The following is a 70846-nucleotide window of genomic DNA, read 5'->3' as shown; positions in this document are numbered from 1 at the left end:
ATAATAACATCTCATTTCAGACTATATTTCAAAGTTTGACGTTCATTTGGATTATTAATATAACATCGTATTTTGTCATTTTTGGCGAAGACAGGATATTGAACATATTTAACATTCTCTAGCCATCGTGATTTCGAATTGGTGCAGTTTTCAGCACAAAAACTCATTTTATTCTTTTGCTCTTTTGCATTGCTCTATGCTGTTCTGTGGTGCTTTCTGCCTCTTGGTTGCGCACGCATGTTTTCGTGACGTTCCATAGAAATCCATGTATAGGTGGCACTGTTTCTTTACAGAAATTGACCAAAGTTTGTGCTTTACAAACAGACAGAATAGGCTATGACGAAATGGCTATTATTAGACATTCTCTGGTGATTCCTTGTGAAGGCCTGATGCGGGACTTAACAAGAGAAGACGTGCGATTGGATAAAAATGTATCGCACCCCCTCACTATTTGTTCACACAATCTGCCAATCAAATCACATATCGGACAGCGGTAGGATATCAGTAGTCAAGAACGATCGGGGAAGGAGAAGCAGAAGCAAATAATAAATGCTAAAGTACAATGTTATTAACAGTGTTGGGCAAGTTACTTCAAAAGTGTAATGCATTATTTATTACTTGTTACTGTCATCTCAAAGTACTTTGTTACATTACAATATTACTGTCTTTGAATAAATAACTTAATAAAAATAAAACAATGTGTGATAACATTTCCAAGTGAGTAGCTGTTTCTCATTTCATCTCTGTTTATCTTTTTCACTCACTCACTATCACTCATTGGTGCAAGTTTGACAGCTTATTTTGACGACAGTGTAAGCACAATGTGGCCAGAGTGCCAGAAGTCAGACACACAAAGTGGGCAGTCTGAAATATAGAGATTAGAATAAGATAGATCAGAATTCACTGGTTGTATGTGATTGGTTTATTCAAATTCACCTCACCAGAGAGGTCTTGCCCATTTCAGAGTTTCCGCCTTGACGTAGCTACCTACATCGCAGGGCTAGGTATAGGGCCCAATTACTTTTCCTTACGTTTGTTTACGCTTGTTTTTTTCAGTCTCTTTATACGTTTTCATAAATGTTTAATGTTTACAATTGTATTTCTCAGAACAGTTAGTAGAAACAAATTACACAGATTATAAAGCAAATTGGCAAATAGATATGCCAATTTGCCACCAGAATAACAAGCAAAATGCTTATGCGTGCCATGTTGCAGCAGAATATTGTAAAGATTTTTTATTTCCTTATATATCTTATTTATTTCCAAACCTCCCACTTCATTATTTGTTTCATTCACATTTTCTCAAACTAGATGACAAATGAGTTTAATATTATTTTGTTGAGTTTAATTGCTATTGTTAATGACAACAATGGCAACTAAGCGAGGTATTCTAAAGAAGTCTGACAAGACAAAGAAAACTATTTAAAATTGGACAGTACACTGCAAAAACTGCTTATTTAATAAAATCTAATAAAGTGTATATCAAGATCAAACAATCTACTTGGTATTGTATTCAGTATAGATTACTCATAAAATCATTTGACTTAACATAAGAAGAGTTTGACTTGTTTTAAGATGTCTCATCCTGAAAACAAGCAAATGTGTCTGCCAGTGCATTAAGCAAATCCATCCTAAACAGGCAATGTTAATATAATAGCATCTTAATATAAGATAAATAACACTTTTATTTTTTGCAGTTTATTATTGCAGGCAAGAACTTTGCCACTGGGTATAGGAGGTGAAGTACAGAGCAGAGATCAGCAAAAAAAAAAAAAAAAAAAAAAATCCTGTTTAGATAGTGAATTGTCATGTTGTCAATATTCATTCTGTTTTGGGTAATGTTTTGATGACAATGATCAAAATGCACAAAATTGCTCTTGTCTGTGTGACATTAAATGTTACATTAATGTCTATGGTACAGTGTGGTCCACATTATTGCCAAGGATTCATATTTACAGTAAACTTTTACAATACTGTACTGTTTTCTTTGCATGCTTTTCTTCAGGGGGACAATCTGAAGGGTCAGGCCCTGTCACACTAAAATATCCTAGAAAAGAATGGAATTCACATCACAGCCCTATATAACGGCCATAGATGGGGCGTGACATGGTCTGACAAATAGCCTATAGTTCCTATTAGTTATTATCAAAAATGCATTTTGTTCAAGAATAAAAACATCCTGAGATGGCACAATAGGTGTACCTCATAATTTGATTGTCTCTATGACTCAATGTTCAGACTCAAGAATAAGAATAATTTCCACCCCAAGATTTTTGTGTCAAGTGACAATGTGTTTCTGGTAGAATGTCCCTACATACTTTGTTACACCATGACCTTTACATAGTCCTGTGTTGGATATGGGTGAAAGACATGTAGGCTGATATATTTTTTTGGCCCTGGGAAAGAAGAATTAAACAGCCTAAGATATAATTCTTAATATATAGCTTAGGCTATACAGCTCTGGAAAAACAAAACTTAATAAAATTATATCGTCCATTGCCAGTTGAGAATTGTGGCAATGGACGATATAATTTGCAATAATTTGCAAATTTGCACTTGCAAATTTGCAGTGGTCTCTTAAATTTGAATATGACTATCAAATCATTCCTCAGCAACCATTGGATGACATAAGAAAAATGTGCAGTGGTCTTTTATTTTTTCCAGAGCTGTGTATGTACAATGAGTTGAGACATCACACCCTCCTATCGATAGGCTACTTTGATGGTATGTAGTCCCATAGGATGGTCTAACAAGGTATGGTATAAAAGCCATGACAAATACAACTTAAATACCACTTGTAGGCCTACTGTTTTTCAAGTGGCGGGAACGGGTTTCCATATATTACCGGTATTTTACAATCACTCTACCCAGAGCCAGAGATGGCTCTGACTCTACCGTACCAAAGATGAGCATGTTTTTTCCCTCCAGTGGGTGGCGGTGTGTAAAATCTCTGTTATGGTCTTTATTCTACCCACGTGACAAAACGCGGAACTGCATGCCACTGCATAACTGCCTATGATAACTGCTGCACAACCGAAAGGATCTCTGTAATTTAAGTCATGTAAAGCGCAACGATTCTCAACTGGCAATGGACGATATAATTTCATTAAGTTCGGGTAGCGATTCAGACTCCGACCTAGAGGTTGTGCGTTGTTATAGTGATGATACTAGAGAAGATGCCAGACCATTTATTAGGACCGACTGGGTTCCTGTGAAACCGGTGAGTGTCGGTACCACCTACCGACTGATTTGTCCATATCATTAACAGACCAGCAGTATGACTTTAAAGATACACCTAGATCTTTATGTCCTCCTTAACGTTACTTTATTATTGCAATGGCTACTCCATGCAAATTAGCCAACGGCTAGTATTGTTTACAAAGAGTATCCACCTGTTTGCATGTTGGCTAACGGAAGTAACGATAACCTAAATTCAGACAGTAGCCAGAGCCAGAACAGGGAGCAGACGGGCTCAGATTCTAAAATCCTGACCGAGTTAATTTGTGCGCGTGAGCAATCTTAACCAAAGTGCCTCAGTTTAGCTGACAGAAAGTTAGCGTTAGACCAGACACCCATGTTGACTTTAGCTACCTAAGCCCCGACGTTTCTGTCAGTAGCAAGCCTAAGTTACCTGGTTATGGTATTTTTGGAAGCGTGGTGCGTGGAGGTTTTACTGTTCAAGCTCTATAGTTCACTCACAGATGATGTGTTGTTAGATACAGTAGGTAGGCCTATGATAGCTGGCTAGAAACAAGGTAACGTCGGTTTAGTAACGTTAATGTTACCTAGCATAGCTAGCTAGCAAATTGTTTGTTTGCCATTACCAATGTGTTAACGTTAAATTATTATTATTCACAAACATTTCATTGAACATGTTTAAACCAATCAACGCATAAAAGTATTACAGGAACTACAAATAGAAATAATCCTATTAGGCTATACTTAAAATGTGGGTGTAAAAGGGAGGGAGGCAATCTCTCAAATAATTTCCAAACAAGATAAATAAGTATGTTTAGGTTATATAAGATGTTGAAAACCCTCTCATGTGTTTACTTTAGGTTGTCATTGACTTGTCAAAACTCAGAAGAAGACGCCCCCAAAGGTGCCAACGTGGTTCCATTGAAGTTGTAGACTTGAGTCTTGTAGAGGAAAACGAATCAGAAGCTGTTTGTGCTGCACTATCAATATCAGATAAAGAGGATGATTCCTTGCATCAACAAGGTGAATGTCAGATTCCACCTTCTCTTGCAACTGAGAGGAGCCTAAGTTTATCAGAAGAAAATTCACAGAGGATTGAGTCACCCCAGAAGTGTTGTTTACCTCCTGATTGTGAAGCTCTGTCGGTATCAGAGAAAGAGGGAAATGGCCTTCAATTAGAAGGTGAATCTGAAGCTCCATCGCCAGCAGCACTGATTGTACACAAAAATATATCTGTTAAAGATCCAACCACAATAGACTCAATAGAGAAGACCTCTGTCCTCTTGGGAAATAAGCTGCCTGCGTTAGAAAAGTGCAGTTCACAAAAAGACTCTCCAGATAGCATTCCCTCTCCTTTCAGCCTTGATAGCAATTATCACTGTCCATCTGAAATTGATCCGTTTTCATTCTCAGATGAGTCAAACATGCCTGAGTTAAAGGAGACCACTTTTACCACAGATTTATTTGACCACCTGGCAGAATCCTCTTGCATGCCTTCCAAGTCCACCCTAACAGAAGCCCAAAGGAAGTCATCCGTTGGTACATTTTCATCTGTAGCTGGTTTAGAAGCTGTTTGGGAAGAGAACCTAGTGCCCTCCTCCTCTTCTGTAAGTCAGTCTAATACAGGTAATCTTACAGCATTACCTGCCTCAGATACTGTGTCCCCATGGACAGAAAGCCAGATCAATTGTACCCCAAATTCTCCAGGAAGACCTGGTTCTGATGTCAGCAAGACCATTCAGACTGCTATGAGGGCAACCCACCTACATAGTGCTCCGTGTCCTCAAATTTGTCTGTCAAACCCTTTATCTGAAAGGGGCTGTCAAGAACAGGAGGGGATAAGACTCCATAATGGTCTTGGTCAAGTTGAAAACAGACAGGATGATTCTGTCAGTCACATGATGTCTGATTTTGGTCCTGGGATGTCTGGACAAGAGCTACAGCACAAGCAATACATTTCTCATATTCAGCTAAAGAAATTAAAAAAACAGATGGGGGCAGTGGTTCAAGACCTGGTGAGATGCACCTTTTATTTAATCTAACTTTATTAATTACAGTATCTAAAAAAGTTCTTTATCAATTACAGTGTTTGAAAAAGTTCTTTACTGATTACAGTGTTTGAAAAAGGTATTTTTTAAGTGTTCTTTTTACATTCATAAATAGATTGACGAGGAGGAGGAAGAGGAAGACTATGGTCCACCTGAGCTATTATGTAGACAGAGTCTTAGCCTAGTCTATAGCACCATTGAGGAAAACTACCCAGAGGGTACCCTTCAGCTTCTGTCAGATTTTCTGCAACCCCGGTACTATCCACCCCCTGATATCATGGCACATCTACTCAGGGGTATCCTGATGGACCCTCACTGTCCTGATGTTCTTGCGCTGGAAGCCTACAGTTTACTGATGAGGATTCAGATGTAAGTGAGCTACAAGGTTTTAGCCTATGTCATACACATGTAGTGTCACATGTAGTGTCACTAGACATTCTAATATATGTACATTTACATTTACATTTACATAGCTGACGCTTTTATCCACAGCAACTTACAAAAACGGGAAACAATCAAGGTATAGTGTGACAAAGACATGTTAGTGCGGCAATAAGCACTCGCATAGAATCAAGTGACCGTTCTAGGAGGGGGGATAGTCAAGTGTTAGGTGCTAGATTTAGCATGTCCAGTTGTTGGTAGTGCTAGGAAAGGAGATACTCTCTTAAGAGCTAGATGTTTTATGATTTTTTTGAAGATAGAGGGACGCCCCTGTTCTGGTAGGAACTCTGGTAGGAATCATTAAACTAAATGCTTTGCACTGATGTCCATAGGCAAAGCACCCTGGAAATCCAGAGTTCTCGCGAAAGCACAATTTGAATTGTCTCTGCGAGACACTCTGGCAATGAGTAATGATGCATGTTACTTTTACCCCTTGTATCGCGAGGAACCAATCACATCAGTGTATTTGATATAGGCGGGCCAGAGGCGAACTAAACAGATGATGACAGCGCTGCAACGAATCAGTCATTAAACATTGGTCGTAGTGTTATCCAATTGTGTCGAAGTCCGGAATCAGTCAGTAAACATTGGTCGAACTGTTATCCGTGCAGCGAGATTTTCAAATGCATGCTTGGTGGCGCCCCTCGAGTTAGGCCACTTTTATTATTTGTGGCCAGACCCTTAACTTTCTAGATTACCAGGGTCTGGATTTTCCAGGTTATAGGCGAAGTGTGAGGAGATGAAGTCTCCCTTTCAGAGCGAGAGAAAGAGAGAGACTGGATATTTTGCCATAGGAAGACACATCTTTGACTTCTAAAAGGTTTACCTTACATATAAAGTTAGCTAGTTAGTAAGCTAATGAAGTTACCACGAATGTCAGCTACCAGAAAAAAGTGTCGTCAACATTGGGAAATCTAGGATTAATTAGTTTGATAGCATACAACGTTAAGTAAACGCAATTCCTTGAAACCATTATGTTCAGAAACAAGCTGAACCCCATCTGAATTTAAAACAACTGGTTATTTCGGCCATTGACTGCCATTGTGTACTGTTAACATGTCTTCCCCTTCATGGGGGCGGTAGCCTTTAAGCCGAATGTATGAATGCACAATTTGAACTTGCAAACTGAAAAATGAGCAATCATGGAAACATGATTTCCATGGAGGAAATCTAACTTAACCTACAGTAGCACTCCATGGAAACGGACCATTCACAATTGTCTTAAACAAAATTGCACCTATTTTGTGCAAAACTGCATTGGAAAGCCATCTGAATTTGACTTCATAACCATACATAAGGGTGGAAAACAAAACTACGAAACTGTAATGCATACCCCTTTTACCTTAGAAATAATTTGTCAGTCAAATGAAGCTATGGTGCAAAAAGCTCTAGTAAAGCTATCATTGTTCATGCGCTATTCATGCATTGATGTTTTGTCACATGATTGGTCTATTCATTTTGCATCAGCTTCTGGGTTATTTTTGTCACATAATGATTCTAGAAAATCTGCATAGAGATTCTGGAAAGTATGTATAATGAACAATGTGATCAGAGCACACCATGGGTTTATCAGTGGATGTCTTGATATTCACACCCTTTTTAAAAAAAATGTCCTTCAACTTTAAAACGTATGTCTCCTTGTGTTGGAGAATTTGTGGACTGTGAAAATGAGATGTTTTTAAACCAATACATGTTTGTTACATTCAGCAAATATCTCCTCACATTCTGCCTGCGGCCCATTCTGTGTGCAAACTGAAAAAAAACCTCCAGCCACAGTTTGTTTGGCAGTTGAGTTCATATATCGGCAATTTAGTTCCTGTTTTTGCAAATTCAGATTTCATCCATCAGATATATCGTCTCTTTCATGGGACTGGGGACTGCTGACGGCTGTGATGGAGCAGCAGGTAGGGAATCAAGTTTTGGAAAATGGTTTGTCTTGGAAGTGAAGAAAATGAACTGACACATGTCTGTATACACATTTTAAAACCATTTTCTTTGTATATTTTCTCTCTAAAGTCTATGACTGCTTTTCATGACATTCATGTCCACTAAAAGGATAGCTCCAAGAGGCTTCGGCTGGATGTCAGATGTATGCTCCTACAGTATGTGCTACAAATTCTTGAAGATGACTTTCAGCAGAAATTATGCATGCAAAAGCTGCACCTGTCCATCACAAAAGCCATGCTGTCTTGTGAGCAGAGGTTCACTCATGTCAGGTGAGGACATACTACAGCCACGGGCAAAAGGGTAACATTTTGTTTAGTAACAACAAAAGTTCATATTGAAGCAGGTTTTATAGGACCATTCTACTCTAAGAACAACCTTGGGTCTATTTTTGGATGATACTAGCAACGTGTTTCAAAGAAAGTTGGGACGGGGCATGTTTACCACTGCTGCTTCACCTCTTCATTTAACAACATTCTGTACATTTTTAGGAACTGAGGAGACCAGTTGCTAAAGTTTTAAGAATGAAATGTTGTCCCATTCCTGCCTTCTTAATCATGTTTTTCATTCCATGGTGCACCCAATTTGACAGGTCTGGACTGCAGACAGGCCATTTTAGCACCTGGACTCTTCCTCTATGGAGAAATACTGTTAAAATATGTGCAGAATTAATTTTGGCATTTGTTTTCTTGAAATATTCAAGGTCTTCCCTGAAAAAGACATTGTGTGGGTGGCCGTGTATGATGCTCAAAACCTCTGTACATCATTTAGAATTGATTGTGCCTGGCCAGATGTGCAAGATGCCATGCAATAGGCACTAATGCACCTTCACACCGTCATAGATGCTGGGTTTTGAACTGAGCACTATAGCAAGTTGGATAAGTTGGATAGACCCTCTCCTCTTTAGCCCAGAACAAATACAGGCCAAGATACGATGGTGACATTTCTGTATCGTGTCTAAATACAATTTCTTCTTTTTTCATGGGAAAGTTTACACTATCATTTGTGAATTGAGTATCAAACTGTGCTCATACGCAATGGTTATCGGAAGTTTTCTGAGCCCATACATTTATTTTCTTTACAGAAACAGGTCTGGTTTAATACAGTGCAATCTGAGGTCCAAAAGACCACAGCCATCCAATATTGCTTTTCAGGTCTGTCCCTTGTTTGGGGAAAAAGATTGCAAACATTTCTCTGGATTCTCTAAATATTTCAATGATATTATGTACTGTAGATGATGAAATCCCCAAATACCTTGCAATTTCATGTTAAGGAGTATTATAATTATATTGTTTCATCATTTGTCTGTACAGGTTTACACAAAGTGATGAATACCTCTATATCTTTACTTCTGACTCTGTCTCTCTGTGATGCTCTTTTTTTATACCATGGTGCCAGTTACCCTAATTAGTTGTGAAATATTCCTCCAATTGTTGTCTTTATCATTACACAACAAATGTGTTGCCCGTATCAAATTCAAAATGAACATACAGTATATTTTACATGAAATAGTCAAAGTTTTAATTTTCAACATTTTATACGATCTGATTTGATATGTATCTGTCCTTTTTGCAGCATATATGGCTTTACAGGGTTTGCAGATTGTCATTCTGTTTTTAATTTTTATTTGCATTTTACACGCATTTTACACGTCCCAACCTTTTCTGTGTTAGGGTTGAAAATTGTAATAGTTTGGAGTAAGACCAGAATATGCATTTACAACAAAATAGCATATAGTGATAGCCTTGGGGGCAAGTTAGTCCAGTGTTACTCAAACAGCACTGATTAACGTCGTTGTGGTCCCCAAACGAATGTTTACACTTGTTGGCATCCAAAAATAGACCCTAGGTTGTTCTTAGACTGGAGTTGTTGTCTTGTACATTCATAGTAACCGATGTTTTGGCAAATGTGAAAGACAACAAAATAATTATATTTATTGTGCATTTATTGCATGTGTATCTGAATTAGAGTTAATGTTTATTGACTTAATTTCTAAAATGTCCTCTCTGTCAGTTTACCAATTTCCAGCTTCAATTAAATAGCCCTTAAAGATGCAATCTGTGATTCTGGTGAAAGGTTGTTGATATTTGATCTCAGCAGCCACTCAAATCAACCCCTCCCTCCAGTACTACTGAAGCAGTGTGTTGATTGGCTGGAATTATTTATGGTTCGGTCCAAGCCACTGTGTTTGTTTCCCATATGTAGAGACAGCTCTCTGTATGAAATCTAGATTTTTCAACACATAAACTAAATGGACAGCTGAACGAGCAATTCACTTAATGTGATCAGAAGTTTTTTTCCACTTAAATCACAAACTGCGTCTTTGGTAGTTGGTCTGACTGCACTCAATCAGTTTGTTTCTGTGTTGTTTCCTAGGAGTGTTTTTGTGTATTTTTGAAGGCATCATTACATTTTAGTGTATGTCACTTTCTTTCAGAGACCTAATTTGTTGGCTTTTTGAAGCAGTATCCTTGGCTGTCGGTAGCAAAGAGAATAAAAATCCTAAGAGGGAGAGGAATGAAAATCTTAAGTATGTTTTTATTTTCATGTACTAAGCATTTTTCGGCTGTTTTTAAAACTTTCCAGTTTATGCTTTATGTTTGATATGTGTTCTTGTATTTCACTTTGGTTTTGCTTTTATTAGGTATCCAAAAAAAAAGATGAAACAAACATAGCAATAGTGATGGGTCTACTACAGTGGTATTTCTTATGCTGTGTTTCAGGATGGTGATGGTTTTTCAGAAGATGCTGGTCTTAGCCTTGGAGGTGGATCGTACTCCCACCTGCAGCTCTAATAAGATTTCCCAGGAGCTTTTCCACACCATTATTAGCTCTCAAAAGCGTGAGCACAGGTGGGACTGTGTATGTATGTGTGGAGGAGGGATAAACAATTTGTAAAACAACTGTTTAAACCTTGTAAGCCAAAACCAAGTATGTAAAACTGGAATGTAGTATTCAAAACTATGTTTACTAGTTTAGTAAACTATAATTACTGCATAATTACCTGTAAAATGTAATTGCTGTAATTTATTTGTTTAGAATAAGCATTTTATATATCTAAATATGGAATGGGTCCTCTTCCATGACTGTAGAGGGACTTTCATGTTTTTCTGCCACTATGGTTGCCAACTTGCATGGAGTGATTTTCAGTCAGTTGCAGTTGAACAAGCTCACGTCTAGAGGCTACACACTGTTGGACCTACTACACTACTCCATCTATTTATTTGCATAACTTTTTTTCATTTTCCTTTATCCTAGGTTGCTTCTTTTTGATACTCTAGAAAGCAATCTGCTTAAGTGCAAGCTTCTAGAGCTTCTTTTGGACTATGAATGCCCTCAAAAGATACCTGTGCCAATGTCCCTCAGCCTGCTGCTCCACTTCCTTCAATATTCCACTCTGCCATCTGATCCAATGGTGAGAAGTTGTTGAGGACTAGTGAGAATATTTTAACATTCTATTGCCTGAGACGGTTATGACCACACAATTGTATATTTGAGTGGGTTAACGGTAAGCAATATGTTTAGATGCTTTTGCATTTTTTTAAGTGTAGTGAGGGTCAGCAGTTGTTATTAACTGATAGAATGGATACCTACAGCGAGTCATATTTATGCAATGTTGTAAAACCTGTTCAAGAGAATTTACCATCTTTAACATATTCACACTAATCCGTCAACTCCTCCACCAGGATGGTAGTGAAGGCTGGAGGAGATGGGAAGAGCTAATGCAGCTGATCTGGATGCTTCTTCTGAGCTATGAGGAAGTCATGAAAGGTATGCACTTCTGTCTTGTCCAAAACGTGTATTTCCTATGGATAAAATGACTAATCCTTGACTATGGATTGGATTGAAAATGCAAAACAATGGTTATCAGAAATTCTGCCCAATTAGATGGTGTGGGTAGTGCATTGTTTTTGCTACTTCCTTAGTGTAGAGAATGCTACCAGAATCCAAACCTAAATTTATTAAAGTAAACAAAAATGGTGTGGAGATTTGTTGGCTTTTTCATCCTGAATGTGTGCAATCCCTCTTGGTAATTCCTTTGGGTGAATTCCTGATTATGTCTGAACAAGGTAATAAATTAACAGGTCTGCAATCAGAATCAGCTTGCACGGTGGTGCAAATGCAAGACAAAACCAAATGTAGAACAATAGCAATAATAATAAAGAACAGTAGTTTAAAGGTTGTATCAGCGATTGCAGGCCCAAAAATAAATGATCACATTCATCTAATCTTTCCTAACGATCCGCTAGCTGCCCGCCCCATAATCAGGCCATCAATAAACATGTCTCTCTAGGCAGCCTAGACACACAAAAACAATTGCTAACAACAAGTGTTGCTAACCACTCAAAGGCAAAATAAAGTGTTCCAACCAATAACCGACTAGATGCGTATTCAGGAGAGTTTCGATTGCACGGGAGGGAGGGGGAGGGAGTAGTAGCGAGCTGGCTTTCTGTTTTGTTTGAACGTCAACAGAAGAGGCGTTACCCCACCATTGGTGATACAACCTTAAATTACCCACTGTCAGTGAAATAACTTTGTTTCAGCTCAAGACATCAGGTTTTATTACTTTGACAGAAATTGCTAATACATTGGTAATACATAGATTGTACATTTTCCATAGATTGAACAAGTTCCTGCAACAGAATTTGAACGATATTCTACCAGCATTTGGCTGGTGCTAATTTCCATCCCTGGTGTGCACGGATAATTGAATAACCGATTAACTGTTTTGGGTTGTACTACACAAATATTAATATCCCTATTTAGTTATTCTATAACACATAGAATCATGGTAGAAGTTGTGCTAAAACGATATAACATAGATGTTATGCTACTATGATTTGCTGCCATGGTAGAAGTTCTGCTAGCACAATCACTGTTAATTAAGTTAATTGAGTGTTATAAACTCCTATGATTTGGGTAGCTACAACTAGCACTAGTAACCATACTTGCTAACAAAGCATAAGGTCCAACTTGGATATTTTTCCCACAACTTTTTTGGGATGTGTTGCTGGCATTAAATTCGATTTTTTTTTTCAAAAAACAATAACATTTCTATCCTTTAACAGTTGATATGTAGTCTTTCTAACTATTCTCAATTAAATATAGGGTTGACATGATTTGTAAATCATAGCATTCTTTTTTTTATTCACATTTTACAAAGCGTCCAACTTTTCCGGAATTCGGGTTGTACAGCAACACAGTTGGCACATCTAAAAGGGGCGATGGTAGTGTATTGGTTAAGGAAGTAGCCAGAAAAGTTGTAGGTTCAATTCCTGGCTCCCACCGTTGTGCCCTTTAGGTGCTGAAAAGGAATTTTTAAAATCCCACTGTGGACATTAGGTTAATAACCTGTCTGTATGTCTTCATCAGGTCACCTTCGCTGTTCAGTTACAGAGCGGTCCACATACGGCCGTGCCCCAACCTGGACAATGAATGACCGGTTAACCGAAGCCATGGTGCAGGATGCTGCAGATGCTTTTCTGGCCAGAGCAGAAAGAGACTTGGGCTTTTCCCTTCCAACACATGTCCAGGAGTCACTGGCTCTTCTTCAAGAACATTTACTAGACACATACTAGATTTGTTTAGGGTCAGATTGTTTTTTATTTGTGTGTACTTTTGAATGCCAAATGATTATAGCAATTATTTATTGTTTTGTTTTTTTTAAAAAAGGTTGTATATTTTCTCTACACCATAAGCGTATATGTACATGAGTAAACATGATACTGACTCGCAGTGTGCTTTTGGAAACTATATATATGGTCCAGAAATAGACATTAGTTTCTTGATGTGAATTTATGGACATTCACCATGAACCGGTGAGCAGTACTTTTACCAGCAGATTAGTGATCAAATTGAAAGCATAGCAAGAGTAATGTATCTTTATAATTTATACCCATCATCCATTCTCTGGAGTAAGGTTAAAATGCTGATACAACTTACGAATCAAAGTAAAATTCTCAAAATTTCGTAACATTATGGTAGGTGAGATTGAGTGTTTGGACCTACACCTCACCTTCAGGAGTAGTCCCATACCTGCAGAACACATTATTGTTGATGTAGTTGAACGCATCATGAGTTGACCAAACTATTCACATGCATATATTCTTATTTAACTGCTTCCTTCACGGAAATACATTAGTCAAATGGGAGGCCTATTGATTCTTTTCTGATTCCATATGGGAGCAGTCTGGAAGGGTTGTCATTACAGACCATAAAAAAAACGACGCCATGTTGCCTGTCTGCTCTCCGTAATTCAGCAACAGAAACTGGTGGACTAGGACTATAGGAACTATAGCTAACATATACACACAATTTCGTCCTCAAGTGGTATGTTTTTTCAGGTAATGTATAGTTACCGTTGGCGCGCCAGTTAAAGGAAATTTGTTGCGAATTCACATACGGATAACATCCGTTTCCAAACATTGTTACGAACTGTTCCTTTGTCCATTCTGAGAAGGCCATCTACTTTTACCATCTTACGATAACTAGAACCAGCCAGCTAAGAGCCAATATTGACACACACGTCCAGGTTTTGTTGATTCACTGATAAATAATATTTGTGTAACGTTATGCGAGCTAGTTTTTCTTCTATGCTGGGACGAATTTATCTTCAATTGCAATTTAGAGTAAAATTAAGAAATGTGAGTTGCTTCCTATAAAAGATAAAAAGAGTCCCAGTATTTGTGGCATTCCAGTTAAAGACCAGGTAAAATATCTCGGGGTAACAATCCTCAAGAATAACACATTATGACCACATGCACTCAACTCAGTTATTGAGAAAACCCATAATAGGCTGAACTGTTGGCTACAAAGAGATCTCTCTCTGAGAGGGAGGACTCTATTAACAAAAGCTGAAGGGATTTCCAAACTAACTTACTTGGCTCTCTCCCTATATGTTGACAAATCTCAGGCCAAAAGTGGGGGTATGAATTTTCTTGATTTTGTCTCTAAACAATACGTTTAAGATAAATTGGCTTTGTCAATTCATGAATAATCCATCTTCTATTTGGAACTTTATTCCACAACATATATTCTCTAAAGTGGGTGGCCTCAAATTCCTCTTAATGTGCAACTATAATCTTGAGAAGATTCCCATTAAAATAGCTAACTTCCATAAACAAGTCCTCCTTGCCTGGTCGTTGGCCTACAAACATAATTTTTCCCCTCACAAATACTTAATATGGAATAACAAAGACATACTTTTTAAAAACAAATCTCTCTATCTGGATAATTGGGTAAGCCATGACATTCTTCTGGTGTCAACTAATAAACAACAATGGTTTTCTCATCAATTATTCAGAATTTCTTTCTAAGTTTAGCCTTCCTGTCACCCCTAAGGAATTCGCTAGAGTCATTGGTGGCATACCTGATGGAGTAGTTATTAAGAAGTCAGCAAACCTCTGCTGTTTTGCCAAGTCAGGCAGATCTTGACCCTATGACCTCCGCTGTGGGGCAGGTTTGCTTTTCACGAAAGAAAAAAAATAACAGAGATACGAGCATTATTCCAAAATGATATTGTTTCAACACCATATGTAATTTCCTACTGGGCCGGGTTATTTGGGGAAATTCCTTGGAACAAAGTTTGGACATTACCTCTAAAATATCTTCTCACAAATAAAGTGTGTGAAATCTCATACAAACTTATTCATCGATATTATCCCTCTAAGAGTTTTATTGTGAGAATGAAAAAGGACTTGGATGATACATGTACTTTCTGTGAAGGATCCCCAGAAACAAATGCACATTTATTTTGGTTATGTAATTTTTCTGCTAAATTCTGGAAAGACCTGTTGTCATTATTACATGCAAATATCTGTACAAACCTTGAATTTTCTTTTAAACATGTTTTATTTGGTTTCCATGAGTTTAGTAGAGAGGACAGTAGCATGTTTTACATCATAAATCTTATTTTTCTACTTGCTAAATACTTTATACACAAATGTAAGCAAAGGCAAGCCTCTTCTATCTGTTTTTCTGAATGAGTTAAGAATATACAACAACTCCTTAGTTTTTTCAACCAACCCCAAAGCCATAAAGACTGCACTCCTCCTGGGATCTTTCCACCTTTTAGATTAAGTTTTGTTTAATTTATTTTAATTTTAATTTTATTATTATTCCTTTTTTTATAATTTTTACTTATGTTGACTATTCTTTTGTATTGTCTTACTCGTCACTGTGTTTATGTGTCTTTATCTGATTGTACCCTGGATATACTTCCAATAAAAATAAAAAATAAAAAAAAAGTTATGGGCTCGTCATTACTTTTTTTTTTCTCGTCACGTTGTAGTTCGTTTGTAGTCCATGTGGCCTTTCATGTCCAACAGTTTTAATGTGAACTTGGGAATTTGCCGTTTTTGTCACTTGAAAGCTGCATATATTTCTTTCACAAGCGTCTTACATTATATTTAAAGCAAATACACTCACTAATCCTAAACAAACAACTGTATGCTTTAACCTTTGTTGTGGCATCAGTGTATCTGTTTCGACCTCACTCTGACCGTCACTACGGTCTAAAAAAGGAATGATCACCTTCGTTCTGCCTATCCAGGGGCGTAGCACCAAATTCTGGGCCCTATCACAAGTGGTGGCCATGGGCCCTCCCCCCCCCCAACCAACCAACCAACCACCGGCTGTAAGCATGAAGCATGAGGTTCACAACTAACTAGGCCTACTATCTAATCACACATTAGGGATGTAACGATTACCGGTATAATGATAAACCGTGATAAAAATGTTGACGATAACAATTACCGTTTTCTTTTGAAATATCATAATTATCATGGTTGATTACCACGGTGTTGAAACCGTGTGTTTAATCCTTCCCAGCTTCATCCGAGCCTGCTTTTGACATACAGTAGGCCTGGTACAATGAAGCAAAATTGGTACCCTACTGATTCTGTTGTCCAATTGATGGTTTTAACTGCTATTTGGATTAGGCTACAACTGATTTTAAAAGGTGGAACATTTTCACCGCAAAACTTGCACTGTATCATTTAGCCGCTCTGCGTTTTTCTTTTTTATCTTCGCATCCACATTAAATCCATTCCACTCACGTTATCAGAAGAGCACAGTAGCCTAAAGTTTTATTTCTCAGGGTAGGAATTTCACGACGGCCACGTCGTTGCCCCTTGCGTTGGCCGTGATGTCCCTTTGAAAATCAGAGGTTTACAGGCCACGGTGGCCTTGGTGCCCTTCTTTCAATATCCTGCTTTGCGTCCTACTAATAGCGATTTTTATTTAGCCTATGGCCTGTCAAAATATTCACAGCGCAAATTCATTTAGTATTTTATGCAGTGGAGAAAGTGACAGCGCAAGAAAGAAAGTGCGTCTAAATTCACCCATTCTTCTCAGTTGAACTACTCGCGAACGAGCCTACTTATCACGCAGACATCAGTATCACATGAAAGAGCTTTTTCTCAGCTTTTAAACGATGTTAGCCGCGAATTGCTATGGTGAACGGTTCGCGAGAAAAGTAAATAATATAATTCAATTTAATCATAAATTCTACTGAAGGTTTTGCGTCCATCACCCTACCCATTCCTCTAGGTGAAATACTTCACAAACCTTTCGTTTAACACATAACAAACCATATATCAGAATAAACAGCAGACCTTACCGAACACAAAGATGTAGCCTAAAGCAGTCACCTGTACAGTTAGCCGTTCCAGAGTAATCCAGTTTTGAATTTGCAGTAAATTTCGACATGCATGGATGTCTCCAAATTTGGGCTTTAAGTTTTACAATGTGTTTAAATTGTTCCACATGATTTCATAACGGGCCAAATACAAAATAAATGTTACAAATATCACCTAAATATCGGTAAATCAGAGGACAGCTGACTAAGAGTTTGTGAAAGTAGATCACAAAATGCTAAGCATGCATCTAGGCTATTTGAGTTTCTTAAAGCTGAACTGTGCTTAAATTGTTCAATACATGATTTCATAACAGGCCAAATATAAAATAAATGTTAAATATAGCCTAGATATCTGTAAATATTAGATGATCAAATCATTTGCAGTTCTATGTAATATGTCATGTTTCATGTTTTTGTAATGTTTCATACAGTGATGCAGGTCTACTGCAGTGAATAGGCTATACAACTTTGATCATTGTTATAGCCTACTACTGTATAGTTAACTTTGGCCTTGGTGCCCTAACATGTGGCCTTTGTGCCCTCCACCAAATATGCTCAACTGAAGGCCAAGTGGCCTTGCCCCCAGAATGGTGAAATTCCAAGCCTGGTCTCACTCATTGGATCCAGATAACAGTAATAGCAACCTCCAAATAATGTTAGGGTAAGTTAAGCTATAAGCACATACCCAATTAAACATGAACGGGACACTTTTTGAAACTATTTCAGCTTGTGTAGGCCTATCAGTGCTTTCTGAACATATTGAACACACTTTTAAAAATACCGTGATAATACCGAAAACCGTGATAATTTTGGTCACTTTAACCGTGAGGTTAAATTTTCATACCGTTACATCCCTATCACACATTGAATTAATCCAACAACTCTTATATGTACTGTATAACAGAAAATAATCTTATTACCCAAGACTTCACTGAATTTCTTATGTTTAAAGAATGTTTAAAAGCTAGAACATGAAATGAATGAAAACACTTTTGGCTGAGAGAACAGCTATCTATACAAATTGAACACTTTTGGCTGAGAGAACAGCTATCTAGCTAACTGAGTGTGATGCGTTTCACAAGTTAGCTTTGCTACTAATTTGACAGCCTTTCCTCATGAACCTATATAACATTGAGCCTATTGGACCGAGGTGAAGTTAGTTTGATATTTGATATTCGGATATTCGACAGATTTTCAAAAAAAAATGTATGCGGCCAGTTTCACCCCGTGTTTGCAGACAATGTACAAACAGATGACCTGTCTACTTGCTCCCAGCCGACCTTAGGGACAGTCTAAAAAGTACCTTCTGAATTACCTTCATAGTCTTTTTTGTCAATAGCTTTGACATCATGTGACCTAGTGACTCCAACCCAATGCAGAATATTTATCCTATATGGGACTCATCAGACACACCCCTTTTTTGATAGTCTGTATGCACACTGTATTTTATATGAATATTTAGTAAAAAAATACATTATATCCTATATGAATGGTCCTCTTTTTTCAATACCTCCCAAGTCATGTGAACTAGTGACTCCAAACCAATGCAGAATAGTTATCCTATATGGGACTCATCGGGCACACCTCTTTTTATGGTCACTGTATGCACACTGTATTTTACATTAATATTTTAAAGGAAATACTTTATTTCATATAAGAAACAGTCTCCTTTTTTTCAATACCTCCCAGGTCATGTGACCTAGTGACTCCAAACCAATGCAGAATTGTTATCCTATATGGGACTCATCGGGCACACCTCTTTTTATGATCGATCACTGTATGCACACTGTATTTTATATGAATATTTTGTAAAAAAAATACATTATTTACCATAAGAAACGGTCTCCTTTTTTTCAATACCTCCCAAGCCATGCGACCTAGTGACTCCAAACCAATGCAGAATAGTTATCCTATATGGGACTCATCGGGCACACCTCTTTTTATGGTCACTGTATGTACACTGTATTTTTTATGAATATTTTAAAGAAAATATATTATTTCATATAAGAAACAGTCTTCTTTTTTTCAATACCTCCCAGGTCATGTGACCTAGTGACTCCAAACCAATGCAGAATTGTTATCCTATATGGGACTCATCAGACACACCTCTTTTTATAGTCACTGTATGCACACTGTATTTTATATTAATATTTTAAAGAAAATACATTATTTCATATAAGAAACAGTCTCCTTTTTTTCAATACCTCCCAGGTCATGTGACCTAGTGACTCCAAACCAATGCAGAATAGTTATCCTATATGGGACTCATCGGGCACACCTCTTTTTATGGTCACTGTATGCACACTGTATTTTATATGAATATTTTAAAGAAAATACATTATTTCCCATAAGGAATGGTCTCCTTTTTTTCAATACCTCCTAAGCCATGTGACCTAGTGTCTCCAAACCAATGCAGAATAGTTATCCTATATGGGACTCATCAGACACACCTCTTTTTATGGTCACTGTATGCACACTGTATTTTATATGAATATTTTGTAAAAAAATACGTTATTTCCTATATGAATGGTCCTCTTTTTTCAATACCTCCCAAGTCATGTGACCTAGTGACTCCAAACCAATGCAGAATAGTTATCCTATATGGGACTCATCGGGCACACCTCTTTTTATGGTCACTGTATGCACACTGTATTTTATATGAATATTTGGTAAAAAAATACATTATTTCCTATATGAATGGTCCTCTTTTTTCAATACCTCCCAAGTCATGTGACCTAGTGACTCCAAACCAATGCAGAATAGTTATCCTATATGGGACCCATCGGGCACACCTCTTTTTATGGTCACTGATGCACACTGTATTTTATATGAATATTTTAAAGAAAATACATTATTTCCCATGAGGAATGGTCTCCTTTTTTTCAATACCTCCCAAGCCATGTGACCTAGTGACTCCAAACCAATGCAGAATAGTTACCCTATATGGGACTCATCAGACACACCTCTTCCTATAACCATTGAAAGCACACTATTTTATATTAATATTTTAAAGAAAATACATCGTTTCCTATAAGGAATGGTCTCCTTTTTCAATACCCCCCCCCCCCCCCCCAAGGGAAGTGACGTAGGGACACCAAACCAATGCAGAATATCCTTTATGGGACTAATCAGACACACCTCAAATTAATATAATTTTTGCACATACTATTTTATAGTACCCATTTGTTTCCTATGGAAACTGTGTTTTCTCAATACCTTCCATATAATAGTAGATGCCAAATCATTTTTCATATTGAGGTGTGTCTGATAACTACCCCATAGCAGAACAGTTCTGTATTGATCTGTGTTGTCTAGGACCCCTTATATGGCAGCTATTGAGCAAAAAGCTGTTTTCCATAGGAAATAAATATGATTCTTTAAAAAAAATTAAATATAATAGTTCATGCAAAATATTATTTCACATTGACATGTGTCTGATTATTATCACATAGCAGAACAGTTCTATGTTGATCTGTGATGTCTAGCGAGAAAAAAGCTTGCGAGGTATTGAAAAAAGGAGACCATTCATGATGGCAAATAATGCATTTTCTTAAAAATATTAATATAAAATACAGTGTGCATACAGAGACTATAAGAAGAGGTGTGTCTTATTAGTCCCACATAGGATAACTATTCTGCATTGGTTTGGAGTCCCTAGGTCACATGGCTTGGGAGGTATTGAAAAAAAGGAGTCTGTTTCTTATATGAAATAATGTATTTTATTTAAAGAATTCATATAAAATACAGTGTGCATACAGTGACCATAAAAAGAGGTGTGCCCGATGAGTCCCATATAGGATAACTATTCTGCATTGGTTTGGAGTCACTAGGTCACATGGCTTGGGAGGTATTGAATAAAAGGAGACCGTTTCTTATGATAAATAATGTATTATATTTAAAATATTCATATAAAATACAGTGTGCATACAGTGACCATAAAAAGAGATGTGTCTGATGAGTCCCATATAGGATAACTATTTTGAATTGGTTTGGAGTCACTAGGTCACATGACCTGGGAGGTATTGAAAAATAGAAGACTGTTTCTTATATGAAATAATGTATTTTCTTTAAAATATTCATAAAAAATACAGTGTGCATACAGTGACCATAAAAAGAGGTGTGCCCGATGAGTCCCATATAGGATAACTATTCTGCATTGGTTTAGAGTCACTAGGTCGCATGGCTTGGGAGGTATTGAAAAAAAGGAGACCGTTTCTTATGATAAATAATGTATTATCTTTAAAATATTCATATAAAATACAGTGTGCATACAGTGACTATAAAAAGAAGTGTGTCTGATGAGTCCCATATAGGATAACTATTTTGAATTGGTTTGGAGTCACTAGGTCACATGATGTCAAAGCTATTGACAAAAAAGACTATGAAGGTAATTCAGAAGTTACTTTTTAGACGGTCCCTATGGTCGGCTGGGAGCAAGTAGACAGGTCATCTGTTTGTACATTGTCTGCAAACACGGGTTGAAACCGGCAGCATAATTTTTTTTTTTTGAATATCTGTCGAATATCCGAATATCAAATATCAAACTAACTTCACCTCGGTGCCTACTAAGTTAAGCTATTAGCTCATAATAATTTTCGAATTAGTAGGCTATTGAAATGTTGTGGTAGGCTATAAATCAGGCATCATGTTATTTCTAATTTTGTGTTAATGCTGTTTTAGCACTGATAATCGCGGATTCGCGGTGGTATTGAAGTGTTTTGTAACCTTCAGGAGTTCATTTCATTTGTAGACTATTGCTTTCACATTGGGCTCACCTTTCTTGGGAAAGAAGGCTGTTAACACTTGTTTTCCCTTATTTCTTTTTTTCTCCCTTTCTTGCCTCTCTTTTCTTTTCTGGGAACCGGATTTAGCTTTCTTAGACTTAGACATCTTCACACCGTGACCGTCTGCATTGCCGCTTCGGCCGAATGAACGTTACTTAAAAAATGCGCCTAGCAGGGGAAGGCGGACTGAACCATTTCGTGCAAGGGAGAGGGTGCCTGCCCTCAAACAATGTTGGCTTGGACACAATTTAATACATCAATCAACTGATGCATTTACCCAAAATATTTGCATCTATATTAGTTAATAACATTTATTAAGATCTTTAAATTAAGGAAATTATTTATTATTTAGGAAAATAAAATTCAACTCCTTAGGGGCCCTCCCCCCACTTGGGGCCCGGGTAATTTATTCCCACTTGTCCCCCCACTACGACGCCCTTGTGCCTATCACCGAGACCATATGTCAACAAAGTCATGCCCATGACCTCCGGAAGCAGAACGACTCGAGCTTGTAAATCCAGTAGGAGTTAAGTCTTTTAGAGACGAATGACCCATTAGACCAGCCTCAGACGAGTCCAGGAAGTGACGTCAATTCCAGAAATAACTACATAATTTACTTTACTCTTTATGGAGAATACAGTGGGAAAAAAACGTGTTTTCTTTTACAGTTCATGGAAAAAATAGTCACATTAGGTAAAATATTTTTATTATTATTCGTAATTCACATGTATTTATTAAATAATCGATCGCGACTGACTGTCCATGTGATCTGCCAGTCAGCTGGGAGGAGCTCGTGACTCACGCATAGGGACTCACGGCAGATATTGCGCGAAATGTTGGTTTATTTAAATGTTGGTATCGTTTAGATGTCCTTCCTATTCATTAACTCCGCCGGGCTGACCAGGCATGTGGCCACGTGCGTGGACGGGACAGGCGGTGCTCACCCGACCGACCATCCCACTCTCATAGGCATGGCCGTAAGCATACGCACAAGCGTGAACGGCAACATGAGTCCCCTTCCAGGCATGATCAGGTGGAGGTCCCTGGACCTGCTAAGCGCTCGGCTCCAGCTGCCGTGACCGAGGGTAATGGCACGGAGTCGCTTCAGATTCTCTCAGCTCTCCAGGCTCTGGCTAGGAGGATGGACAGGCTGGAGGGTCTCCAGGGCACGTCATCCTCTTCTCTGCCCCCTGGCCAGGAAGGTCTCTCCCCATCCAGGCCTGAGAGCCATGGTGCGGATGTTGATCTGGGTGATGTGGATGTGCTGTCGCTCCATGCCCCTCGTTCTACGATCGATGATGTAAGCGGGGACGGCCTCCTGGATGAGCTACATTCAGACATGGTGGAGCCAACTGATGAATCCACGGTGCCAGGGGAGGTCCCCGTCGGCTCCTTGATGTCACGGGTGTTGAGTGCCTCCAATATCCTGGGTCTTCAGGCCCCTATACCAGACATGGCTTCCCTTGGGGGCGTCTGGGAAGGCGTCTCGCACAGCAGCCCACCACCCTGTATACCCGTGGCAGAGGATTACACGAAGGTGCTGCGGACGGCATGGGGTAAGTCGCTACAGCGCCCCCAATTCAATCCAGGTTGCCGTCAGCTGGCAAAGGCTGCCTATCCGGCCGACTCAGGGCTAGGGGATATGCCACCGGTCGAGCAGTCCATCGCCGCCTGGTCTTCCCTGGGGCCTGCCAATGCATCTCCCAATCCACGCTGCCCGCGTAAGGAGTGTGCCAAGACGGACCGTCTCATCAGTCACTGCTTTGACGCATCAGCACGGGCAGCCCGTATGGGCAACGCCCTGGCTATCACTCTGGCGGCTCTGCGAAAAACGATGAGCCCGGAGGACCATGATGCAAGGGCCCTGGTGGATGCCGCACTGTCAGCCCACTCCCAGCTGACGCGTGATGTGGGGAGTGCTATGGCCTCTGCGGTGCTGTGCCGTAGACAGGTGTGGCTTGCCCAAACTTCTCTCCCTGATGCCATCAGGACAGACCTGTTAGGTCTCCCCGTGGTGCCTGGGCATGTGTTCCATCCAGACTCCCAGGGGGTGCTGGACAGAGTGGGACAGGCTGGCGCTTCTAGAGAAACTGGTCAGCGTGTGTTCCACCGGCGGGCTCCGGTTCCCCACGGGGCAGCATCAGGTAAGTATGGGCGGTGGCAGCCCGCCCGAACACCACAGGTAAGTATCAACTATGCTGCCCCGCGGGACCGGCGCTTTCGTGCACCAGACCAGAGCTCAGCCCCAACTCCCTGGCCCAGAGGTCAGCGAAGACCTCGACGGGGCGCAGGCAGAGGTGCAGGCCGCGGTGGCGGTCCTGCCTAGGGATCCAAGGCTGCCCGTCGATTGCCCTTCCCAGCTGTCCAGGACCTCCTGGGAAGGGATTGTGCCAGACTCGGGTTGTGGCTACGGTGACTCACGGTTACCGCCTACAGTTTTGACGGCGGCCCCCTATGTTTTCAGGGGTCAAGATGACGTCTGTGAAAGACCCCCTTTTAAATTCCGTGCTTGTCAAGGAGGTCCAGGAGTTGCTTCTGAAAAGGGCCATCTCAGAAGTACCGCCGCACGCACAGCACACTGGGTTTTATTCCAAATATTTTATTGTGCCCAAAAAAGACGGAGGTTACCGGCCGGTCCTCGACCTCAGGCCCTTGAACCAGTACCTCAAGGTGCTGCCATTCAAAATGGTCCACACTGGAATAGTGATTCGGTCCATCCAGGAAGGGGAGTGGTTTACGTCTCTGGATCTAAAAGACGCGTACTTCCACGTCCCTATCTGCCAGCACACAGGTCCTTCCTCCGCTTCGCCTTCCAAGGCAGGGTGTTCCAGTTTCAGGTCCTCCCATTTGGCCTTTCACTGGCCCGCAGAATTTTTACTCACGTGGTGGCAGCCGCACTAGCCCCCCTCCAGGCCCGGGGCCTAAAGATCCTACCATACCTGGACGACTGGCTAATTTGTGCCCTATTTGTACCGAGGCTCTGACAGGCTTTCGCTGGGCAGACTGGTCACCGCCCACAAAGTCCAGAGGCTGTTGGGATTAATGGCCGCGGCAGCTGCGGTACTGCCATTGGGCCTGCTGAAGGCACGCCCCCTGCAGTGTTGGTTCAATGCCTTTCAGCTCCACCCGAGGGACGACAGGCATTTGAAGTTGCGGGTGTCTCCTGCTTGCATCCGAGCCCTGCGTCCTTGGAGGGACAGGAGGTTCTTGCTCCAGGGTGTTCCACTGGGGGGCCTTCCTCAGAAGAGGCAAGTCATCTCGACAGACGCTTCTCTGACAGGCTGGGGAGCTGTCTGGGAAGGGCTGTTAGCTAGGGGCGTGTGGCCGCCCTCCTGGACGTCAGAGTGCATCAACGTCCTCGAGCTGAAGGCTATCAATCTCGCCCTGCAGAGGTTCCTGCCAGGGTTGTGAAGCCAACATGTTCTGGTGAGGTCAGACAGCACCTCGGCGGTGTATCATGTCAATCACCAAGGCGGCACGAGGTCCCGGCGGTGCCTCCAGGTGGCGGAGGAGTTGCTGTCATGGGCATGGCCGCGTCTGGCTTCAGTGAGGGCAGTACACGTTCCAAGCATGGAGAACAGGGCGGCCGACATTCTCTCCAGGACCGGGCCACTCCCAGGGGAATGGAGATTGAACCCAGAGGTGGTCAGCCAGGTCTGGGCTCAGTATGGTACTGCACAAGTGGACCTGTTTGCGTTGGCGGAAACGACTCACTGCCCAGAGTGGTACTCTCTCGTGGGACAGGGAGGCAGTTTGGGCCTGGATGCTCTGTCACAAGACTGGCCGACAGGCTTGTTGTACGCTTTTACTCCATCCCCTCTTGTACCTCAGGTCCTGCGGAGGATCAGGGAGGGCCAACACACAGTTCTGCTGGTTGCTCCACGGTGGCCGACGAGGCCTTGGTTCCCAGACCTTCTCCGGCTCCTGCAGGGTCAGCCATGGCAGTTACCCTGCTGGGCGGATCTTCTGTCCCAAGCAGACGGGCAGATCTGGCATCCGAACCCAGGTGCCCTGCGCCTGTGGGTTTGGCCCCTGCAGAGTCCATCATTGAACAGCTAGCTGAGTCTGTGCAGGAGACGCCAGGGCTCCTTCTACTAGAGTTTGCTATGCACTCAGGTGGAGGATCTTTTTGGATTGGTGTGCCAGCTTGGGTCTTGAGCCAGCGGTTTGCCCTGTGCCTCAAGTTTTGCGCTTCTTGCAGTCCTATTTGGATCAAGGCAAGGCGGTCAGTACTGTGAAGGTTTATGTCTCGGCCATTTCAGCCTTTCACCAGGGTGCGGATAACAGGCCCTTGGGTAGGCATCCACTGATTAGTCAGTTTTTAAAAGGGGCCCGCCGGTTGCGTCCAGTTCGCACTTTGCGGGCACCAAACTGGGATTTGCCCACTGTTTTAATGTCTCTTACTGAAGGCCCGTATGAGCCCATTTTAGACGCAGATCTGCGACCGTTGTCTCTGAAAACTTGCTTTCTCCTGGCTCTTTGTTCGGCCAGGCGCGTCGGGGAGCTGTGCGCCCTCTCCGTCAGCGAAGACTGCCTGAGGTGGCAGGCAGGGGGCACTGGCGTGTCACTTTGGCCTAATCCAGCCTTCCTGCCTAAGGTTCTAAATCAGCAGTCTATCAACCAGGTTCTGGAGCTGACCCAATTCCAGCCGTCTGCTGCCTCACAGGCAGAGCGCGACAAGTTGCTCACTCTGTGCCCAGTCAGGGCTTTGAGAGCTTATCTGGCCCGTACACAGTCGTTGAGGAGGGAACACACTCAACTTTTTGTCTGTTATGGAGCGGCGAAGCAGGGGCTACCGCTTTCCAAACAGAGGCTGTCACATTGGCTGGTTGAGGTTAGTTCCCATGCCTACCGGGCTCTGGGAATGCCAGTCCCTTCGGGTACAAGGGCTCACTCCACCAGGAGTATGGCTACGTCTTGGGCTGCCCTTAAGGGGGTACCAGCAAGCGATATCTGTGCAGCGGCTTCATGGGCAACGCCTTGCACTTTTACCAGGTTTTATAGGGTGGACGTCACTCGCCCAGCTCCGGTTGGCGACGCTGCCCTCATGTCCGTGACCGAGCGAGGTTTTAATGGTTAGCTTAGAGCTCCTCGCGACTTTTTTGGTATGTGTCATCCCTTTTTTAGACCGTAGTGACGGTCAGAGTGAGGTTGAAACAGATCGTAAGTTACGCATGTAACTATGGATCTGTGAGACCGAGGGATGACCGTCACTATCCTTGTCGCTCGGACTGTCGCTGTGCATGCATGCGTACATATGTCTACTGTGTGAGTATGTGTCATACGTATGATTACTGTGAATGTATGTGTGTGCGTGTGTATCTGTTTATGCACATGTGTGCACATGGAATGGGTTAACATGACCCCTGGAGGCAAACATTCGGAAAAAATTGGTCATCCTAGGCCCTACGGTTCTCAAGATATTCACAGAAAACTGTGTCTGCCCTACCCTCCTTTCGGGGGGTCCAGTACAGCGGGGGGGCTACAGATCAAAAAAAAAACGATAGTTCCATGCTATCCATGTGGGGTTACATGACCACCAAGTTTCGTGTACCCCGGTCTTTCAGTGTCCCGGGAATCCTTGTTGGTGTACGGTCACTAAATGTACACATAAATGATTTTATTGTAAGGCCCCCCATGAACGAAAGTTCACAAAACTTGGCATGCATTCGGAGGGTGTCATAATGATCCTACACTTTCAATTTCGTGCAGTTTTGACCATGTCAGCCAGAGATATTGTGATGAAAATTTTTTACTTTTTAATTTTTAACTAGGTGGCGCTATACATGAAATAAGTGGTAATGGGATGGGTTGACATGCCCCCTTAAGACCAACATACAAAAAAAAATGGTCCTCCTAAACCTTACGGTTCTCGAGATATTCACAGAAAACGCTTCGCTGCGCGGCGGTCATAATTAACGTCTAGCCAGAGAATGTCTAATAAAGGGAGAACTGCCACTCTCGGAAAACTTCCGGTTTCTGAACTGGTTGCAGTTCCTCCTGTGGTTCCACATGAGGGCGCTCGTCCACGAGTGCAGAATGCATGGAGTCTATGGAGCTGTACCCCTCAAAATCCACTTTTCTCGGGTTATACTTTTTTTTCAAGTAATTTGAATATTGTATTCGAAAGGGGAGGCAAAGAAAATACACTTCGTTGAGTATTATATTTTTTAAAGTCACTTAATTGTTCTAAAAAGCCTTTCAAACGTGTCAATGACGTCATTCATTAGCACAATGCTAGCGTGTTATGGGCAATAGAGGGTGACACGGGAAGCAATTTTCACTCCCGTCCCATCCCGAGCCCGCACAAATACTCCCGTCATATCCCGATCACGTGACAGCCCCCCCAAAAAAATTCTGTCCCGCAAAATCCCGAGAGAAAGACTCCCGAATCCCGTCCCGCTCCCTATGTTGATGTCTAAAGTTATCCGACTGTTAGGCTACAGTAGCGTGCGGTGACCATACATTTTGGTAGGGCAGAAAGCCTTGTCTAACTTTTCTTTAATAGCCGATCATTTTGGGCTATATTAAAATTACATATTTTACAGTACTTTGCTGTAGGCTATGCTTAAATCATTTCATAGTTAGATCTCATCCCATCAGTTAAGTTTGCACCGTTCTCACGTTAAACCAGCGAAGCATAGCAACGTTGCTATGAGTAAACAAAACATTTTTTTGTGTTCCGCCAGGGTTATGCGATAAATATATTGAGGAATGCGATCGTCAAGGTGTCATGCCCCAACATTGCATGACACATTAAACTCAACGAGAATCGCTTTCCCGGACAGCTCGTGCAATTGAATAGAGTTGTCCTTTGCTGATACTTTCGCCTGTAACTGTTTCTTTGCATCCATTTTGCCTTAGGGCCTATCGCTGAAGCTGATTGATTGTGAACAGGGCAGCTGCTTGTCTTGCTCTGATAGGCTACCAATCAACAACAAACGTATTGTGGGTTGTAATTGGTTCTCTTTTCTAAAACGAAATGCCTCACGTCTTTGGGCGCACTCACTGCATTGCAGCGTCATTTTTTAAGTTAATAATCTCTGGCTTCCCGCCAGCTCCCGTTTATTATTTCCTGTCCCGTCCCAATCACGTTACCAACAGTGAAATTTACTCCCGTACTGCGGGAAACCCGCGGGAATACCGTGACCCGCGGGAGTCCCGAAAAATTGTCACCCTCTAATGGGCAACAACGACCCAACCTGTAAGAAATCAAAAGGATATAAGTACTCGTTTATTTAACTTTTGACTTATAACCCATGTTGAAGTTATACAAACTACAATCAAATCTGAGATTTGTCAACGACAATCAGGTGAAAGAGACAAATTTTGCCGTCTAGCTCCATTGACTCCCATTCATTCTGCACTTATGGCGATCGCCCCCTGTTACGAGTTGATGAACCACTGAAACGATTTTGGAAACATTATTTTAAGGTGCAAAAAACTCTTTGGTGTTGCTTTAATACGGAGTGGCCAGGCTCTCCGTAGACGGGCTCTGGTCTAGCTATGCGATTAACTGGTTGCGGAGCTTGTAAAGCGAAAGTCCATCCAGACGACAAACTACTTCATTAACCAGTAATGTTACCGATGCAAACACTGAATTGATGGTTAATGAGGAAAACAACTTGGTAGAACCTTCCTCTGCAAAGTCTGTTGGTTCACCTAACGTTACATGCATTCAGCTGAATTACAATACATTGAGCTGAACTGAATCAATCTACTTTGCAAGTTATGGCTTATGTTGTCAACGGCCACAGCTGTCTCGTGGGCAGACTAGAGTGACCTCATATATGGCTGCGCATTGGAATGTGGCATGAGATGTAAACAGTGTGGAAAACGTGCAGGGTTAAGCTAACATTTTGGGTGAGCACGATTAGAGTGGGCCTAACGCAAAGACTTTGGGGGATAACTTTAAAAGAATTCACTGGAAGTGCAGAACAGAAACAGTACTACAGGCTAACTTGTGTACTTCATGTGAATATGCGAAGCTAGGCTATCGGGTGCATTGAACGACCAAAGAGAAAAGCTATGTTCTTTTAACTACAGACAGTATTCAGTGGCGCAAAAAGTGGGTATGCGCTATATGCGGCGCATAGGGGCGCAGCTCCATGGGGGCGCCAAAGCGATGGTAAAAAAAAAAAACAATTCCATGTACAATTTATTATCATAGTCATATTTAGCTCAAATAAACTGTCAATATCTCTGAAAAAGTCACATTGATATATTACTCAGGGCCCTACACCCATATTTTTACCTCCAAGGGATGCTTTTATTTGTTGATTGGACAGGTCACTATCACTGTAGTGTCAAAAATCACATGGTGTGACCAAAATGACCATTGAGGCTTTAAATAAACACAACTTCAGAACTATGCCACAGTGAAAAGTTATAATAGGCTTTTCACCATTTAAGGATCAATATTACATTTTAGTCAAACTACACAAAAAAACAATACATAATTAAACAACATGTGTTTATCCAAAGATTTTTTGTTTCACTCTTCATCATTATTAGTACAGCCTCCCTCACACTTGCACAATGTGGTACAGCGAAGTCCAGCTCGGTGGCACTTACAGTTGCCCTTACAGGCAACCACACATCCACAGTTGAGGAGGAGTGAGCATCCCTTGCTGACATCTTCCAGATCTGTCCAATATGGCACCCAGACTTTGGTTCTGTCATTCCATTCCAAACGCCACTCACTGGGGTCTGGAATCTCTGGAGTTTTGTGGAGGGACTGCTTCCAGACAAAAGCTGCAGTGTGCAGGGCACGCTTCCCATGCTGGGTCGGGGGGATTGAATCCAGGGACTTGAGGCCATGAGTGAAAAGAAGCTTCCGGGCTTCATTGACTGACTCGACACAGCAGTTCTTACTATACATAAGTACAGTCCAGCGTTCGAGAACTCGCATGTGCACTGATTCCAGTGTGAGGCTGGTTGGGTCTTGGGTGATCACAATGAGGGTGTCAGGGACTTCTGGGTAAGCTGCCCACGCATTCCATGCAGTTTTTTTGCCAATTCCATACATTGCTGATACAACGTCACATCCTGTGAACGCGTGGAAGAGGGGCAGTGCTTGGCATTTTTGAGGTCCCAGCATTTCTGAGATGTGGTGGATTGAAATATCTTTATATGCCTTCCCTGATCCAAATCCAATCCACAGCTCTGACAGACCTAAGTCATGGAACATATTGATGGCCAGCACAACCACATCACTATCTACTGTCCTTAGGTGTAAGCTTTGGTGTAACCCTGTTCGGCAGCATGACGTAAATGTAGCATCAATGCTTCTAGATCAGTAGGTTTGTTGCTCAGGACCAAGTTAGCCTTTGTTGTAAGGAGGTGGTACTTTGAGCCAGCTGTGGTCTTCTGAAGTTCGTCACTAATGTACTGAAACAGCTCATCTTTATTTTGACTGTCCTTGAGGAACTTCTGCCATTGAGCTCCCTTTGGTAGTGGTATCTTAGCAGAGACTCGTGTTCTGTACCCTGCTGTCCCACCACGCTTAACACGAGTCTGGGATTTGAGACTTGCCTCTATATACTTGTCCCAGACTGCATCCACTCTTGTCGTCCTGTCAGTCATTAGGCTGTGTAAGTATGGCATCAAGTCCATCTGAGTGTACTCTCCAAACACTCTGGCACGCTGGGTTTTGATGTGTATTACTGCTGCCATATCAAGCACGACCACAGAAGCTTCTTTGGCTGATGGAGAGGGGCCAGGACCTGAATGAATGAATGAATGAATGAGTTTATTTCAACCAGCAGCAGCAGATCATACAAATGAACGGAAGATTTTAAATAAAGACTTGCTGATTGAAAATGGTTACGACAGAAGTAGAGCTTAAAGGTGCCGAACCCTTGTTCACCCTATCTAAGACAGACAGAAAATATGATATATACAGACCTGGCATTCCTGGTAAGCACCTAAGAATAAGAACAATCTGACTTGGTTCCTGACCGCAGCTTGCCTTGATCGGACAAAGATGGAGGCTCACGCTGATTCTCATGCTTGAAGAAGTCATCGATGTCCAGATCAGGACGGGCTTGTAGGGACATGAAGAGCTTGGTGACAAGGGCTGTATTTGCCTTGGCAGACCCGAACTTGCTGGCACCATTCTTCAGATCCACGGGTGGCCTGTTTGTGAATGTGAACAAATTGGCCCTTGGAATGACATCAGATAGGGGCTTGGTGGCTTTTTCTATTCTGTCCCTTACAAACTCTGTGAACATTGCTTTGCCAATGTTAGGAGCTTCCCTGAGGGAATTGGAGATCTCATGGTCAATGACCTCACCAGTGTCTAGGGTGATGAGCTCTGTACCCATTTCTTTGAAGGGATTGACTATTTTATCTTCCTTTGCAAGATTGCATAGTTCTTTCAGATGATTGAGGAACTTTTTCTGTTCAGCAGCTGAGGACTCTGGATGTTCCAGACTTTCCTTCTCACTTGAGGCAGAGAAACAGACAACCTCAAACTCATCAATGGCCCGTAGGACTTCTGGTTTTGAGAGCTTGTTTATCTCCTTCTCCTCCTGCTGGGCATACAGGCTCTTTGAACCACTGTCCTCCTTCAGAAACTTAATACTGTGTTCCTGGCTCTGATCAAGTGCCATAAGAGAGAATTTTTTATCTCCACGTTGGACCACAAACTTCCCCTCCATGAACGCCTTGGGACTGCTGGATGGGTATCTGGCAGGTTTGCCATGTCCTTCAGGAATACTGGCATCCAGCGGGCATAATTTGTATGCCCAAAGGCAAATAACCACGGGCACAAATCTTCGAGGGCATTCAGGGTCAGTGGCCAATTCCCCACTCGCTGACCACGATGAGGCGGCAGTTGATCATGAGGTAGTCTCGAACTGTTAGCCAGTAAGAGGTTGTTGGAGCATTATTCCTGAGTCGATTCTCCCACATCTCCATGCTTTCATGAGGCCCATAGCCCTCTTGGCAGTACTCCTCATATGCCTGTATTTTGAGTACATGGAGCCAGGCAAGGATAAGCTGGTAGGCATACCGTGTACGTTTGACATGCTTGCCGCTTAGTAGAGATGCTGCAACACCAGTATGGAAGATCTTTGCAAGGGCAAACTTCCGGTCCCATCCAGAGCCAGCTAACAGCTTACCTCCACACTCTTGGGACATCATCTCAATATGAAGGAATCCCATGAAGCACACCATTTTTGATTCGCCAACCTCGTCAGGGAACTTCCATTGGCATTTTTTCTGTTGCGTATACAGAGGGCAGTCAGCCACTATGACTGGAACCGGACCAGGATTCACAAACTCGGTTGCCTTCATGACCACAAGCATTGAGTGTTTTTGCATGGCCATAGATGAGGCCTTCTCATAAAAAACAGGGAAAACACCAACTGTGGCCCTTGGCCTGACATCTTCTTTGCGTTGGCCATGAGAGAAGAATCCAGAGTAGGTCACTGGTGTGTCTTGAGGTATTCCATCTTTCTCTATCAGGACCATTTGGAGATGGTCTAGCCATGCTTGGTCAGGCCCTCCTGCTCGAGTGTTCTCAGTGAAAGCTGGTCTGGCTGTTCCATCTGGAATTGATGAAAGCTTGATTTCCCCAGCATATTCAGCGATGTACGGCACAATGGCAAAGTCATCTGGAAGCTTGATAGAGGTGCCTTCAGAACCTTCAAGGGTTAGAGGAGGAGGGTCTACCCCCATGTTGTCATGAGTGAGATGGTTGGTTAGGGATATAGCAGTGCCATGGAGCTCAAATCGACCAGACTCATCAATATTATCAACTCCACCAGTAGTGAAAACTCCCCGCTTCATGTTTGATGGAACAACAACTCCATCAACTGCAAACTGCCTTGACATGGCACGGGCAAGGCCCTTCCTGACATCCATGACTCGTTCATAAGATACTGACATGCCAAGTGCATGGAACTTCTTGATGATGCCTTTATTGCGATCATTTCCATGCAGTTTCATTCCCACATAGAGTGGAAAGGGTGTCTCTCTCTCCTTCCTCTGATAAAGGGTGAGGGCTTGACTACTTTGCTTTGCAGCATTGCTGCATATCAACTGACTTATAGTGCAGGCAACTCTGACCCTGGCAATGATGGTGTCCTGATTCTCTTCATTCTGCTCAACAGAGCTTGAGCCTTGAATCAAAACATCTAGAAGGGTCTGAAGAGGTTTTGCAACTGGCTCACTTAGACAGGTTGATGTAAAGGATCCATTGAAAGGCATCTGTTGCAGAAGGATGTATTTGCGCAGCATAAGTCCCACTTCAACTATTGTCTTTGCCTCATCTTCAGTCACTTGAAGGCAAGAAGTCTGAGCCACAGCTGCACCAACTGTCTTCTTGTGGGATATGTAGACATCACGGCCCTCTGATAAAGCAGACCACTCAGGCCCAAGCCTTTCTAGGAGGTGCTCTTTGAATCGTTTCTGGTGCACATATGTTCCATTCCAGTCTGAGCCCAGTTGCTCTAGGCGACGATGATAAAGTTTCCTCAAGCTAGCTAGCTTAAAGGTAGATTCATTACTGTACTGTACATATGCTACAAGCTGAGCAATAACTAATGGATCATACTGCATTGGCATTTTCATTGCTTCTGATTTCTTTTTTTCTTCTGCACGAGCATCATTCCTTATTTTTGTGTGGCAGGATGCATGATAACTAACATCTCCAGCTCCTGCATCAACTGCAGTTCTCACTCCTAGTCCTGTAAATGGGCTCAGTGGTATCATGTTCATATTTTTCACAGTAAACACACTGCAGTTTTTTACGGTCTAGGCTAGCATTAAAACTTGACCTGGTTTTTTTGGGACTAAAAGTAGTCACTTCACTGTTAGACTCAGTCACTTCACTCTTCGACTCCTCCCTTGGTCTCTTGTTGCTGGCTCGTTGCAAAATATGAGACCGGAAGTGTCCTCGACATCCATGATGATACTTAGCCTGATTTTTTTCCAAGGTGCGGGCTATCCCTGAACCATCATTTAAACTTTCCAATGTCACTCCGAGATGCAATGGGATATTAGCTTCAGCAAATGCTGTCAAATCATGTTCAAGGCTTTGATATGCTTTAAGATGACGTTCAGTTTTATATGGACATCGCAAATCTTTGTTAGATTTTTGTTGACACAAGCAACACAATACCCAATCTGTTTCTCGTCTTGTAATTAATGGATTTTCATCATTCATGATGAGAGATCTTTACTTGACATATGTAGAGGGGGAAACCTGAAATGTAAAAGGATTACCACATCAGAATTGAAATGTCATCTAATATTTAAAGACTTTTAAATTGAATTAATTTAACAATGAAATTGGCTACATATACCTTCCAGGGCTACATTTATATGATTAGCAATGACTATCATTAACTATCAATATCAGTTTAAACTGTAGGCCTACCTTGCTTTAATCAACAAACATGAAGCTCTGGTGAAGGCTGTTGAGAAGAATCAAGTCACCCATGTCTGAAATGTGGGTGAAAATGGGTTTATACACCTCTAGATAATCCTTCCAAGGACTTTCAAAATAGCTCTGAGACAAGAGTTCTAAGAACTACTCACATCAAGTTAGAAAAAGTAAAAGCTAGTTTCCTATCACTTTAAATCAAGTGTTCTTATGTTACTACCCAGTAATAAGTGAATTTATATTATGTAAAACTATGTAAAGCCTACCTTGTTCATACTATAGAGTGATATACTGTATATCACAGAAGTAATTAATACCTATGGACATGTTTTTTTTTTCAATCCATGTACTGTTATCAACCTCAGTAGCCTAATCAAGATCTTTGTAAATCACACCTTGCTTTAGCAAAAAAGTAAGCTAGTCTGACGTCAGTCAGAGTTTTAGAACAGCTGTTATGAGAGGGTTCCCCAAACCGAATACTAAAATATACTTAAAAACAAAACTTCCTTAGTTGTTTAATATTGTTACAATATGCTGATTTTCTTTCAATGGAGGAATGAAGCGGAATTTGCATATATTAGCTAGCTAGCTAGCAAGCTCAGTAATCAACATGGCAACTTCAAACTACTCAGAGAAATGATAATATATGTGAAATATAAAAATATGTGAAATCACTGTACACTTACCTCACATATGTTCTTCTTGTCTTACGAAACTCAGAAGTAGGACCTTGAAACATCCAAGGGTGCCTCAGTGGCAGTAATTTGTGATTTGTAATTTTGATTTTTTTACATTTTGCAATGGACTATAACATTCTAGTAAATCCAGCTGAATCTGAAGGCAAAGCTTGGGTACTAGTCAAACACATTATGGGGCATTTCATAGAACCATGAAACAATTTCTGCAATTTATGTGACTTGATTTCAGAAATAGGCAGTTTCTGGTAAAGGCTTTAATTTCAGAGATATGGACCGTTTTTCAAGCAAAAAAGTGACCATGACAATACATTTGACATGAAAATGACCTTAAAATAGGAAGATAATATAATATAATAAAATTAGATTCCTTGTATCAAATCAAGTAGAAAAGTGTCATTATACAACAATTTAAGACTAAAGAAAGCTGAGGCATAAACCTTTCTCTTTTCGCTGGGGGCCATTTTGGATTTATGGATAACTGCCACTAGGGGGGCCACCCCAACTTGTATCCATGGATTTTTAAAAACTTTAGGCCTATACCTAACACCCTGCCAAAAATCAAAAACTTGTCCAGAAGTGCCCAATCTTCATGATTTTTCACATATTCCTTCCCAGCTAATAGAAGAGGGAGTGGGGGTGCCGTGAGCGCTAGACGAGCAGATAGGCCTACGAGTAGTGAGTTGCCGTCTATGGAAAAAGATGGATACAGCAAAAAAAAGCTGTTGACGACGAAAAATAGAAAAAGAATGAGATAAAAGGAGATGGCATGTCAAGGAATGCAACAGCAGTTAAATAAGTGGACGGTGAAAGGCAACAGTAGGATTTAAAGTGATGACGTCTGTACTTGGAGGCTTGCAAATATGAATGTTAACAGACTAACTAGCGTTTGTTAAGCATAATGCCGATTGAAACATAGCCTATTCCATTCAGATAGCTAGGTGGCTACCATGCTCATACTGCACTTTTAATGGCCAACTGCAAACAGAAATGTCATGCTAGCAGCAACTCATTACATGTTTACATATCCTAACAATGAAGGCTCCTTGTAATAACTTAATATTGTGTTGTCAATGTGGTGCAAACAAACAAGGCTAGAGTGCCTATCAGCCTTATGGCAAAAGGACGTTATGAGAACCGTTTGGCAACGCACCATTTATCAATACTTATCAAGTATAACATCAAGTTAAACATCAAATTGGCAGCATTTCTTTAAAAACATATTCAATTGACACAAATGCACAGTAATAGTGTAAATTATTGGCCTTTTGTTTTGCTTTAGTTGTTTGTGTTTTTTTTTTTTTTGGGGGGGGGGGGGGGGGGGCGCCAATATTGTTGTTGCATACCCCTCAAAAATGGGTAGTTGCGCCCCTGACAGTATTTCTCAGAAGTCGGATTGTTCCTTTTAAATTTGCCCACGAGCTCACCTATAGCTTGGGTACAACATAGGCTACGATATGACTATTTTCTGCCTCTCTTATGGAACTTTTGAATTGATGGTTTATGATTATCATTAAGACAACATAATAATAATAATAATAATAATAATAATAATAAAACGGCGATGCAGTACACCTGCAATTAAGATTCCTTTGTGTTGTATTGAATTACATGTCATAGATGTCATGAAGAATGGGGGTGCGCACCAAAGGCCAGTTTGTGAACCTGCGCTACGAATTCATTCTGTGTACCTGATTACAAGACTCATTCTGACAAGACTGATTTTCACGTTTTAGTATGAATGTTGTCATCTCCTCTTTACTGTTGACGTAGATGCTCCTCAAACTTCTTACATTACACCTCAGGTTGCCGTGAGCATGCAAATAAGTTAAGCATGAAATGCCTTAGCTTTTTGCTTTTTGGCAGGAATAAATCTTATTAAACACGCCCCTTGTTGTCAGGACCAAAACCAGTTAGTTTGTAACAGTTCAGTGGTCAGTTATGGCTAACCTGTCAAGTCTCATCATTCATCAAAGCCTGTGCAGTGCATCATGTAAAATCTACTTGTTTGCTTGCGAGCCCTTTGTCACAAGCCAAGTATAATTTTGCCCTAAAATTAACAAAACACAAAAGCTGACATTAATGGTATATTCAGGTTGATTTAAATGCACACTGACATGTCACTTATTGCAGTGCTCCAGGAATGCCCAAGGAAAAATATGACCCGCCTGACCCACATCGGATGTACACTATTATGTCCAGTGATGAGGCATCCCATGGGAAGAAGTCATACTGGGCTGAACTTGAAATAAGTGGTAAGTTTAGGACCTCAAAATCGCCTCTAAAGTCTACAGTGCATACGGAGTATTGTATTCACAGCGCTTCACTTTTTCCACATTTTGTTATGTTTCAGACACATCTTAAAATGGATTTATTTCCTCATCAATCTACACACAATACTCCATCACTTCACAAAAAACAGGTGTGTTGGAGTGTTTTGTAAATTCATTAAAAATAAAAGACTGAAATATTTCATTTACATAAGTATTCACGCCCTTTGTTTTGACGCTTGTAATTGAGCTCTGGTGCATCCTACTTCTATCAATGGTCCTTGAGATGCTTCTACAACTTGTCCACCTGTGCCTAAATTAATTCACAGGACATTATTAGGAAAGGTACACATACCTTTATATAAGGTCTCACAGTTGATGGTGTATGTCAGAGTGAAAACCAGACCACAAGGTCGAGAGAATTGTCCGTAGACCGGCGAGACAGGGTTGTGTGAAGAAGATCTGGGGAAGGATACAATTCTGCAACATTGAAAGTGCCCAAGAGCTCAGTAGCCTCCATCATTCTCAAATGGAAAAGTTTGGAACAACCAACAGTCTTCCTAGATCTGGCCACTCAGCCAAACTGAGTAATCCGGGACGAAGGGCCTTGGTCAGACAGGTAACCAAGGACCCAATGGTCACTATGAATGAAACATAATAAAATGTGGAAAAAGTGAAGTGCTGTGAATACTTTCCGTATGCACTGTATAGCCTCTTAAATCTGACATGCAAAGTGTGAAAGACTTGAACTGTCCTTTGAAATGGTGAGGTTTCTGAGAGTGTTAACATAAGTTTCTCAATTGTAGTTAGGTTTTTTTTTACCAATAAATACATTATGACTATTATTAATTATTATAATGATTGTTATGAAATAATAGTGACTTATTACATGTGTATTTTTCTGAAACTTGAAAAGGCAGAATGTTTGTACACGTACAAACATTGTATGCATTATGTAAAAGTGTAATGTTAGACATTCATGATCTGAAATCCCTTAATTCCATTTTTGCAGGGAAAGTGCGGAGCCTCAGTTCAGGCTTGTGGTCACTCACTCACCTCACCGCTTTACACGTCAGCGACAACTCCTTGTCGAGGATTCCCCCAGATATTGCCAAGCTACACAACCTTGTATACCTGGATCTTTCATCCAACAACATCAGGAGCCTGCCTGCTGAGCTTGGCAACATGGTGTCTCTCAGGTAAGCCCTGTTGTTATTAGGTGCTGCTGTAGTTGTATGGATGAAAAACACTTTTTCTGAAAGCATTTACCTATCTTCCACCGGGAATTGCTTTTAAATAACAACCAGTTGCGGGTTTTGCCTTTTGAATTGGGAAAACTGTTTCAGTTACAAACACTGGGATTGAAAGGTGAGTGTTACTCTTCCATAGTAACTTACTTTCCCTTTTTAACCCCATTAAGGGTGCTCTAAGTGATGTTACACGGTAACCTCACCTCAACATCACCTCACCACCCGCTAGCTGCCTGTGCCCTGAATACACTGTAAAAAAAAAATACGGTCTCTGTGGACAGCCCAGGCTCCAAAAACAGCAACAAAAACAACTTGGTCCAGCCTGGACCATTACATTTTACAAACTGTTCCAGCCAATCACCGACGAGATGCGTGTTTAGGAGAGTTTCCATTGCATGGGAGGGAGGGGGAGGGAGTAGCGAGCTAGCTCTCTGTTTTTGTTTTGTTTGAACGTCTACAGAAGTGACGTTACCCTACATCGCTTAGAGCACCTTTAAGTGTTTGAAAACACTGAAAAGGAAATTAAGTTGACATTTTCATTTGATGCCTTTCAAAGGGAACCCTCTCACACAGGCGATCATGAAATTATACCAGGAACCAGATGGTACTAACCTGACTCCGCCAGATGGATTTGCTCCGCATATCCATCTGGGAACTTTTGGGAATGGGCGGAAATACTTGTTAGCTGATTGGATAAACCATCTGTCTATCACCACCTTTGTTGGTTATCGACGGGCCAAATCAACCAATTAGATGAAGTGTTCTTCTAATGCCTTCGTTTAACATACAATTAAGTTAGGTAACGTAACTAACGTTAAGATGTTTTAACTTACCATTTGTATGTGACACGAACCTAATCAACGACAATTCCCATCAAGTGTTCACGGTAGGCCCTACACTTCTGAAGAAAGTATATTCCTCCATTATGAACTGGAATCGGCCGTGGAGGATGTCTGTGTCGTTCATTCCTCCCAGCTGCATGGCTGAGACTCATAGCTTCACAGCTTACCCAGGAATACTTTCTAATTTGAATAAAACTTGCGCGATAGCCATCTCATCTGTGGATGCCGTCATGTTGTTCATTGCGTCACACCTCAACCCGCCTCAAAGCCAACGCTGATTGGACGTTCGTTTGGTGAACTGCTCCAAATTCTCTTTAACGAAAAGTTGCCAGACTGATCTGCGAGTGAAACCCTGAAGCTCGCGAGATCAGGATGGTCTCACGAGGCTAAGATGGTACAAGACGGCTGTTAAACTACCTGCTTGACAATCTGGCTGGTGCCATCAAACGCAGTAAGTGTGTTTTTTCCCCTTAATTACTCATCCAATTACTTGTTTCCTTTCAATAAAATCAGCATTGTCTCTGTGTGGACTTTAGAACCTTTACATCTCTCCCCTACATACACAGCACATTATTTCATCAGGAAGCTTCTCCAACACACATCCCCAACAGAAGGCCCCCCCCCCCCCCAATACACAGCACATTGTCTCATGAGGAAGCTTCTCCAACACACATATTGCACACTGCCCTCTCCCCACATACACAGCACACTATCCCATCTCCCCTGTCATCCCCCCAACATACACACCAAGACCCCTGGCAGTTGGGTTAGCCCCTTGAGCCGTGGATCTGCCCAAGGTTTCTTCCTTGGTAAGGGAGTTTTTCCTTGCCCCTGTTGCTCTTGGGTGCTCCTTGTTGGTGCCCCCCCCTCAATCCCAATCCTCCCCCACCTTTCTTATGCAGCCCTTGCCACTTAATCTACTAAACCCCTCTTCTACTGCACTTTTTACCCCCCCCCCCATGCACAAATAGGCTGACACCAGACATAATTTCACTGCATTTCTTACTTGCATTTCTTACTTGCATGCATGTGACAATAAACTTCCTTGTATCCTTGTATCTCTAAAATATGATTGTTGCTACATCTCCGTTTACCAGTGAAAAAGGCCGAACTACAAAGCGTCTCGTTTTAAACGGATTGTAGAAATAAATCTGTTCTGCGTCCACAAAGACTGTATCAGTTTCGAAGTAGATATGATGTGCGTCCCCATTATTACCATTGATATGCAAATCTCATGACCATTCACCCTTTGTCAAGTCCAGCATCCCTATGTTACTGTTGCTAGGTCAGTTAAACAATGGCCATGCAGCATTAGAAACCTCCATTAAAACTTGTTATTCTGATTCTTGAAAATCATGACAAAAGTACAATCAACAACTATGGGCACAAGGGAAGAAATAACCTTCAGATAAAATCTGAAAACTGAGGAGAAATGGGCAATGTCTGCCAAGCGAATAAACAAACAAAGTACCTCATGTGGTGGACACTTTAATACATTGCACAGTGCTTCTGCCATTCACTGCCTTTAGTCTGCTTAATTTTTGTTTTAGCGTTTTGATAGCAACATCTTTATTTTTGTCATCAAAACCAATGCCTAGATTTTCTGCTGCCATTGTTTCACTCACACCTTATGTTCAGGTAAGTTTGAAAAAAAAAACATTAATTTTCCTATAAAGATTTTTTCTTTGCAACCAGGAAGTATTAAAAAGCTAACATTAAAAACTACAAGCTTTTGGTATACTTCCTCCACTCTATTGTAAGACTGATATAACATTGTATCATTTGTTTCTTTGCTCAGTTCCAACAGAGCAGCCCCCATCCAGGTCTTGGATTGTACTACAAGAGCCCGACAGAACAAGGCCGTCAGGTACCCTCTCTACTATTATTACACACTATTATTATACACACTAAGGCAGTGTTGAAGACATGGCTTCAGGTCTGTAGTGGCCAATCCAGTGAACTAATGACTATATTTATCAATATGTTTAGTCATTTTCAATGTAAGGTGGTATTTGCAAAAATAATTGGCAATAATTAACACTGTTGCTATTTTTTATTTTGGTTTTAAATGTGGTATATTACACAAAAATATTCAAAAATGTGTTCACCTTTACCTTGTGTTTTACTAATATACAGTGATGGCCAAAAGTGTTGGCACCCATGCTAAAGTTGACTGAAAAGAGGAATATAAAATCATCTTTTGGAAATTGATCTTAATGCCTTAAGTGAAAAATGAGGAAATATCTAACCTTTAAGGACACCAATTTTCTTAGTGAATGAATAATGTATCATAAATAAATAAATGTTCTTTCTTAAAATACAGGGGTCATAAGTATTGACACCCCTATGTTAAATTCCCATAGAGACAGGCAGATTTTTATTTTTAAAGGCCAGTTATTTCATGGATCCAGAATACTGTGCATCCTGATAAAGTTACCTTGGCCTTTGGAATTAAAATAGCCCCACATCGTCACATACCTTTCACCATACCTAGAGATTGGCATGGGTGTTATTTCAGTTAGCCTATTAGCTGGTTTGATTTGCATTGAGCTCAATGAGCATCAAACCAGCTAATAGCCTAACTGAAATAACACCCATTTTTCACTTAAGGCATTAAGATCAATTTCCAAAAGATGATTTTATATTCCTCTTTTCAGTCAACTTTAGCATGGGTGCCAATACTTTTGGCCATCACTGTATATACTAATACTCTATGTAAGACACAAATGGGTGCATCAGAATAGTCTGTGTGTGTGTGTGTGTAAGTAAGTATGATTGCATACCTGTGTCCTTGTATGTATGTGTGCTTCTGTGTGCGACCGCATGTTTGTGAGTGTGTGTGCGTGCATGTGTGTGTGCGCGCGTGTGTGTGTGTGTGTGTGTGTGTGTGTGTGTGTGTGTGTGTGTGTGTAAGTAAGTATGCTTGCATGTCTGTGTCCTTGTATGTATGTGTGTGCTTCTGTGTGTGACCGCATGTTTGTGAGTGTGTACCAATATTTATGTGTGTGTGTGTTTCTGTGTGTGCGCATGTTTCGTAAATCGTAAATCAGGTTTCCAGGCCAAGTATACTTGCAAGGATTTTGGTCTCTGCATTTATCCCATCCATGAATTAGTGAACACACAGAGCACACAGTGAACACACAGTGAGGTGAAGTACACACTAACCCGGAGCAGTGAGCTGCCTTGCTACAGTGGCGCTTGGGGAGCAATGAGGGGTTAGGTGCCTTACTCAAGGGCACTTCAGCCGTTCCTACTGGTCGGGGATTGAACTGGAAACCCTTCGGTTCCAAGCCCGAAGCCCTAACCAGCAAGCCACGACTGCCCCATGTTTGTGGGTCAAATGATGGACCGGGGGCACACTGGTGAGTTCATGTACACATAACTTGAGATAAATCCAGGGTTCCCACAGGTCATGGAATTTCTGGAATATCATGGAATTTTGGAAAGTCTATTCCAGACATGGAAAGTTGGCGAAAAGTCATGGAATATCAGGGAATTTTGTTGTAAATCTACTTGCCAAAATACATTAATACAAATATATTTCCTGGTTATATCTGGTTATTAGCTTTACTGTTTGCTTGAGTAGTGGTAGTTAGCCCAACTTTGTTTATTCAATGCCCATTCATCTCCCACGCAAAAAAGTAAAAGATTCTTGAACGCTATGCGGCTGTTCTGAAATCTTTGGTTTGTATATTGTACCATTTAATTCATTATATTGTGGGTCATGGATTTTTTGGGGGGTTTTTTTGTCAGGGAAAGTCATGGAATTTTACATTTGACTTAAAGTGGGAACTCTGCCATATTAGGCAAGCTTTACATCATCCAAAAGAAAAGAATAGCAGACAATAGTACATAAAACAATAAATGACAATAAAATATAATATAATAAATATAAAAATAGAAAAGGAAATGAAAATGTAAAATGTAAAAATTCAAAAACCACAATCGCAAATCCAAAACCACAACCGCAAATCAAAAACCACAACCGCAAATCGAAAATCACAAGCGCAAATGAGGAATCACAATGACATTAACAGAATCACATTGGGTTCATCTCAAAGCTCTATGTGCATACGGCCTCTCTCCTCGCTCCTCCAGCTCATGCCTCAGGAATGGTTCAAAGCGCGATGTCATCGAGGATGACTCATTTATCTTATTGCAACCAGAGGAGGCAAGAGAGAGGAGGGAGGAGGGAGGTGGAAGGCCCGATACGTGAGGAAACACAAGAGTATCTTATGCGGATGCGTTTTCAGTCAGAATTGTGTGATCATTGGTCTATCTACTAGACAATAAACTAGTAGATAGACCAAGAAAAGACCATTATATGCTGGAAATAGGCCGCATCATCAGTAATTGACCTCTCTTAAAAGTGATGCGTGAGTGAGCAGGACATCTCATCTCTCATATCTGTCTCTCCTTCATTCCTCCATCCTCCTATCGTTCCTTCCTCGTTTCCTTTACAAAATGAATTAGAAGGAGGGATTAGGACAGGAGGAAGGAAGGAAGGAAGGAAGGATAGACAAAAAGACAACTGATATGAACCAAAGATTATAGAGCGCTTTGCTCTAAGATCTAATCCAATGACATTAACAAAACCGGATATCCACAGATGCACAGATTCACTTTGTGCACGTGTATTTTTAAATCACACAGCGATGGCAGTGTAACCACTTACGAAGAAGAGCTTGTAGAAATCGTTTAGTATTTTGTAACATTCTTTAGTGTATACCGCCACCTACTGCATGGGAGTTTGTGAGACTACTTCCGATTTTGTTAATACGTAAATGTAAATCAGGTTTCTAGGCCAAGTATAGTTGCGTATACAAGGAATTTGGTTTCTGCATTTATCCCATCAGTGAATTGTGAGACACACAGTGAACACAAAGTGAGGTGAGGCACACACTAATCTGAAGCAACGAGCTGCCTTGCATGGGCATGGGAGAGCAGTATTCAATTACTTTCCCCACCCACATTTCCTACTGGTCGGAGATCGAACCGGCAACCCTCCTTCGGTTACAAGCCCAAAGCCCTAACCAGTAGGCCACGGCTGCATAATATCATTGTGATTTTGTTAATGTCATTGTGGTTTTCGATTTGCGGTTGTGAATTTCGATTTGCGGTTGTGTTTTGCACCTCAGGGCCAGAGCTGAACCACTTATAAGGGCAAATACTGCTTCGCCATGTTTACAACATACCAACATATCAAATGTTGAAAATGACAAATTTGACTATTTCATGGAAAATAGATGTTCATTTTGAATTTGATGGCAGCATCATGTTTCAACAAAAGTTGGGACAAGGGCATGTATTGCTTCACCTCTTCATTTAAGAACATTCTGTAAATGTTTATTTTTTTTCAAGATTAGTCAACCCTACTGGAAATAAAAGCATGGATGCGTTTTTCCAAGCCTTGTTGTGTCATAAAATCTCTGAGTCTGGCGATGTTTGTAAGCGGATAGAGGATGAGCTTAATTTATTTTTACTTTTGCCGCAGTATTGTCGATGGGTTTAATAACACATCTTGCAAAAGGGGGGCCTTAGCCAGAACTAAGTGGTATTTGGGAAGCCTTGCCATGGAAAGGTTTGGGACCCCTGGTTTAGATCACTGTCAATTATGACACCAAGGTTTTTAACAGAACCTTTTCTTTGAGGCCTTTGGTTTCAAGAAGAGTGTCAACTCTAATCCTTTCATCCCTTTTGGCAAATATGATTACTTTAGTCTTGTCCTCAATCAGCTGAAGAGTTATGACGCAGCCTGTTGTTGACTTGGTTGATGATTGATATAGAAAATCGGAGGGACCATAGTCAATTGGTGATTGGGAAAGTAAATTTGGGTGCATCAGCAGAATTATGGTACTCTTATTATTCCTGATAATTTGTCCAAGTGGAGTATATAGAGCAGGGCTCCCCAACCTTTTACGTACCATGGACCGGTTTGATTCCCATTTTTTTTTCACGGACCGGGGGGGGGGGGGTTCGGGGGTTCCATGTTCCATGTGTTGTGCATGCATTAGCCTACTTGAAAAGAACTAGCTCCAGTTATGTATGAACAGTGAAGGTAACAAACTCTTAATAATGTGAAAAACGTGAACTTGAACCAGTGAAAATTGAACAATATGAACTATGAATATTGAACAACTTGGAAGCTTCATCTATCAAGTGTGAACATGCTTAACAAAATATGGGAACAAACATGGGAACTAAACGTGCATTACGAATATAATCAGTGGGTGTGCTTGTTTCCCTGCAACAAGAAGGTTCCATCTGGGGGTGATGGAAGACAGTGACACCCTCAGTGTGTTTGAAATGTCCAGTCGATTGCGCAATTTGGTCTTAGTTGCAGTCATTGCAGAAAACCTGGCCTCGCATAGATACGTGGTGGGAAATGGTAGCAACGTTTTCAGCGCTTTTACGGCTATCTCGGGATATTCTGCTTTGGTTTTCATCCAAAAACCCACCAGAGAGGTTTCCTCATAGCCTACACACTCTTAAGACCACCGTCATTTGCAATTTCGATCAACTGCTCTTCCTCCTGCGCTGACAACTTAGGACTATTCGGGATATTGACAAATGGGTTGCGGACCCACTCATTGGTTTGCCGTGGATCTTTGGAGGATCTTTGGTTTAAAGACAGTCGTCATTCTCCCCTGGAGTGACAGGTTGAGGTCATTAAGCAACCCGAATATGCCACACAGGTAAGCGAGTTATTTGACACCCAGTCCTCATCATTAAAATGTGCAGCTAACGGTGACTTTTTTTCTGTAAGAAATCTCTGCAGCGGCTCTCGAACACTCTGGCCAGTGACCTGCTAAAGATGCTTGTTTTTTGTTGCTCATTCTAGCAGTTTAGCTAACTTCGTGTGACACTACCGTTTGCCAAGAACTAATCAAGTGAAGTGAGCTGACCTGAGGCTGCGCAGCGCTTAAGGCAATATGTAACGTGTTGAAGGCGGGACAGACAGACGTAAGAAAATAGACCTTGCAAAATGCAAACATGCGTGCAATCAAACAACTGCATATGGCCTATGCCATGTAAAAACGTGACATTATTGCGAATTAAATTGAGTTTAGTTTGTATGCATTTTTTTAAAACTCATGTCGTAGGCTACGGCCCGGTTAGGAATGTCCCGGCCCGGTGGTTGGGGACCGCTGATAGAGGTTGAAAGGAGGACCTTGCCGGTTGTGGCTGTGCAGGCAAGTGTTGAAGTATCGAGCAGTAGCCAAAGTTGTAGGGAGGTGGAGCTCCAGACCGGTCAATGTAATCATATTGACTGGCCTATTTGACATCAAAGTATGCTGGCAAGTTGATGCCTTGTCACCAGTACTTAAGGCTATGCCAATAAGCACCTAGCCTGCAGAAAGAAGAGGAGATTGACCAATCAGAGGGGTATCTTTGCCTTTACCCACCTGATTTTTTTTTTTGTATCACTGATCCTCGTCAAAACTGATGCACACTGCTCAACACTAACAGGACTCACAATGTGTGTGTGGAAAACCTGGACCCTGTTTTTAGATGTCTTTAAGCACTTTCATTTGGGACAAACACAATGAAAATCACTGCAGGATTGACTTAGCTGTCATGCAAATCATGGCAATGGCTAGGCCGCCACAATGCATTCATATGGGGGGCATCTGGCTAACAGAATAGACCACTGTTTTCGCCACTGACTGGCTCAATGTGTCATTACCAGTGCTGGGCAGCATGGACAAGATCCTGTACCGTACCGTATTTTCCGGACTATAAGTCACACTTTTTTTCATAGTTTGGCTGGTCCTGCGACTCAGGTGCTAAAGATGCTGTCGTGACCTTCTCTCCTGAAAATGGCTGTTTAAAGCGTGATACAGTTGTTATACAGTTCTTTATAATGATGCAGGTTTTTGGCTGTTCATTCTTGACTGGTTGGCCATCTTTGTACTATTCCATTACAAAATAGAAGCTAGTCAGTGTGGTAGCATTCAGACGTCTTTTTCATACTGAATCAATTAACAGCAACTGTGGGGTGTCAAATGAGCTCCAATCATGTACATTTCCCTTCTTTTTTATCAGCACTCTTCTCAGTCATGTGCTACAACGTCCTCTGTGACAAGTACGCTACACGTCAGCTGTACGGCTACTGTCCATCATGGGCCCTAAACTGGGGGTACAGGAAGAAGGCCATCATGCAGGAGATTCTCAGCTGCAATGCTGACATCATCAGCCTTCAGGTCTTTAGCCCTTTGTCCCTTACTGTGCAATAGACTAGTGCTGCGCTGATGTGCATATTCAAACAGTAGGACTGAATGGAAGCCTGACAATACTACCATACTGTCATCACAAACACCCTCAAGATATCTTGAAGAGGCATTATGAGGCACTTAATTTTTATTAAAAGTGCAGCCTACAATTTTTGCATTTTTGACAAATTGAAATTGGTGTCCTGGCTCTAAACGGGATACAAACAAAATGGCTCAGATAGAGGCAAAACGATCCCAGCCAATCCTCACATTGGTTCAGTAGCACACAAGGGACGCCCTGTGTTAGAAGTCAGTAGATGAAAAACTAACCTATTGCTGAAAAATGAATACAGACTGAGGTGACAATGAGAGAGATCTCTCCAAAAACATGTTCATCAACAAACAAAGCTTTGTGTGAGGGATAACCCAGTGCAGAATGGGCAGAGTGGAGTGCACTATACTCTGCAATTTTCTATCTTGTATAAATGTCCTGGGGGTGCAATGTGAATGCAAAGGCTAATTTAACTTCCTGTTCATTTTACTGTGGCCTAATTTATATATGTAGAAATGACAAATTTAAACAGATTCAAATGCAATATCTGAAACACCATCACAATTCTTGGAGTTGCACTTTATATGGAATTGCATGCTCCTTTTGCATGTTGATGTGTGGCAAAAGGATATGTGCATGCAAAACAAGAGTAGCTGTTCATGTTGTGTTACTGCTTCATATTGTGCTGAAGTTATTTTTTTATGAAATATGCCTATTTCTTGAACAGGAAGTGGAAACAGAGCAGTATTACAACTTCTTCTTGGTGGAGCTGAAAGAACAGGGATACGATGGATTCTTTAGTCCCAAGTCCAGAGCAAGAACGATGTCTGAGTCTGACCGCAAGCATGTGGATGGATGTGCGATATTCTACAGAACAGAAAAGTGAGCCATACTTCATTATTACTTAAGGCAGCCATGAGAAAAATGAAAAAATTGGCTAACCTAGACAGCAAAATAAACAGACCAACAGTCAGATGGAGCCAGGCCAACCAATATACAAAACTGAGGAATGTTTTTTTGTGTATACAGAAAATATGTTTATATCTTAAACATCTTTAACATCTTCAACAAAGGAAAAGTGGTCTAACAACAACCTTGGGTCTATTTTTAGTTGATAACAAGTGCAAACTATCATTGGGGATGTTAATGACATTAATAAGAGTTTTGCTTCAACTGTAAAATGGATTGTTTGAGTTGACATTTCCCATTTGCTGTACAGGTTCAGTTTGGTACAGAAGCATACAGTGGAATTCAACCAGTTGGCCATGGCAAACTCTGAAGGGTCTGAAGCCATGCTGAACCGTGTGATGACCAAGGACAACATTGGAGTAGCGGTGTTGCTGGAGCTGCGCAAAGAGATGATGGAACTATCGTGTGAGTCACCTTTGGAGGGAAAGAAACATTTTCTATTCTTCTTCTTTATTTCTTCTTTTTTGCCATACAGGTTCACAAACAGAGTGATCACAATAAGCACAGTTCTGGAATGTTTGCTTTTTAATCACTAAAATGAAATCACCTTACCCTAGGCCCCTTCGATGTTCTCTTAGTAGAGTTCTCAACGGGTCGGGTCGGCCCGACAAACCCGACGGGACCTGCAGGTTGGGGCCGGGTTCGGGTCTAATATAAAACTATAAACTCGGGTCGGGTCGGACCTCGGGTGTTAATCTTTTCCGCTCAGTGAAAAAAAAACATTTATTAATCATCGCTGCTTGCAACATGCATCATGGAGAGGGCCTTTAGCCTGGAGAAGATGGAGTTGGTGAAAAGTAAACTTGCTGTAGGTGAATTCACCGTCGCTACTACAGGAGTGGGAAAATCAGAGGTCTGGAAAGTGTTTGGAGTGGTGCTGGATTCTGATGGAAATTCTACAGGTTATGTGCAATGCTCAAAATGCAAGGTGCTGATGAAATATGTGATGAAATAGGCGAAACCAGTCGCTGTGGTAAAATTTACAAAATTAAGTTATTGTGCTCACATGAACGGTCATAAACTAAGCTTTCCAACGATATGTATATCGAGGGTATTGCAAAAAGTATCGCTAAGATAACAGCATCCAAAGTTGGCATGGTTCTTCCGTCACGATAGGCCAATAGAGGAGAAAATCACTGCCCTGCTGACAAAAACAGCCTGACCAGCTAAAGGTGGTTTGCTGGTTGACCAGCTTGTTAACCAGCTTGTTTGACCACCATATGATGGTTGATCTGCTAGACTAGCAAAACTCTTGCGAAAAAAACATACCTTCAGCTGGTTTTCCCAGCTTATAATGGTAATTCAGCTGTTTTTGCTTGTCGTACCACCTCAAGCTGGTAATTTTAGCTGGTGTTGCTGGTCTATAGTGCTGGTTTAACCGGGCTTATGTTGGTCATTCTAGCAAATCAGCATGACCATCTTGCACCAACAATGTCAAGCTTGGCAGGCTGGTCACCAGCATTATCTTACACCAGCCGTATCCCACACGACAGGCTGGTCACACCAGCATGACCAGCTTCCTCAGTTGGTCACGCCTGCATGTCCAGCTGGTGGCCCAACCAGCTACACCAGCAAAGACCAGCAAGAGCTGGAAGAAAACCAGCAAAGACAAGCTAAAACCAGCTACCAGCATAAGCTGGTTTCTAGCTGTTTTTTTCAGTTTTAAGTAAATTGTCACGCTAATGTGTTGAATCTTCACCTAAATAAAGTCAGGGTTTAACAGTCAAAATGTATGTTTTAAGTCGGGCCGCGGGCCGGGTTCGGGCTGATAATTCATGTGTCGGGTTACATCGGGTCCGGGCTTTAAAAACCACGGGCCGGTCAGGTCGGGTTCAAATTTTCACGCCCGTTGAGAACTCTATCTCTTAGGTCCAAAAGTATGCTAACTTACCAATATTTGAAATCAGATGGGGGCATCCTTAATTACCTAAACTATTACTCTTAAAGATTACATAAAATGGATGAATGGAGTATTTTACCTTGTTTTCTGATGTTAACAGGATGTTATGTCTTTGGTCTGTCAAAAACTTGCTCAGGTGCCGTTTCACAAGCCCATTTACAACCCTATAATTAGACCGGGGAATAAGATGGCCTATTTTAGCAGATATCTAACACCACCTCACGGTAGCTTTGTGGCCCTGCACCTAACTATCCTTATTCAACAAAGCCAAGGTAGACACGGTTTTCCATTCTATGTCTGCTGCTGATTAATGGATTCCTCAAAGGCAATTATAATTTCACCATCGTCCTTTTCCCCAGTGGCATGGAAAGGCCCATAGCATTGTAACATACTTGTTTGTCTCACTGTAGTAACAGTAGTGTTTTTTTATCATCAAAAATGAACATGATGGACAAATGCATCTTGCATTTATTAACTTAAAGGACATTTTTCTTGGTTTTTAGAAATGTAATTTGATGCAGTCCTTGTTTTTTTTTTGTATAACTGTATATCAGTGGTTCTCAAAGTGTAGGGTGGGCCCCACTAGTGGGGAATAGAGACATGACAGGTGGGGCTCGATGAGCAGGAGGAAATTTGTTTTTTGTGCCTATCTTTGATAATAACATAGGAGTCATAGACAGGCCGACGTATGAATTATAACAACAAATTAGATTCAGCAGATTGAGACGGGAAATGGAACCAAAATGGAAAAATTATATTTTAACGTTTTGCCGGGGTGATGGGGTCAGGTGGGGCTTGAAAATTCCCCACCTCCAAAGTGGGAAATGATGGGAAAAGTTTGAGAACCACTGCTGTATATGATGAATTGTTTATTTAATGAAATTTTCATTAAAACATCCTCTGTAATGTTTCTGTAAACTGTTACTTTAAACTCATTGATAACATTGTCATCCCTGTTGTACAGCAGGCAAGTCTCTGCAGGGCATGGAGAAGCAATTACTGCTAGTGGCCAATGCTCACATGCACTGGGACCCAGAATATTGTGAAGTGAAGCTTGTGCAGACAATGATGTTCCTGTCTGAAGTGAAGAATATTCTAGACAAGGCTACACGCAGTCTAAAGCTCTCATCCATCTCGGGAGAAACAAACTCAATTCCTCTAGTGTTGTGTGCTGATCTCAACTCACTACCAGACTCTGGTTAGTCTTTAACAGTTAAGAGCATCACAAATAAACTGCTCACCTGCCTGTGGTTACCTTGCAACAGTCCTTGTTGTTATCTAGTTATTTGGGTATTAGATGGGGAGGGTCACTATGTTTAAGGCTGACACATACAGTATTTTTACTCATTACTGGTGTACTTTGATCTAATTCCATTACTGGTGTTTTAGTCTAATGCCACACAAATGTGTTACAGAATATGTTTCTGCTGCTTATCATTTGTGCATCAAGTACTTTATTTGCCAAGATCACTTATGTGAGAATAGTGTAAATGCACACTAAGCAGAATTCTAGAGCAAAAAATACAAGACATAAAGAGTATTGTGTGGGTATTTATGGAACACTGCTAAAAACTATTTTTCTTCTGTGCAACAGGTGTGGTGGAGTTTTTAAGTACAGGCGGAGTGGACTGTACACACAAAGACTTCAAAGAGCTACGCTATAGCGACTGCCTCACCAACTTTAACTGCAATGGCAAGAACGGAACATCTAATGGCATGATCACACATGGCTTCAAGCTGAAGAGCGCCTATGAGAGTGGGCTGATGCCGTACACCAACTACACCTTTGACTTCAAGGGTAGTTTAGGTACAGGATGTTAGTTTCAATACAGATGTGTACCGAATGTACTGAACGCAGTAATCAACAGTAGGCTTTGTTGTGTATGGACCATGTTTCAAATTCGAGTTCCCACACAAACACATTAAGTGACTAACCATATATCAGTTTAGTCATTAACGTCTGTAGCAGCCAATAACGTAATAACGGCCAATAATATAATAATTTTAATTAGGGCTGTCAATCGATTAAAAAAAATAATCTAATTAATTACATACTCTGTGATTAATTAATCTAAATTAATCGCACATATAATTTTTGCTGTGAAGGTATTTTAAATATTTAATTTCAAATGAATCATGGAATAATCAGCATTAGTGACATTAAAGTTCAAAAACTCTTTTATTATTATTTTCACTGTTCAAATAATTGCCATAATAATCTATGATATGACCTAATATGCTGAGGAAATAAATTCAAATGTGCTTCGGGAAGAAGTTTTTTTTTCACATACAAGGCATTTCAGGCCACAGATATAACCTAGGGGACACAATAAAAATTAATTAACACTCCCCTCAATGTCAACACTTATTTCTTTGCATTTATGTGCGACTATAGAGTTGATGAATTCCGGTGATATGCAAATTCCTTGCTACAGACATTGCAGAGGACTTTATTTTCAACACTTTATTTTTTATCAACACCATCAGGCCATTTTTTAAAAGTAAATGTTCCAATCAATGATCCAGGCAGCACGTTTTCTTCTCTCTCCTTCATTTTACAGTCTAATTTTTACTGACTAGTAATTTAGTACTGACTACGGAATCGATTAATCTGCACTAATTTGTTTAATCAGTTATTTTTTCTCAAATTAATTAATCGAAATTAATCAGTTATTTTGACAGCCCTAATTTTAATGTAATAAAGCCAATAATGTAATAACTTGCCAATAATGCAATAACATTTCTGCACTAATAACGTAATAACTTTTTGCCAATAATGTAATAACTTATTACATTATTGGCTGGCTATTACATTATCAGCTGGGTTAAAAAAAAAGCATCAAAAATGTAATAACTGCAGCCTTTTCTACCTTTTCTTTCTATGATTATTATTATTATTATGATAATTATGCATTTTCCTTCCGTTATGGGAGTCTATTGCAGCCCATAGAACCATGTGGTAAAAAGTTTTGAAATTTGGCACACTGATTCATGATTCTTTTCTTGCTTGGCATGTCCGATATAATAGTATCGAGTTGCCATGATAACTCTGGCCTTTTGGGCTGTTTGGCCCCGTCATTGCTGCCTGCAGCTTTATCTTAAGTTTTATTGGATATAAAGAGTTAGGATGTGATCAGACACAACGCACTTTGCCACTTTTAAAACAGTGCACTATGTTTTCATATAAACTCGGGCAATTTTCAGCTTGGAACTTTTTTCAATTTGAGGTGCAGCAGATTTCCTTTCACGGAGATATTAGTCTGGGACACCATAGTTCACTACCGTTTTCATCGGTTGGCAGATTACCTGCCCAAACAGTGACGAGATGGGATGACACTACTGGCTTTGGTAAACTACCATGAGATTCATTTTTAGGGGCCCTATCGTACACCCACTTTGCCTATGAGTTCAAATAATAGGCTAGTGCAGATGCATGTAGGCTATACTCTGCTAGTCACAAACAGGTTTTTAGAAAGGAAGGTTTAGTCGAATCACTGTTCAACGTCTCGCATGCAAGCAGATTCCTTCAAATATTATCAAAATTCCGATGCGCTGTTTGAAGTTGCGCTGCTTGCTATTAAAGGAAATGACAGATGTCATTCTCATTGGTCTAAAGCAGTGGTCGCCAACAGGAAAAATAAAAGCACAGTCACCAAATTCCCGCATGTTCGCCAACGTTTACAGGGCCTAAATTTCAGCGCGGGATTGCGGTATAGCGCATGATTTATTCAAGACCCGCAACTCTAGCCATCCATCATAATGCGAGAAATTCCCGCACACATTTTACGTCGCTGTCTGATAACATTAATCTAAAAATGGAGCGGCGTGAATGCGGGACCGGACGGACCAACTTCTGACTTGAACCAAACGTAACCCCATGCAGACACACAAATGCGCACAACAGCACTTTGCAGGTGTGCTCTCTCTCGCAACAATACTTGTCACCGCTGAAGTCAAATTATGCTAGGTGCTTCTACATCAACTGCTACCTGACAAGAAATTAAAACGAAAGTTTAGTGATCAGGAACTGTCAGGAATTTGTTCTCCATTTGAAGAATGTAATCGATTGTGGACGTGCACAGACAGCTACAGACACGGAGCGCATCGTAGGCCTGGTTACTTTCACTTTCTAGAGTGCGCATTCATTACGTGAAAGATACTTCATACCAAAACAGCGTTCAAACATTATCAAATTTAAATGTGTCACAAACACTTACTCCAATTAGAAAATCAAAACCAAAATCATGTAGAATAAAGTAAAGACTATGTTAAGTGTTGTTATCTCATTGACGCCTGTATAAGGGGGTGGAGAATGTGATATTTTTGACCTGATACATTTGCCTAATTAAAAGGCCTTAAATTAGAAGTATTTTGGCTTTGATTCTCCTTTGACGCTGCAAGGTAGATCTTGCCTTTGTTCAGGGCCGTGGTTAGCCTGGGTGTTCCCATGCTGCCTTGCGCGCGATTTGATTCACACTGCTAAGGCAGACCATGGAGCAAATTTTCGCCTGAGATAGGGGACCAATGACAGAACAAGGGGGAAAGCAAGACGATGATGAGCTATGCACAGACGCATTTGATAGACATCCGTGGCACCCAATAAACGGATCTGGGCATTCTTTTCAAATACGAGAAAATGAACGTTTGGTTCCCAGACCACGTCTCATTGAGAAGTGGTGGCGCTAGCCAGGCTAGGCCGAGGTAGGGATCTTGGGCTCAAAAAGGTTGGTGACCACTGGTCTAAAGGATGTTATGCCCAAAACACAGCCATGACTGATTAAGAAACATAAGATATCACAAATCACAAATGAGTGGGTATGGGCTAGGTTGATGTGGGCCCTGGTGTTTCGGCGCCCCATTCACACCTGAGACCTTGCAACACTAACGAGTCACATGACACCGGGGAGTGAAAATGGTTAATTGGGCCCAATTTGGACATTTTCACTTAGGGGTATGCTCACTTTTGTTGCCAACGGTTTAGACATTAATGGCTATGTATTGAGTTATTTTGAGGGGACAGTAAATTTACACTTTTATACAAGCTGTACACTGACTACTTTACATTGTAGCAAAGTGTAATTTCTTCAGTGTTGTCCCATGAAAAGAATGACGTAAAATGATGTGCAATAACCCAACACTTCTACTACTTTGGACTTGAGACTGTGATTAAACAAATGACAATTCCAACTGCAAGGTCCCTAATTGAAACAAGCATAGGCTAATGGTCCCAAATTTAAAGCATGTTTCAGAAAACTATACAGGTACAGACGAGTGGCAGACAGAGCCACGTGTCACTTATGCTACCAAAGATTGATTTTGAGTCTTAACGATAAACATATAGCCTTAACTCAAAACAGCTATTAGGCTTATGTCATTTTGATCTGTAAAAATGTCACATGCAGCCATGCCTAAACTCTGCGCAGTGCACTTTTTTATAGGTTAATGTATTATAATATAATATTCAGTATTCATTATTGAATGCTTAGCTGAAATTATGTTTTTCCCTATCATCCTATTTTTAAAGCAGGCATAGGCTACCTGCGGACATAATTGGGCTACGGGTTTTCTACGGGAATGGCATGTTTGAACGGGCACGGCACTAGTCATATAAATTACAATTAACGTATTAAATGGTTCATTAGAATTAATTGATACTATTTTAGGCAATTGTCTTCATTTAAGTTCGCTGACACTGCGACCTGTGATCATTTCCTTTGTGCTGTAGGGTGTTATTGATTACATCTTCTACTCCAAGCCTCAGCTGAACGTTCTAGGCATTCTGGGTCCATTGGATCCCCACTGGCTCCTGGAGAACAATATCAGTGGCTGCCCCCATCCCCACATCCGATCTGATTACTTCTCCCTGTTTGCACAACTGGAGCTGGTCCTGCCTCACTTGCCCTCACTTAATGGAGTCCATCTACCGTCTCGCAGGTAGTGAGCCCTTCTTGCACATAGGGAGCCATTGCGCACGAGCCATCCCCTTTCTTCTCCAGACTGTAACTTAAATTGACTTGACTTGACTAAATGCACATTCATTTACAAAATCTGCTTATCCAACAGGGATCGTCTAAGTTTGTTGTAATTTCTCTGCTTTATTTTACATTCACTATGAAATTTGAACGCAAATGGTAATTATGCTAGCTTATCCTTCCCAGTTGAGGAATGATCTTATGTTTGTTTATTTGTTTTGTTTTCTCATTCAATATTTTATTTTCATCAGAAATGGTTTATAGGTAGCCTGGAAGACAGCCGAACTTAGCCCTGCCCATAACATTTGAGGTCGGGAAGTTCGGTCTGGAATTGTTCCGTTGAGGAGCAACTATACCTGAACCAGAGCTGTTCGTACCAATCAAATTGTTTGGGCAGGCTTTGTACGATGATGGACAGATGAGCAACAGTGCCTCATCTATCAAGTCATCTGAGCATGCTTCGGTTGATTTTGTTTGCTACTAAAATGCTGTCACTAGAAGCTAGACGGCTTCTAACACCCGGTTTACATGTAGGAAAAACGCATGTTTTTTCATGCAGTTTGGCCTTTCATTTACACAGAAACAGAGGTTTTATCACTGAAAACAATTATTTCTGGAAACTCCAGCCAAAGTGGATGTGTGGGGATTCATTTTTGACTTTTGATATGTGGGGATTTCACTTTTGCATGTCAGTTTTGCATGTAATCGGGGAAAACGCCGTTTTTGCATTGTGACATCGTGTTCCCTCTTTAGTTTGAAATCTCTGATTGGCGACCTGTTTGCTCGAGGGGTTTGCGACACCCTTCTCTAGCATCGCTGTAAACAGAATTATTTTTAAAAACAAAGGAGGGGAAAAATCAGTTTTTCCGAATAGCCTAGCTACGTATAGCCTAAACATGGTGTATTTTGGTGATTACCAGCATCCTCTCTCTCTATCAGCAGCATTGATCTAGTAGCAGCTCAATTGCCTCAAATCTTCAAAGCATAAGGCAATGGCAATCTTACATTTTGTCAGTCAAGAGTAGAGGGCACCTTTTGCCTTTGTCACACAAATCTGCAGCACTGTTATTTAGGCCAGTAGCAACGGTACCCTGACACACGTCATCTCTCAACTCACAGTGGTTTTGCAGGTGTTTGTACAAATAGTAATATAGATTTAGTCTCAAATGATTGTATTGAATAAAAAAGACCAGGCTTTTTGGTGTTTATTTTTGTTTCTCTTTTTGTATTAACAATAAATTATGATCTGATTTGAGAAAAGGATTGTATTGTAAACAGAGATAACATTTTTATCCAGTAAATGTTGAAATATACAGTTGATAACTACCAGCTTGTACAAAAGTCAAAGAAGTTGTCCCAGATTTTCACTGCCGTTTCGTTTTTTGCACTCTATAAGATTATTTAATAGTTATTTTTTTGTCTTTGGTTCTCAGAGCATATTGTTCAATGTGTACGTACATTGTGTAGTTGACAGATGGTTCCATCACCTCATCCATCCACTTACATTTACACAGTCTATTTCATAACCACATGTAGAGCAACTTTAAAAGATACATTGTGAGTTAAAATGTCACGGTCATGATTACTTTTGTGCAAATTCAAAGGCAATACTCTCTTCTGTGATACAAAGTCAACATTGTGCCTCACTTGTTTGTGATCTTGCACTATCAGCCATCAGTGAACACCTGTGTAACCTCTTTTCCTTTTTAAAAGTAATATTGTTGAAATTTGTGGGATTTTTTTTATTTAATTTTATTATTTTTTAAGTTTTCTAAGTTTTTCTAAGTCATTATGTGTATGTACTTGTTTTCATTGAGGTCCAAAAGTTCTTTAGTAATCAGGTATCGCATTATGTGGTTTAGTTTTCTTTTAATCTCTGCGTAGGAGTTGGTTCTCCCCAGAGTTGAAGGGTGTAACTCGCTCAATTGATTTAAATTTGAATTCCAACCCTTGACTTTAGTGTCACTAAATGTGTTTCAGGATTGTGCAAAATTCAGAACTGAATTGAGAATGACTCATAAATTCCAATTAAATTCTTAACTTTTAATTAAATTTTAATTGAGGTCCAAAACAGAATTTAGAATTACAATTCTAATTTGAATTAAAGAAAGTGTAATACATAATTTAAGTGTAGTGTTTAACAATGAAGCTTTAGAGTGTAAAGTAATCCTAACCACATGTATAATGGGTAACTTAACAGTAACCAATTACATTTCCAAAGTAACCTTGCCAACACTGAATGTATGTATGAGATTTAACACATTCTTTCTGTTGTGTGACTGTGTGGAATTTCTTTGAATTGCCATGAATTTAATTCACTTGATGTTATTCCAATTCAAATTCAAATTAAACTTCCTGGGGGGCAGAACCGATTCAAATTCAGAGGCCAATTCTGAATTTTGCACAAGCCTGATGTGTTTAGATCAGATTCTAAAAATAATTCAGTGGAAATGCATGGATTCCAGTTGCTGCTACTGGAAGAAACTGGAATCCATGCATTTCCACAGAATTATTTTTGGAATCTGATCCCTTATCATACCTGTTCATTCTTACTTGTCGCTCAACTTATCGTGACTAGATTCAAGATGGCTGCAAACGCTAAACTTCGTGAAGGACCTGTCTGTATAAATCGTCTTGTAAGTAAACTACCAGTGCTTTTTCAAAGTTCTCAATGTCTCGTTTTAAATGTCAGGGCCCTCGGAAGTCTACCAATAAAGTGTGGAGATACATTGAGCCTCGTAAATGGTGTAAAACAGTGATTTATTTGTATGGCTAGGCCGATGCCGGAGCACCACCATTGTTAGCTTCGGCTAACTAGCGCCAGATTTTGGAGTGCAGGGGACAAGCCGAGATGGGCTATGAGACATACGTTCACACTCGGTATCATGTTTCAACACACTTTAGGTCAATATCACACCGGAATTCTCCTTTAACAACTCTGTCAATGGTTGAGAATTTAATTGTTGGGTTGTTACTTCATTAATTAGAAGCCATCATTTTCCCATTTCTCCATTGTGAAAGCAAGTGATACAGCCCGTATGTATCTGAATATTACCCAGTCAATTTCAGTCAGCTTTTAGTTACTGACCAACACTATCCTCTGTTAATTTCAGGTCTTTGGGACCAAAATATGAAGGTACTCTGTAAATATTGAATGTGTGCTATTTAAAGACACATTGTGTTTTTTTGTCCAGGTGTCATATTTTAAAGGGGAATGTGTACATTAATGAACATGCACTTATGTTAGATTTGTTTCAAAGAATTCTCCAAACTCACCTGCCATAACTTCACTTCTACCACTCCAAAAATATATTATTCCGTCTGTTTTTAAAAAGAGAGGGGAGTTTGTTGAAAGCAAGAAATGGCTGAAAAATACTATAGGACCTTTTATGTCCTAGTTGTATCCATTTCTTGTGTTTTTGTTTCTAAGAAAACAGTGTCTTGTTGAATAAATGTATAATAGTATTGTAAAATTAAGCATATCTTTATGTAAAATGTAAATAAAAACTGTATCTCCTGTTTCCTTTCTACAGAATTTTGCTATTGTGTTTAATGTGTATATCATGAATGATTAGTAGTATTGCTTTTTTGTATTTTATTTATTTTGTTTATTTTGTATGGCTCTAAAACCAAACTATTTTCTATGTTTTAATCAGGAAATATATAAAGTCATGTAACATCAGTAATGCCCAACAACATTAGTTGTAAAAAAGATTGTAGACATAGATATCATCTAATGTGAAGAGCCAGCGTATGACCAATTGGACTAAGCAAAATGTGTATTTTTTGTGTGTTTTTTTCCCTTGAATGGCATAAATGTGTAATATAGGGGTGGGGATATCGAATGTTACGGTGGTCTGTACAACAATTGTAAATTTTTGTTTTTTAGCTTTGTGATCTTCATAGAAGATTAATTTAACTTAAAATGGATTTGGTGTCTCCAGCCAGATTATTGTGTGGGTTGCATCACCTTGAGTTCAAACCGAAACCAAAACAGTGCAAATGTCCTAACATCATATAAAATTCCCAGAATAGCTATCTTAGCTATCACCTCTATAATCACAACAGTAAAGGAATGTTAAGTTAAAAAACAATAGTTTCACTTTGTTTCCCTTCACAGTTTCATGGACTTTCTTTTTCTGTGTACTGTACATAGATGGGGTTGGCTTGCTTCCTCTACGCCCATGTATTTTCCTGCTATGGTTGACAAATAAATGCTACCATATGTCTATTTCACTGTCTCTCCTTATCATTCAGTCACATCTTTATATAAAAAATCCCTCTGTTGGATAGTTGACCATTTTATACTGAATGCTTTTTATAAATTAATCGTGGCCTGTATTCACCAAGACATCCCACGTTTGGCGAAACTCCTAATAATATTCAAAGGTTCTCTTCCAACACAAGAAAATCTACAATTCTCTAACAGAAGCACACTATGATTAGCCATGCATACATTACATTGCTATGTAATTGGCCAGAAAATTCCTCAGAAATGGATGTCCCAAGTGTCCTTTGACTACTATCTACTATTTACTATTTCTTAACAGGAATAAACAGTCATAATCACTACATCACCTATTTCTTCAAGAATTGGGGGGGGGTAAGGTGACAAGTCTATCTGGTTCATGCAGAGAGTTGTCTCTTTATAATCTTGTAAAGGCAAATTAATGATATGGATTTGGATACATATGGAGCTTATGTCCAGGTAGGCCTAACCCCCTGCCCACAATATTCACTATAATGGTATGACCCCAAATGCATGATATCCCATGTATACGCAAACAAATGCTTGGCGAGAAAGTCTGCCAATATTATTTTCCCTTACAAGAAATAACTGCAGTTATGGGACAAAAAAGTTTGGGGTCACTTAGAAATTGAAATTCCATTCCACTCCATTATAGACAGAATACAAGCTGAGTTACATTCTGTCCTTACGTAATTGCAAAAGGGTTCTCCAATGTTTTCTTAGTTAGCCTTTTAAAAATGATATCAGATTAGTAAACAGAATGTGCCTTTGGAACATTGGATGAATGGTTTCTGATAATGGGCAAAGTAGATATTGCATTAAAGATCAGCCATTTCTTTCTACAACAGTCGAGAACCCTTTTGCAATTATGTAAGCACATAATGTAATCTGAAAATGGCTGCCCTGAATAAAAAACTGATTTCAGCTGGTACTCTGTCTATAAGGGAGTGGAATGGAAATTTCTAAGTGACCTCAAACTTTTTACCGGTAGTGTATATTGCAGCTTCTCTGAAGTACAATGCAGTACAATAATATTTTCCTGTCCAAAATTTTGCAATCTTGCAGTGTAGTGCGATGCAGTTTTTTTCATTTGCAAAATATTTCATTTCTTGAGTAAAATTCAGAAAATTGCAGTTTTGGCACTTGAAGTAGTGCTGTTATTTTTTTAAGGGTTTACACAAGTGATGACAGCCCTGTTTAGGCCTAAGTACATTCTAGGTCTATACTTATGCATAATGTATAAATAAACATTTTGAGTGATATGTTACAGACATAGACACAGATGAAATTGTCCACTAGATGGCATTCACAGTTCTGACGACATCTAAGCCAGATCTGACATTTTTACATTCAGAAACTGAACTGAATGGAAACCCACATTCTGACCCACAATCAGGGTTTTTGACATTAAATATTAAGTACTTTTGTTTGTCAATAAAAGGCTAAAAGCAGATCAATGGTCCAAGAGTGTAACTATTAGTCTCTTAGTTCAGATTTGCAAAGATGTGTAAAGAACACAAGAAACATAAAATCCAGTTATGGACTCAGATAATGTACAGGAACAATGGGGTAAATATTTTTGTTTTCCTTAAAATTCACAGCTTATGTAGGATAACAATTATGTTTTAAATATCCATTGAACCATAAGGTAAAACATAACCATCATTCTTCTGTGTTTCTTGGTTAGTTTGCAAAGGTTAAGGCTATAGCATTTGTTGTTTTATTTATTCTACATCCATTTGCACTCTTGCTCCTCATTGCCCTGACAGTGAACTGTTTCACTACATTTAAGGATTTTTTGTAAAACATGATTGACCTTGCCAACTTTTCATGACTTTATATTGGACTGTATATATGGAAGTGCAGTACAGTCAAAAATTGTTTACAAAACATTGTGGACTGCTACTCTGTTTGGCTGAAGTACAGCATATATGTAAAATATAGGTAAAGAAAAGTTCTTCATGTCAAACTAAACTATTAGTTTAACTATGTTTAATATTGTTATCATCTATCCCTATCCCATTATTTGTATATTAAAATTATAGCAAATATATATGGTTAATATAATCAATATTATATATTATCCATAGTGCTAACTTAATCCAGCTAACCATAGTGCTAATTTAATCCAGCTCTATCCATAGTGTTAATTTAATACAGCTCTATCCATAGTGCTAACTTAATCCAGCTAACCATACTGCTAATTTAATCCAGCTCTATCCATAGTGTTAACTTAATACATCTCTATGCATCGTGCTAACTTAATCCATCTTCATCCATAGTGTTCATTTATTCCAGCTCTATCCATAATGGTAATTTAATCCAGTGCATTGCAATTATAGCACTATCCATACTGCCCCACAGTGGGGAATAGAGGATAGAGAATGTCAGGTGGGGCGCGATGAGCAGGAGGATTTGTTTTGTTAATCTTTAATAATGCCTTTCTTATTTTGAAAACAAAATAGCCACACACAACCATAGGAGTCATAAACAGACAGACATATGAATTTGAATAGCATCTGATCCAGCGGACTAAGACAGGAAATGCAACGTGGAACCATTTTTTAACATTACTATTTTGCTGAGTTGATGGGGTCAGGTGGGGCTTGAAAATTCCCTACTTCCAAAGTGGGGAATGACAGAAAAAGTTTTTGAGAACCACTGCAGTAGGAGACAAAGTATGATTTGTATTTGTATTCATTTTATTGTGGATAAGATGAGGGCTATGACTGTTAAAAAGAAACTGACAATGGAAGGGGATGTTTGCATTGTTTTATTGTAATGTTTTCTGTCTCTTTAGATAAAATAATCAAAGGTAGGGCCTACCCCATGCCACCTACCAGCCACTAGTGTTAGGTAGTTCCATTTAGAAACACAGGTAATTTCGTAATCCTGAAAAGGTTGTATCTGGTTGATCCAATCCCAAATTGCTGTGAAAAGTAAAATGGATTACTTGAACCTTTCTGAATGGAACATATCACAATCTAGCCTAGTGGCTATGTAAGGAGGAACAGTTAGAATAATATTCTATATTCATATAATTATGTGGCCAGAGGTAGCTTTGATTGTGTTATCTAAACCAGTGTTTCCCAAAGTCTGGGTCGCGACCCACGGGTGGGTCGCAGGAGATTTTATTTGGGTCGCCAGCACAATTTATGTTGTGTTATAGGCCTAACTGATAACATTTGTCATTTGATACCAGGAAAGCTAACAGTTTTCTATTAGGATGTAGATTGTTAACTACCACACTCACGGTTTTGTCTTAAAAGCTCATGAAACTGGCGCATGAAACTGGGGGACGAACGCATCGCAGAGGGGATGCCAGCATGGATATCTAGGCTACCTCTCAAAATGAAACCGTTCTGTGGGGCACCTGCCATGTACCTCGCAGTTGCAAACTGCAAGGGACATGAATCCGCCTATTTGCACGAACATTAATAGATAGGCTACCAGCTCCTCAACTTTACCGATTCAAATCTAGTGACCGCGCTGTCAACTAAAGCAGACATCCATAGACCGGACATAAGGCCATTCAATTTGCATACAGTTTCGATTGCAGATGCAATCTTTAAAGTTAATAGCAACCTCCTCACATTCTTATTTCTGATTTAAAATGCACAACAGTACATTATAGTCTACAATTTAAATGGGCATTTTAAACACTATTCCTCTCGTTTTCTACCTCGCTAACTCCAAAGTAAAGGCGCATTCTTCCGGCTATTGCGCAAACGCCTCTTGTTCTGATAGCCTATAACGACTATACAATATAATATAATACAACAATACAATATAACGACTTGAGTTATTTGCTGTTTACATTGGAATTGACGTCCACAGTGTTATGGACCCATTTGTCTGCAACGCAACGTAGCCTACAACATTTTTTTTTTAGAAATACAGGAACAGCTTACTATGCTGACGAATGACGACTGCACAACATGCGAACATTTCCCCTACTCTCGGATGCGCATTAAAAACGTATCTTTTCAGTAGTCATTTCCAACTTTTCACGCTGATGGTGCTCAAAATGCAACACAACCGTGTTCAAAGCAGGGATCCTATAGCAATGTATGGTTGGGGGAGGCATAGAAAAGTTGGAGAACCTGTGGCCTAAAGCAATATTGGTGGTTGCAGGGTAGATTTGAAGTGAAATGGGTCGCGATGGTCTGTCATTTTTAAAAAGTGGGTCGCCAGAAAAAAAGTTTGGGAAACACTGATCTAAACCCCCTTCCATTGTCAGTTTCTTTTTAACAGTCAGACCCCTCATCTTATCCATGACAAATAAATATTAATTTAATATTTAAAATAAACATTTCTCCCTTTGAACAACCCCTTTTCCAAATTTCATCCAATCCGATAGCCAAAATTCGGGATTTCCAAATCCGGATTATTTTCATCCAGATTAACAATGGTGTGCACAGACTTCTTGAAGGGCAGGGGCAAAAAAGCAAAAAGGGCACCTATGTCATGACATGGGGTCCCAATCTCACGCAAAAGGTTATGATGTGTCAAGCATGAGCCTCTGTGAAGAGGACCCAGCTCAGAAAGTTGTAGGGGTGAATTCCATAGCCCATGGTATAAGATTGAGAAGCCAAATGAAGACATCACATGTGATAGACCCCGTATCTCAGTCCTCCTACATGATTATTTAGATCAGGATCCAGATTTTCCAATTTGGTCTCACTGTCTTTTCTGTTGTGAGATGGGGATTACAACACTGCTCTTGTTATAACACCAAATGCCCAACTGTATCCTTCTACTTTGCTTTCTTTTAAAGTATGTAAATAGACAAGGGTATATATCTCATTTCTAACTTGAATAATGCTGTTAGTCTCAATAACTGTGTTTAAAAGGTCTGTGTTTTTAGAAAGTAATTACTGCTATCTCCAATGCCTTATCTCTCAGATGGAGGTGACATTTCATTGTCTTGGAGAAGGATGCCACCTAAACCTCAGGAGGATTATCTGTTGTCAAGGGTGAGCAGAGAATAAGCGTTCTCCACAGAAACCATGAAATTAGACATGAAATATGAGACTTGGACGGCCACTGCTGAGTGCCCGGCACCTCGGAAGAATGTCAGACAGCAGTCACTGTTGATGAGGTGAAGAGCATCTAGTTTCCTTGGTGAGCTCCTGCTGAACAATCCTTCTCTGTCTTTTTCCTTGTATTCTCTCCATCACATTTTTCATTTCTCTTCTTCACATTCAAATTAGGCAAAATACTGGTCATAACTTCTCATATTACTTGGATCATTCTGTTGTTATTTGGAAACACTTATACAATCTTCTTCAGTGTGGCCTACAGTACATCAGTGGTTCTTAACTGGTCTGGCTTTAGGACCCACAATTTCCCATGTGTATTAAGTCGCAACCCATATATCTTTTTGCCTTTCAAACCAACAGATTCGGTGAGTTACATGGTAAGACAAAGTGCCTGTAAACCTACTTGTTTGGAACATCCTAATGTTTGGCATTACATTTGTGAAGTCTTGAAGTCCTGATGTCACCTTTCACCTTTGCATCTGCTTGAGGACAATTAGGTATAGAAATAGAGATGGAAAGAGACAGAAAGAAGAACGAATCAGAAGCACTCACGTTCCAAGAGGGGCAGGAATTCGTCCTCCATCGGAAGACAGTCCATGGTGAGTTCTGGAACATTCTGAGGAAGAGTTCATTTTTACCACTGTGTTGCTTCACCTCTTCATTTAACAACATTATGTAAATATTTAGGAATTGAGGAGGCCAGTTGCTAGAGTTTTGAGAATGAATGGTGGTCCCATTCCTGCCCAATTTAGGCTACTTGGCTACACAATAAGATTTCCATTGAAATGAAAGCGGCTGCCTTGTTTCGCAATAAGCGAGTGGAAATCCGACACTCTTTCAACTACATGAAACTATTAAGCCATCAAATACCCCCCAGATTTCAGTGTCCATCAGTCCCAACATTTAGCAATATCAAACAGTCCAAAAGTAAATTCCAAACCAAAATGAAAATCTTCTGCTTTTGATAGTCTGTAGCCGCTCCAAACGAAACACGTCTCACAATAAAACATGTTAGAAAAAATATATTCTTAACTTGCTGTTATCTATGCTAATTTGTTATTGTTCATGAATGCGTGTCTGGCAAGTTGTTATTTTATGAGTAGCCTTTTAGCCTACTTTATTTCTAAGAATAAAATTCTACAACAGGAGCCTAATGAGAAATAAAGCCCTGCCTCAAATATAAGCCTACCCCAAATAAAGACCTGTGCTTTGGGCAGCCTAAGTAAATAAAAGACCCCGATCACAATTTGAGGATTTACGGTATGTAGGCTACTGCAGATATCGAAATCGTAGTCAGTAGCTGTTGGTAGAGAACCCATTAAGGGTGTCGAGTGGGGGGTGGGTCTGGGATGAAGGAAGGTGCCTGCTTAGCCCCAGTAAAATACTGTTGGTGAGGCTGTTCTGTTGGTGATGTTTTTTGCGATTGTTATTTGTTTTTGATGGTAAATAAGCTTGGTTCTTTATTGGCCACTGAGGGAAATCCCCTACCTATAGCACTACAGTAGGAATTCAACAGCTCTACTGTGTATATCTGAAATTATTATAGACGTGAGTCATGCTGGCATAGGGTCAGTGCTTTCTCAGGAGCATAGAGGCATGTTAAGACCAATAGCTTAATACCAGCCAAACCTGAGGCCCAAGAAGCCCAGTATGCTGAATGGAAAAATTCAGGGAGTGCCTGCAAACCTGTCAGGCAATAATAAGCAAAGTTATTGCACGGTTCAATCCCTGCACTGTTCACTTTTGCACTACCACCATTGCCCACACTCTAGCACCTTATCATGGTCAATGCATCACATGGTCAGTCCATACCAGACCTTTGTAATCACTTCATATGCTCTTTACATTTTTACATTTCTGTAAGTGATTTTTATGTATGTGAGATATACTGTATGTGTGTTTGTTGTGTTATGGTTGTATAAGCTACTGCCTAAAATTTCCCTGGGGATGAATAAAGTATCTATCTATCTATCTATCTACAGTATCTATCTATCTATCTATCTATCTATTAGGGGTGTAAAGATTAACCGATACGTATCGGTATCCGTGTTTAACGTGTAAGATACGGCTACATCGATACGTGAAGCCCCGTATCGGAATAAAACTGAAATGAACCGGTCGTTATATCGATTTACTTGTTACGAATCGGTTCACAACCTTTTCTGCTCGCTCAGACTCTCATTTACGTTCCAAGCAGCGCGTTCATCCCATGTCTGGTTTTGAAATTATACGTGGCACGGAATTGTGGGTAATGCAGTTCGTTTTTGGCTACATTCATTGCCCAAACTTGTCAAATGACCTCATTACCCATACATCTACTGCAACTTAAGCACGTGACAACTCGCACTTGGTCATTTGTTTTACAGTTTTTACTCTTTTTTTCAAAATCCAGCGCAAAATTAAACACTAAACAGCAACGATAGTCTGTAGAGTATAGCCTTACGTTTGATGAAGGGATTTCCTTAATGTTAAATAATAATTTGGCCCTTGCTAAAACGATGCACAAATTATTAGCCAATTATTTTGTTCATATTCACTCAGACTTGTGGCATTATAGGTTTCTGCATTAGGTCTACCGTTGGAACAAAATAAACCCAGAGAGTTCATTGATATGTAGGCCTATTTTATTCTTGTAGGCTATATGAGGAAAGGCCAAGAGTGTCTTAAGCACTGTTTTATTTTATTTTGGTATTGTCTTACCTCAACAAGGCTACAGCTCCATGAAAACAATCAGATATAACTCTATAAAATCTATAAAGTCTATAAAAAAAAATATGTTGTATTTGGCTGCTGTGTTTGACTGAAATGTAGACTATTCTTTTTTCATTTCAATACAGTATATGAAACAAACCTCAGTTTAGATAATCATATTCACACATTTTTTTGCCTAATTGACAACCATGACCATGATAACTGATAATATAAAATTAATGTGCACCTTGAGCAAATGATAAAAAAATCTTTCAGAATGCTTTCCATTCTTGAACTGCATCAAATTACATCGAATCGCATCGCATCGAATCGTACTGAATCATTTTTTATGAACATGTATCTTTTCTTGTATCGAATCGTGCCCATGTATCTAGATGCGAATTGTATCGTCTTTTACATGAGAGATTCACACCCCTACTATCTATCTATCTATCTATCTATTTATCTATCTATCTATCTATCTATCTATCTATTTCTATCTATCTATCTATCTATCTATCTATCTATCTACAGGTTTGTGGTCCACATAACCCTCTTACTCAACTGTCATCTGCTAAGCTTTGTGCCACTGACCTACAGTATGTTGGGCGGCCCAACTTGCATCCTTTGACTTCAAGATAAAACATTGTTTGGGGAGAAGCAATAAGAATGTGGACGCTGTATTCCTGCCTACAGGGAGTGCAAGCCATCATCCCTGCGCGTCATGCCCCAGACACTTCACTCCCCTGACCCTCAGCTTGAAAAAACCGAGCTAACCCAAGCAGTTGTCACAGTCTTGCCCTGTCGTGAACCTTCTGGTGTTTATGCTCTCCAGCGGACTGATTGGGTTTTTTGGAGACAATGGCTCAACTGTTGGCTCCATGGTGGTGGTTGAGGAATGATTTTCAAATTTGGAGTCCACTGAATGCTGAGTACCAAAAGAAGAACTGTGATTGGCATGTTTGAGAATCTTACAGATCTTACAGTTTTTCTCAGTCGCTTTGGTGCTTTTCTCAGATCAGAATGAAAATTCTCATAACTATCAGTTCAACCTCCACAACATTTAGTCATTTGTGCTCATCATAGTAGCAATTTCTCCTTCCTCTGAACAAATTGCAAATGCTTTTGAACATGTATCAATTGCTTTGTCATGTCAGTCAAAATGAACTATACTTCTGGATGCTGAATAGTCGTTCCCAATAAAACTAGTAGTCTTCATTTCATTGCCTCAGTCATTACATACAAAATTGGTGAACTAG

At 40.4% G+C, this 70846-nt stretch overlaps 2 protein-coding genes across 5 annotated transcripts; both read left to right on the top strand.

Annotated features, from left to right (window-relative positions):
* Positions 1-2997: 2997 nt before the first annotated feature.
* simc1 (SUMO interacting motifs containing 1) lies at positions 2998-13367 on the top strand. The gene is made up of 10 exons (XM_076292599.1): positions 2998-3220; positions 4059-5213; positions 5362-5615; positions 7522-7591; positions 7743-7903; positions 10069-10161; positions 10355-10483; positions 10890-11046; positions 11318-11402; positions 13005-13367. The coding sequence occupies exons 1-10, from the start codon at positions 3089-3091 to the stop codon at positions 13208-13210; spliced, it is 2442 nt and encodes an 813-aa protein (XP_076148714.1). The 5' UTR covers positions 2998-3088; the 3' UTR covers positions 13211-13367.
* Positions 13368-38280: 24913 nt separating this feature from the next.
* Positions 38281-57571, top strand: LOC143133265 (CCR4-NOT transcription complex subunit 6). 4 transcript variants are annotated; one of them, XM_076293043.1, is made up of 12 exons: positions 38281-38392; positions 39420-39603; positions 39687-39775; positions 40214-40261; positions 40891-40935; positions 42298-42366; positions 48546-48703; positions 49492-49646; positions 49984-50138; positions 52601-52831; positions 53228-53428; positions 57357-57571. In XM_076293043.1, exons 1-12 carry the CDS (start codon positions 38281-38283, stop codon positions 57569-57571), a joined length of 1662 nt encoding a protein of 553 aa, XP_076149158.1. The 4 variants fall into 4 exon arrangements, with proteins under 4 accessions (XP_076149158.1, XP_076149157.1, XP_076149155.1 ...); XM_076293042.1 differs by having other exon boundaries at positions 52598-52831; positions 53228-53434; positions 57363-57571; XM_076293040.1 differs by having other exon boundaries at positions 48546-48727.
* Positions 57572-70846: the final 13275 nt, after the last annotated feature.

This window comes from Alosa pseudoharengus, unplaced genomic scaffold, assembly GCF_046254945.1.
Source record: "Alosa pseudoharengus isolate Yale_2024_CS ecotype anadromous, Long Island Sound unplaced genomic scaffold, YU_APseudo_1.1 YU_APseudo_1.1_scf_19, whole genome shotgun sequence".
Taxonomy (NCBI): Eukaryota; Metazoa; Chordata; class Actinopteri; order Clupeiformes; family Clupeidae; genus Alosa; species Alosa pseudoharengus.
Note: the sequence above shows the minus strand (reverse complement) of the source record. Positions and strands in the feature narration are given on the sequence as shown.

Excerpts from the sequence above, each read along its gene's own strand:
- LOC143133265 (XM_076293040.1), top strand. The coding sequence starts at position 38,281 with ATGCCCAAGGAAAAATATGACCCGCCTGACCCACATCGGATGTACACT. Across the intron at positions 40,262-40,890 it reads ATTATACCAGGAACCAGATG|ATGGTACAAGACGGCTGTTA; the intron begins GTACTAACCTGA and ends CACGAGGCTAAG. Across the intron at positions 49,647-49,983 it reads ATATTCTACAGAACAGAAAA|GTTCAGTTTGGTACAGAAGC; the intron begins GTGAGCCATACT and ends TTTGCTGTACAG.
- simc1 (XM_076292599.1), top strand. The coding sequence starts at position 3,089 with ATGGACGATATAATTTCATTAAGTTCGGGTAGCGATTCAGACTCCGAC. Across the intron at positions 7,592-7,742 it reads CGGCTGTGATGGAGCAGCAG|GATAGCTCCAAGAGGCTTCG; the intron begins GTAGGGAATCAA and ends GTCCACTAAAAG. Across the intron at positions 11,403-13,004 it reads CTATGAGGAAGTCATGAAAG|GTCACCTTCGCTGTTCAGTT; the intron begins GTATGCACTTCT and ends TGTCTTCATCAG.